General features: G+C 43.2%; 2 protein-coding genes and 1 pseudogene across 3 annotated transcripts; 2 read left to right on the forward strand and 1 right to left on the reverse strand.

Annotated features, from left to right (window-relative positions):
- The first annotated feature begins 3,105 nt into the window (after positions 1 to 3,105).
- On the forward strand, positions 3,106 to 20,973 carry drd2l (dopamine receptor D2 like). Of its 2 annotated transcripts, none has more exons than XM_034201128.1 (7): positions 3,106 to 3,544; positions 5,704 to 5,813; positions 14,372 to 14,508; positions 16,818 to 17,038; positions 17,826 to 17,909; positions 18,884 to 19,310; positions 19,877 to 20,973. In XM_034201128.1, exons 1-7 carry the CDS (start codon positions 3,185 to 3,187, stop codon positions 20,071 to 20,073), a joined length of 1,536 nt encoding a protein of 511 aa, XP_034057019.1. In that variant the 5' UTR covers positions 3,106 to 3,184; the 3' UTR covers positions 20,074 to 20,973. The 2 variants fall into 2 exon arrangements, with proteins under 2 accessions (XP_034057019.1, XP_034057021.1); XM_034201130.1 differs by having other exon boundaries at positions 3,107 to 3,544; positions 18,956 to 19,310.
- A 5,018-nt stretch (positions 20,974 to 25,991) lies between these two features.
- Positions 25,992 to 26,566, reverse strand: LOC117536331 (tubulin alpha chain-like). Its single transcript, XM_034201127.1, has one exon. It carries the CDS (start codon positions 26,549 to 26,551, stop codon positions 26,327 to 26,329), a length of 225 nt encoding a protein of 74 aa, XP_034057018.1. The 5' UTR covers positions 26,552 to 26,566; the 3' UTR covers positions 25,992 to 26,326.
- Positions 26,567 to 32,536: 5,970 nt separating this feature from the next.
- LOC117536358 lies at positions 32,537 to 51,351 on the forward strand (annotated as a pseudogene).
- Positions 51,352 to 64,147: the final 12,796 nt, after the last annotated feature.

A 64,147-nucleotide genomic window follows, 5' to 3' on the forward strand; every position in this document is an offset into this window, starting at 1 on the left:
CTTAGGGGCTCTGTACATACATGATGCAGGCCTTTCAAACTTTTCCAACTCTGAGTGCTTTCCAGTTGTTTTATTTTTTATTCGAGCCTTTAAGCAGCATTACCCAACCCATCATTTACTGAAGGCACTTTAGCAGACCCAGAATTGCGTTCTTCAGATGAACACCCCCCCCCCCATCAGTCAAACACGCTGCTGCCTCCTGATGCGATTGGACTGACCTCTATAATAATGTCTGTTTAAGCCTTAACCCTGAATCAAATCAATATCCAGCTGTGTGAAATCAATACATGTGCAGAAGTCTAAGCGCTATAAGTTGGGATGGGTTATTGATTTTTTTTTTTTTTCTTCGCTCATCTTGGACATGTGTTCGCAGATCCCAGGTCAGGGACAGAGATGGAAAGGTGCTATACACTGTGAGTCGGGGTGCTGGCAGGGTGAGATTCTCACTGAATATTCTCATTGCCTTGGGACTGAGAGATAAGTTCTTTCAGGAGAAGATACTCCAAGTCAGTAGACAACTTCTTGTCAATGATAAATATTGCGTTCAGCTTTTTGCATGCTGGTTGTTGGAGTCGGAGCATCGAGATAGAGGGATAAGAGAGGGGAAGAACTCGTATATCCTCTTCATGTCTCCTCTGCAGGAACACGGAGCCTTCAATAGTTGGTTACTAATGGAGAGTTTTATTCAGGAGTTGACCCTTTTCAGAAGATGATCTCATAAATCACATTGGACTAAGCTGTTTCTGTGTCTTATCTTACTGTGAACAATATTTATCAGCTAAACGCGGCGACATTGCAAACCAACAAATGCTGCTTTCTTTTATAGGTCTATATATTTTAGCCAGGGTCGGGTTGTCTGAAGGATGCTGTACTCCTTCGCAGAGCATCCTCACTCTTTGGCTTTAGATCAAACTAAAGGAGAGAATAAATGTGGTTCCCTGCGAGCCATATTTCTCATTAAAAACAATTCTCTATAGAAATCTGTTTCGGAATAGATCTAAAATTATATTTTAGTTTGAAACATTCGTATGAGTATCACGCTCTTCCTGTTCTTTTACATTTCAAACATCGCTGTTAAATGTCTGTAGTTTGGACCTTTATGCAGAACAGAGGCTGACCTTGGATCTGACGTTAGTTATGGATAGAACAGTTTCATGGTCAAGAAAAATAGTTTCAAAATATATTTAAAAAAACGTTTTCAAACACCTTATGTAAAGTAATCTATATTCGATGGTCCAAATGTCTGCTGCCAAGTCCCTCCAAAATGTGGATTAATACTCTGCTTTTCTATTGGTCAGGAGAACTGTTGTTTCCTGAGCTCACCCGAAAGAACACAAATTGAATTGAACCAATGATTCTATTATGTATATTAAAGGATTGGTCTCTAATGACCCAGAGGGAGAATATGGTGTGCAGACAGCAGTCAATGAATAAAGAATGAATGAAAAAAACCGCAGCGATGAGTGAAAACTGGAATAGATTCATAAAAGGACACAGGTGAAAGGTACACTTTTGACCCCCAGTGACGGTATTGAGCATTGCTATTAAGAGTGGGTGCCATTCTGTTTGTTTAGTGCTCCAGGGCCTAACAAATTACATTTCTCCTAGTTTCACGCGTGATCAACTCATGGTGGCAGAAACGTGTTATGAGTTATAATCTGTGAAGACCGCTCGCAAGGAAACATCATGGAAGTATTTTCCGGGCCGCAGGGAGTTGGAGGTTGCAGTACTGTGACTGGCAACTAGGACAATTGTTGTTATTCATCTAGAGACACAAACAATGCGTTCAGATGCACTTTTGTTTGTTTACAAGATAGCAAACCCTATTTAAAACATTAGTTTGTTCTTAAAAGCTTTACTTTGAGGTTTAATCGGTATTCAAAACTGTTTTTATTGAGAAAAATAAATGAATTTAAGTTACTTAAAATGACCTCATCAGCACAAGTGGCTAAAAAGACCACGTAGAGATCTAGAGAACTATTGTGTTTTTTACAGTGAATAATTGTGTAAATATTTAATATTTTCTGTGGATATGTTTTGATTTTGACGAAACACCATCTATGTGGTGTAAATATTTTATAGCTCCAATGTCGAAAACACCAAGTTGGGACCACAGGGTGCCTTTAAATTCCACAGAGATCAGCCAGAGCGGTATTCTGCAACACTTAATGAGAGGCTCTTGTTGTATCTACAGAAAGAACAGCTCCAGGTGGGAGAGCAAAATATGTTTTGTGATCCAAAGTCATGTCTTCATCATGTCGTTGTACTGTCTACATGCAGAACAAGCTGCATTTCTGAAAATAAGGCAATATGTGCATGTTTTCGACTTACTGAAAGCTTTTCAAATGATAAATACGATCTTTTAGCTTTTAAATGTATTTAATACGGCGTGAATGAAACATTTGTATAGAGCTGTAAAAGCTTTTTACAACAATCCCATAGCGTTTGTAAGATTTAAAGAGCGTCACTCGCACTGCTTAATGTGTGAAACGTATCAGGTCAGGTCGGGTCACTCCCGTAGCCTGAGGGCATTGAGGCGCTTTGATGACATCACAGCCCGTCTCCTAACATCCCGATCTTTCACCACTCTCTCGGACCCCACCACCACTTTCCCCGTCCACCTCTATTATTTCCGTCGGCCATTCTCCCCTCAGCCTGTCTGAAACTGTTCTTCCCTCAACTGCACCGTACATGATGGTTATTTTCTAGGGACCCATTTATTCTTGTTATGTGTCCGAACTCTCTCGTCTAGGAGTTTCCATCGGCGGTTCAAGAGACATATCAAATAGCCACTTACCCTGGAGAGCCTGGGAGAAGAGAAAAAGTCACTCATTTGATTTCCTTAAGGTCATATATTTTTCTAAATGTTTGTGCATCTTTCATTACCTCTTTGACGAGCCACTATGTGGGATGACACAGAAACATAAACTGTTTATATATATATAGGCAATATGCAGTATTTTTTATGTCTTTGTAAGGTGCCCTGCGGAATTCTCTCTCTCTCTGAAGTGATTGGGGCCCCACTAAAATGTTGAATAGATCTCTCTTGATGTCAGATTCACAATTTGAGTTGGATCTATTGTGAAGCGCTGTATCGATGGGCTCCTCAAAGGGTCATAACGTTTCTCCTCCTCTGTTTGTGTCATCAATCTTTCAGCCTGAGCATGTCCGCTGGAGCCACACCATGACTTCCCTCAACGAGTCAACCTCCCCTCCCTCCTTCCCTCTCTCTTCCTTTGCGCACAATGTCTCCCACTTTATCACCAACGACCCTTCATACTCCCCCATTCCCTTCTCCACTTCCTCCTCGCTGTCGTCGTCTAACTGCACCATGTCTCCGTCGGCCTCCTCTCCTCCCTATAACTTCTACGCCGTGCTGCTGGTGCTCCTGATCTTCTGCGTGGTGTTCGGGAACGTGCTGGTGTGCGTGGCGGTGTCGCGGGAGCGCGCTCTGCAGACCACCACCAACTACCTCATCGTCTCGCTGGCCGTGTCCGACATGCTGCTGGCCACGCTGGTCATGCCCTGGGGCGTCTACCTGGAGGTGCGTGCGCTCTTTTGTGTGCTGGTATTGATTTATTGTGTGTCTGTATGATCAATGATCCTCTGATACACCCTCAGCTTGAGGCAGTGGGAACTAACTGTAGATAGAAATGTTGTGGATTGGGTGGATTTCAACACATGGAGAACAATTGAAGGAACGTCATTTAGATTGAAGCTTTAACAAAGGTTATGTTACGAATGAAGGCTGCATTTATAATTATGTCCATTATAGATACATTTTCTATTTTCTCAGTTGATTGATGAGTCCTTATAGAGCTTTCAAAACGTGTTAGTTTTAGCTTTAAAATCAATTAGTTTACATTTCTGATCTCCTGCTACATTATGAACCATCCAGAACTCTCAGGTCTTCTGGGACGGGTCTGCTTTCTGTCCCCAGAGTCAGATCCAAACATGACAGCGTTCAGTTATTAAGCTCCAAATATCGTGAACAAACTACCAGAAACCTGCCGGTCCGCTGCAATCCAGACTGACATTTCTGTTGTAAAGAACTTTGAATTGCCTTGTGTTGAAAGGTGCTATACTTCGGGAATAGTAGAAAAAGCCCATCACAAGGCCATGTCATGAAAGTGATTAATGTGTATGACCTAAACATGTTAAGTTCTAATCACATTAGACAAAGAATCTTGTAAAAAGCAAAATAGTTCCAGATGAATTGTCCGTCAATCGACTGAGAGCTCTGTAACAAACCACACAGGAAGAGGGAAGGTGGGAATAAGAGGAGTATGAATGTGGAATATGATCCCATTGCCATATACTTAATTATACTCTGCTATTACATTTTCAAAAGCTTTCTGTCATCATTAGCATCGATCTTCCCTGAGCCTTCAACTGCTGCGTCTTCCAATGCTCCGATCCTGATGCAGATTTTATAGTTTCTACCATCAGTGCAACTCACATTTTCCCAGAGCCTGAGGGGACGTATTCAGATTTCTCTTTTCGTCTGGCAAACAGACTAAAACCCAGAGATAATTGGTTAACTCTCCTACGAAACAAAGGAGAGCAGAAAGTCATCTGCTTTAGAAGATTGCTTTGGAAAATGTTTGATATTACTGCACCAACAAAAAAGGACTCAAACGGTGAAATTAAAACGTTGCTGAATAATTCCCTGATTAAATTAGGCTCTAGGATAGAATAAAAATAAAACTTTAATTGACTAATTAGGTCTAGAGAATTATAAACAGTTTCTCACAGACATTTATTTTGGCGTTACACAAACACATACAAAGTTTAACTTAATAATAAACAGTCTGTAAACATTTGAATCCCTCAATTAGAATGCTGCTTTCTGCCCTCATTATAATGATTTGTTTCTGTGACAGGAATTAAAAACATTTCTCACAAACAGAAAATGCCTTTATATGCAAGGTGGACAATTTCAGACAATTTCTCACAGACAATGAAAATGTATTGGCAAAATACTAATTACTACATATACCCTGTTGCCCGTTAAGTTGGAATAAGACACAGACACATTCCTCTTTTTATTCCTATACAATCTTTATGGGCAACAGTGTAGTTTAGCGTAACCCTAAAAACATAACCTTTCCATTGTGAAGTTGGGATAAATTAAAACTTTAAAGTTTGTGTTGGGTAAATTGGCTCACTTCATAAATAATTCATTATGGCCTAAAGCAGGGGTGTCAAACTCAATTTCATCGCGGGCCACATTAGCATTATGGTTGCACTCAAAGGGCCGGTTGTCACTTTAAGACTATAAATATACATTTATATAATATATATTAAATAATGTATATTACATGATTGGCACTGCATTGGATTATTATCAGTTCTGGTAATAACTAATAACGTCTGAGAGCAGAAGTCAAATAATTGAAAGCAAATATTCAACAATTACACCAATTGTTTTGTGTACTATATTGTTTGCAAGCTCTTGTGGGCCACATAAAATGAGGTCACGGGCCGGATTTGGCCCACGGGCCTTGAGTTTGACACCCCTGGCCTAAAGTAAAGAAATATATAATAATATCATTAAATATGAAATACCTGTGAGTGATTCAGCCTGGTTAATATTAACTGTGCTCCACAAGGGCAAAACCAGTAAAGGAATTACATCCAGGCTGAAAACTATTGAAGTTAAAGTAGTGTATTTTATATCAGTTTATGTCTGTTTTGTTGAAGGTGGTGGGAGAGTGGCGCTTCAGTCTCATCCACTGCGACATCCTGCTCACGCTGGACGTCATGATGTGCACGGCCAGCATCCTCAACCTCTGTGCCATCAGCATCGACAGGTGGATCCTTCAAATAACTTTACTCTCATATTACTATTAGTTTTATTATTCATTGAACGTCTAACAAACCCACACTCTCGACGTCTATCTCTCTTTTTTTGTTTAGAAAAAGGCCGTTCTCATTCCATCCAGAATGAGAACGGAAACATCAAAGATGACAGGGAATCAATAAGTGATTTCTTAACTGTGTACTCTCCCCTAACCTTGATAGTTCAGGTGCAGTTTGGGCTACAGAAAGTACTTTGGAAATAAATCTTTCCTGCAGCTGGACAGTCACCTCACACCCTGTCATCATCTGTTTGTCCTTCAGCAGGAAGCTACAGGCTTCTCTGCGTCTTTTACTATGTCCTCTGTCCAGCCATTAGAGTGGATCAAGGAGACTGTGTTTGATGGTTTGGTGTTTCACCTTTGTACGCCTAATGGGAAGTGACCAGACGCTCCAATTACAAAATGACACATTGACCATTGACCAGTCATTTGGTGGAATAGCAGATGATAGCGTCTAATTGCATTGTACATGTATAATGACATTAAACGATTCGATTCTATTCAAAGCCGTAAACGGGGAAATATACACCGCAGTTACAAAGTTGTATCGGCTTCCTGCCCGAGCTATTTCATTTAAAACAGCTACTACAAGGTTAAAGTGCTGACAACATTGATGTGAGAGTGCTTACATCCACAACAGAACAAGAGATTTTTGTATATGCAGAGTCCTCCAATCATGACTGACAGAAGGTCATTAGCATAAACCCAAATAAGGTCATTATTTCTCATTGCTCTCATACAGTATGGTTTGACAGAAATGGGAAAGAGAATGTGACTGTGTGTAGGGATGGGCGCAGAGAACTGGTTCTAAATGGTCCAATCTATCAGAATGATGCCTGAGGTTAATACAGACATTTCATTTAGCTGACGCCTTTATCCAAAACGAGTGCATTCAACCATGAAGAAACCAACTAAAAAATTAAAAGTCATTAAAAAAATGTTTGGAGATGCTGGCATGTTTTTGTCGAGCTGCAAAACGTTGCTGCTGGAAACTTGCAAAAAGAAGCTTCTGAGTTTGGACGTAAGTCTGCAACAGTTTGATATTGCACCAGAAATGTTTGCATCTCAACAAGTTCACACAGTCTGCTGAAGGGATTTAACTCGTCAGGCCCATCAAAAACATATTTACAGACTTCCTGATACAATCATCTATTTTAAAGCTTAGTTTCATGTTTAGAGTCCTGGGTAACTGTGTTTTGCTCTTATTCAGAAAGACAGCTGTTCTCTTAAGTAGACTGCACAAACCTGCTCTTTAAAGTAGACGACGCTTCCTTCATTTTGACGTGCTAGCACACTGTAAAAATATCCACCGTGAATTCACAATAATTACCTGGCAACTTGTTGCATGACTTTCACAGTAAGGTTCACAGCAATTTACTGTGAATGTCTTCACAGCAATGTATTGTAATTTCACATCCATGATATTACAATGCATTGTTGTAAAGGTACAACTGTATACTGTAACTTCACAGCTTCAATTACTGTGATATTACAGTATGTTACTGGGGAATTACATCATTTTGTTGTACATTAATTACAACAAGGGCCTGTACTTTTACATTTCTATTGTGAAAGTACTGCAGGAGTAGCCAGTAATTTACTGTGAATTTACAATGTGTACTGTGAAAGTACTGCAGGAGTAGCCAGTAATTTACAATGATACACGTGCATAACTGTAATTCCCAGCTCCAGTACTTCCTGGAGGAAGCTCATACAATGGTTTCCTGTCCAAGTTTAACAGGAAACCAAAGTGTGAGCTTCCTCCTGGAAGTACTGGAGCTGCACTATAAAAATGCACGTAATGTTATTGTACAATTAAAAACACACCAAACGCACAAATGAGGTAAAATCAATGGAAGCCCACTGGCATATTTATTGACAAAATAAACAACAGAGTAAACAAACAGGAACATGAACTAGTTCACCTCAACTATCCATAAAAAACAGATGAACCCTTAACGGATCCTTTAAACAAATAATCCCTCGCAGGTGAACTGACCGTAATGCTTCCCACTAAACTTGTCCCCGCACACCATGCAGTCTATGCAGACCATTCCAAGTCTATCAGCTTCCGGTGAAGGGTGCTCACGTGAGGGTTAATGGAGCTTCGCTTCTTTGCCTTGGAGCCTTTCTCCGGGTTGATGCCCAAGAAGCATCTGTTAATAAGCAAAGATAAGTTTCAGTTTTAAATACACTCATGTATTGCAGGCAGCATTTATCAAGGTGTTCACCTGTGTCTTTTCCCACACCGACTGTTACTAGTACAAACCTGTTGGATCATCCTCTCACAATAACATTATTTGTAGCCTAGCAGAGTGCCTCAGGTACCTCTAACATAAGGTTTACTTACTTATCTGAATTTTGAAGCCATACTATATTGTGAATTAAACCATGATGTCAATTTTTTAACAAGCTAGCCCAGCAACATCAAGTGATGGTGTGGTCCCAATTCGCATATTTGGTTCCAGGCTTCATACTCAAAGCATTTAATCTACTTTATAGCCTCTGTAGAAAGGCATGGACTTAATAGCAAGATAGTGAAACACAAATTTGCATGACAAGTCTTACTGATGACATTGATCATGTGTTTGAGTGTTACAATACCTTTGGATGAACTCCAGTGTGCATGATCCAACGGGATATTTGAGGTTGAAGACATAGTAGCTGCTGAATAAAGCAGCTAGCCCATGCAAAAAAAATGGGTGTGGGCCCATTACCACTTGTCCCTCGATGGATAGCATCCACCCAGAAGGCTTCATTGTGTCACCTGAAATGAACAGATACCCCGTCATGCGTTATTGTGGATAGGTACATTCCTAGAATCAATCAAAAATAATACTTGAGCTGGAGATGTCAATACCAGATCCGAGTAACATTCATGATTGGCCAAGGACCAAAAAGCAGGAAAATATACAGTGCAGAGCATGCAAGGACATGACACAGAACCCTCCAGGTGGACAGCACTTTTCTACTCCACCATCAGTGAGGTAGGCTACTTAACAGTCACTGTAAAAGCATCAAAGGTGTTTGTGCAGATAGGAGAATCTGGCTGAACGACAAAGCAACTCCCTAGCCCTCCTCCCTCTGCCTTTATGGATAGACGGTTTAACCTCATTCCTCTATGGGTAGATGGTTACGAGCCCAGCTAGAACGAGAACATGTCAACTCGTCAGACCCCTGAATCATTGAAACAGGCTATAGATTTTAACTAACGCGAATCGCTGAAACATATGGCGTCAGAGTATCGTAAGTGTCGTTTCACAGACTTGAATGGAGTGCAGGAGAGATGGAAGGCCTTCAGTCAGATTCTCCCCTTGATGCAAAGGAACACTTAAGCTCTTTAGAGTAACTATTCAGTATCCTATACCTCATCGATGGTGGAGCAGAACAGGGATGTCCTAAGAGAAATTATATAACTAGAATAAAAGCAGCAGTGAAGTCTAGCCATTCAGGTCAGAAAAGCAGGAAATCCAGTATAAACAGGAAAAATCCCAACCCTGAACATTACATTACCTTGAATGATCAAGCAGGGGGTGCTTGGGAGTGCTGCAGTATTCACTACATCAGCAGCAGTGGCACAGGTCTGTAACAAAGTAACACACAATAGCATAGATTTAACATTATGCAAGGATGAAGATCGTTCATTGGTCAGAGGTAAATCAGAACATAATAAATGGTCTAATAATAATAATTACTTGCATTTATATAGCGTTTTTCAAGACACCCAAAGCGCTTACAAATGGACGTCCGCAAACCAATGTGTAGCCCCCGCCTGGGTGATGCTAAGGCAACAGCTAATCCGCGCACTACAGCTCAACACAGATCAGCTCGGCCCATTTGGAGCAACTTGGGGGTTAAGTGTCTTGCTCAAGGACACTTCCGACATGCGGACAGTCAGAGCCAGGATTCGAACCACCAACCCTACGGTCGATGAACGACCAGCTCTACCAACTGAGCTTCAGTTGCCCCTAATGTAATCACTCGTTTAGCATTTTAAATATTTAAATAAATTTTAAAAAACTTACATCAACTTCGAGCATCAGTTTCTCCGTAGGCTCCTTAAAGTAGACCATAAGGAGCTGGAGGATGCAGGCAGCCTTCTCCGAACCCTCTGGATCATAGCTGGCCAGAAATTCCCTGATCTTCGGGTTGTCCAGTTTCTGACAGAAATGCAGGATGGTCTGTCCTCTCTGATGACCTAGAAAAAAGGAGACCAGAGAAAGGAGAAATTACAAAGGCAACCAACAAAAGAAATTTTTCAGTTTGCATGCAGATTATGAACATGAGCATGTTGTAAAGGTGTTCAAGGTCAGGTAGTCGAGCATCCCATTTAGACGAGACAGCAGTCACAATCATATCGAAATGTTAACTACCTTAGCTGCAACAACACTCGAACAGTCACTAGCAATTTCCTCGAGGATGGCGCACGCACACCAGGATCACGAGGATGTCAAATCTGGAATAGAGGCAGTAAAAAACCACCACAGGGAAGCAAGAGAGGTAAACTCACATAAATGTACTGTCAAACAGTATTGGATGAAGTGATTAATCTCAGGTGTGCTGCACAGGTAACAAATGTCTGAGCTTCAGTACTTCATGGAGGGAAGCACTGGAGCTGGGGACTGCAGTTATGCACAGTCTATAAACTACGGTCTGTGTTGCATACTAGGCCTACCTCCAACTAGGAAGCAATCCGTGGATTGGATTTAGGCAATACACCTCGTCGCGTCGGTCAACACCAGGCAGGCAATCAGTAGGCCTAGAGCAAGATACAAGATCTGTTTATTCGCCATGTAGTTTTACAACATACTAGAAATGTGTTGCTGGTAGGTACTGACATAAAGACAACATTGGACAGGGTGCAGGGACAAGACAGGACAAGTGCAAAACAGGACAGTGTACAAAATGCAGGTACAAGTAGAAGTTAATTTAGGCTAGAATAGTATAGAAGTAAAATAAGATTTAAAAAATTGTGTTTTCAGAGAAATAACATTACGCATTGCAATAACCTATAAACATTTCAAACCTATAAACATTGCGAATCTGTAAACATTGTGAAGAGGCAAGAGAGTTTGGTAATCCTTTATCATCCAGAGTAGTGTTGATGAAAGTATTGAGTGATTGAAACTTTGCTCGCCACAGGGTGGCGTCTGTAACGCACATATTAACATAGATACGCTCCTCTGAAATGATTGTCCCCTGCAATTATTATTATCCCTCAATCGAGATCGCTATTCAGCTTGCTAACGTTAGCTTAAACAAACGTAACATGCAACGCTAGCCTAATCTAAAATGCTCTACTAAGGCGTACCTTTCATGTGGCTCGTCAGCGCAGACTCTCGCATCGTTATTTTTGCATACTTTGTAGGAGGCTACTCGTGGGCTTGACCCTCGTCTTAGCCATGGCTTGTATTTGTCTTCTGCTAGCCAACGCTCGTTGAAACTGCAACCTCCTGGCACACTGTCATCTATCACTCTCATCAGAATGCCCAGGTCACACGTAACACAAACACTTGCAGGTCGCGCGCATAGCGCGGGAAGTCCGCAGCGGAGCAGTTTTATGTAGAAGCGAAGCAATTCTTTTCTTTTAATCTAAAAAGCGAACTATTCAGTCAGACAGCAATTTATTGTAAAAGTAAAGCATTTACATTTTCAAGCACTTTATCTCAATTTCAAGCACTATTTCCAAAATTCAAGCACTTTCCTAACCTTGAAAACACCACGTCAAATGTCAAGCATTTTCAAGGATTTCAAGCACCCGTACGAACCCTGAGTAGTACAGTTAAAACCTTAACGATCCGAATAACGATTATCAAATTAGTCGTGTGTTGCAGCCCTAGTGATGACACGTGGTGACACCAATGTGCAATAGGGTCTGTGACGAATACATTAAGAACATTGTAAGAGCAACTAACGTTACCAACTTTGACACCGATTTAGATTAGGTCTAATTTGATTAGACAATGTCATGAAACCACCAAGCACAAGAAACATTCATTAGCTAGCTAACATCAGCTAACCTACTAGTAAGTTAGTTAGACCATGGCGTCAGAATTCAAACTTAGCAGCAATGCTAAGCTAACTAGCTTATACCAATGGCAATTATACCAGTCTTACCGGTTAAAGTATTCATTGTTCGCTCTTTCATTCGAATACAGCATAAGCCTTCTGCCAACAAATGGAACAGTCAGCAACAGTTGGCTGGCTAGCACCAGAGCCATCTACCATAGCCATATACGGCGCTGGCTAGCACTAGCTAGGCTAACGTTAAGGCCACCTGCTTGAAGGTGGACATGGCTGCTATCAAGCTAATGTTACTAGCTAACGCTAGCTATCTATTCGCTACCATGTACAAACCAACACGACACTACTCCACTGGCGTTCACAATCGAAAGCACATAATATCCACCACTAATCCACATTATGGGCAGTACTTACTTGCTGTTTACCGATGGTAACCGCTTTGGAGAAACTCACAGATGTTCACCTTGACTGTTGCCTCCGTGCGAATTTTCGAAAGGATCGAGGCATCTCTGTTAGGAGGCTTTGGGTTCCTCAATGCGCGATATGATTGGCCGTTCGAGCGATGACGTTCCGTTTCGTCCCTTCAAACGTGACACCTACGATTAACAGGCAAACCAGTGGACAAATATCCAGAAATGACGTTTTTTCTGGCGTGTATGTCACGTGATCTTCAACTTTCTCAGCAGAATAAAATAAATATAAATATATCAGCAATTAAACAACATATTCCATTTCTTTTCACACAATACGTCTCCTTTCAGTATCAACACTAATTCGGCTGACTTATATATTTGATCCAATTGGTAGATAGGGACACCTAGTGGTTAAAGCACGTTATTGAAATGTTTTGTTGAATAATCTTTCATCTTTAATAACCTGACTTTGGAAAGGGCTGGAAAGATACTTTTTTCACCAGGGGCCTCTAAATAGGGCCCAGATAAGAAATATGAAATATGGGAACCGTAACTCACCCAGACATTTTTTTTTCAATCTAATGTCAAACTCTCACAAAATCCCGTCTAGAGCTAAAGATTGGACACCCTTTGGTGAGGGAGGGAGAGAAAATTGAAAAAAATTGAAAAAAGGTGCTTGGCGCTTCGAGACTTTGAGAGTGTGTTGCTTCACTTGTGTGGAACCCGCTTGCAAAATTTGGGGCCGCGGTGACCTTCAACCAAGTCTCAAACTAAGGTTAAAGGTCATGTTTTCATGGCTCTCAGTACTCTAGACGGCACAAAGGAAGGTCCGACAGCTTTGAGCTTGGTGTCGTTGGAATCGCCTCGAAGAGTACATGCAGATTCATCCCTCTGCTGCTCCGAATGTCAAACGTTACGGCTTAAAACGGGACAAAGCCTTCCATTATGCCGCTTTCACTCTCGCTCTTGTGGTGACAGAGCACGCCAATTTTCCCGCATGCTAGGCAGACAAGAGTATTCTAGTTAGCTTTGGTTTGATGTGGAGATGTGATTTGATGTGTCGTTTGTCCCCCAACTCCTCTCCAAAGTTGAGATATGTAATAAAATACTCAGGGGAGTTTCCTGAATTTTCATGCCGAAAGCCAAGCACTAGGCCCTGGGTAAATTAAGACGCTGATTTGGGGCACTTTTTCCACTTTCCCTGGTGCTAGAAACTCAAGTCAGGCATCCCTGGAATCGTTGTAAAAATACATTTCTAGCTAAACGTAATTGAGAATGCAGTTTAGTTCTGTGGGAACGTAATTTTTAGGAGACAGGGTTGCCAGGACACACGCCGATTAGAATAGTCTATTCTGCACATGTGCAATAGTGCACAATTCAAATTTTACAGTAATGAGTTGTGCTCTTTATATACAGTCTATCATGGTTGTGCTAAGATGATTTTGAGTACAGTGCTTTACTGTGAAATAATAGTTAAATAATGTGAAATCCAATTCTACTGTTTTATAGATATTTTGTTGTGATATTACAGGGGCTTTTGATTACAATATTTCTCTGTAATATGATACTCTTAAATGCTGTGAAATTCTTGCAATTTTTACAATGTTGTTGTGATATTACAACATTTGATGTGATATTACAGAGGATTTTGATTGCAGTATTTTATTGTGAAATAATAGTTAAATGCTGTGAAATCACAAGGATACAGTCCTTTTTACATGTATTTGTTGGGATATTACAGGGGGCCTTGATTACAATATGTCACTGTAAAATAATACTGTTAAATGTTGTGAAATGCTGGTAATTGTTTACAGTGCAGGTGTGTGTACTTGTGGCAGTGAAACAGGCCATGACAGTTTGCATCTGAGGGGAAAAGTGGTTAGTCTGCGTTCTCTCTCAACTGCTCGAGTTTACTTTAAAATATGTGTGAACATGACGACGGGATAATAAAGTCTAAAGAAGCATCGATGTGTGTTCACTCCATGGAAAAAGGAGTTCAAATGCAGGCACCGTGACTGAGTGAGAGGGAGGCATGCTAATATGTCTGCTTTTCCAATCTGTGTGTGATTGCAGATACACAGCAGTGGCCATGCCGATGCTCTACAACACCAGATACAGCTCCAGGAGGAGGGTGGCGGTGATGATTGGTGTGGTTTGGTTCCTCTCTTTTGCAATCTCCTGCCCCTTGCTGTTTGGACTAAACAACACAGGTAACAGCTTCATCTGATGCCTGCCCTCAACTCGACACCCATGTATTTATTCAACCAGGAGAAGTCTCATTGAGATTAAAAGAACGATTATACAAGAGATAGGCCAAGATAGGCAGCAGCACAGTTACAGACAACAAATTACTAACCCTAACAAATTAAAAACTAAAACAGAACATTTTATAGTCACAATCAGAGATGTCATATTCGTGCATCGAGACAACGGCCTGCTTCTCGGTCATTAAGAAGCACTTATAATCTGTTAAGAGAGACCAGCCCCCTGAGTTTCAGCTCATATTGAAGCTGGTTTCAAGCAAATGGAGCAGCGTAACTAAACGCCCTTTTCCCCAGCCCAGTGTGGACTTTTGGGACAGTTAGTAAAAAACAAGTCCTCGGAGGAAAGCCAATAAGTTCCCATACTTTTCTGAAGGTTTTAAATCCATACATAAGGTGAAAGAAGACCAAGAATAGCCTAATAAATAAGGATTTGCCAATAGTTTAGTCGAGCATACCAGAAACAATGGTGCTTAAGGTTTGTAATAGATCTCAGTGCCCCGTGGTAGACAGTATCCGGTGGCATTTAGAAGATGCATTCATATAAACAACACCACCATGATCTAGCACAGACATAAAGGTTGCAGCGACAAGCCACTTAGTTAGATGTTGATAGCTCCGCCCCCACGGCACAGGCTAAAGCTGCGGGGGAATAGTGAGTGATGTGCTTCTCTTAAATGTTGCTACCTCATGGAGTTGTGGGATGGCATTGGGATGCTCCGATGTACTCTATGCTCTCTATACTCGAAAAAGAAGATATGAAAGGAAGCACTGAAGCACCTTTCATTAGCAGTTGTTGACTAGCTTTTATCAAAGCACTTGGATACTACCTGCTCTATTAGACCCCAGCTTCAGTGCTTGGTGAAACCCGGAGTGGCATAGCGGAAATGTCCTTATTTTCACTTATGTAAAACTAGATAGTTTCACCCCGCCAGGCCCTTTAAAGGTCCCTTCAATTCAACAATCCCAAAAAGGAAATATGCTGATCTTAATTTTGGAGATGTGGTCTTTCATGGTTTAGTCAACAGCTGTTGTTTACAGGATGTTTACCTAACTTTGCAGTTTTCTTCATGGTCCTCTGAGGTGTTATTTAACTCACTTTCAGAAGAGCAGCATACACACTTCCTTATGCACAAATAGACCCTACATTATCCCGATCCATCTGTCCTTGAGTTTGATGAGCAGTCTTTGATGATATGGTTAAAAATGATCCCATGCGTCTGCTCAGTCAACAGTCTACCATCACTGAGTCAGCAGATTTATATCCACAGTTTCTAAAAGAACAGACAAACAGAGCATTCAATGATTTCCCCCTGTGTTGTTCTCATCGAGGGAATGACAGGCGACGTCGGTAGCATACACAATCCTCGATTCATTTGTTGTTCACAAAAGGATCAAGAGTGAAGGTAATCTTCCTGAGCTGCGAGGAGAGACTCTGAATGTGCTCGCACTGAAAGAAGTTCACTTGAGAACAAGCTGAACATTTGTGAGGGTTCACAGAATCACTTTTATCAGTTCTGGGTCAAGAAGACACAGCAAGATTCTGTATTATTAAAACATATAACTCGGTAACAGGTCGCCTATAGATTACTGTTTGATTGTTACTTATTGTGTTGATAATGTTTGTATTAAATTAATGACATGGCAAATGCACTCTAATAAACAGAATTTCAGTTGTGGAGAAAACAATCCACCGCACGGTCCGGATTCTAGCAGTATAACTATTTTTAATGGAATTACAGATGTTTACATTTCCATATTTTGTTAGCGTTTTAAGGACTGCTCGTCCATGCTGGTGTAAAGTATGCGGCTCAGTTTGCTTTTGGAATCAGAAACAGCAGGAGGGAAATGTTGCCCAAAGATCTCTTACTTTCAGTGAACAAAAACTTAGCAAATCCAGAATGTCATGACAACTCCATCTGCATATGAATAAAGTTTGATATGTTTTACAGCTCAAATAAGTTTCTAAATAGAGCTTTTTTGTCCACTGCTATTACCTCAGCTTTTGGGTTGTGTTTTTCTGTAGTTCACATCAATGTAATGTCATTTAATGTTGATTAGCTTTTCGTATGTTAACCATTGTCATGTCATGAGATGGGCAAAAAGGGAATAAGTGTGTTTCTCATTACTCAACTATGACTTTATCATATTCCGAATTGAAACAATAAAAGAACTTCAGTTTGGCAATACATACAAAAAAAAGTGAAATAATGATATGTTTTCGTAAAAATGTCACTCTTTTGTCCTCCCTCCATTAGCCAGCAGAGAAGGCACCTCGTGCAGCTTTGCCGACCCGGCCTTCGTGGTGTACTCCTCCGTGGCCTCCTTCTACGTCCCCTTCATCGTGACGCTGCTGGTGTATGTGCAGATCTGCGTGGTGCTGCGCAAACGAGGCAGACGCACCGCACCCCGGCGCAGACACGGCCTGCTCACACAGGGGGGGGGGGCTGAGGCCGGAGACAGTCAGCGGCACAGGAAGGTAGAGACACAAGTCTGCACGTACACTGGAAAAAAAGTTTGGATGATGAGATTTTACAGACTTGTTGTGTTCTTCCAGCCAATATTGGTATCGATAGTTGACCCACCGGTCTGCACCAACATCGATTGTACCACCAAAACAAGTCCATAACTCTCCGGTGCAGAAATATCAACTCAAAAGTTTCCAAACCTGCTTTGAATCAATTGTTTGCTTTTCCGTCATCCATATTTTAAAACCTCTGTCGCTCTCCATCAGATATTCTGTATGAGCTTCTTTCAGCCCTTTGTTGAAGATGTATGATGTTTACACACAGGGAAATGTTTCAACTCAATTCTCAACACCATTCAGATTTCGTGATGTCTGCGGTGTTATTTTGTACGCAGTTCTTAAATCCAGTTTGAAATGTTATGTTTTTTGTTTTTGTTTGGGCGTCTTCTCCAATATCAAACTAAAATATGAGTTATTTCCACAGTGAAAGATATTAAATGTCAGTAACCAACACAATCATTTGAGTAGTAGAAACAAAAGGACAAAATCAAACATTTAACAACGAATGTGCTTCATACATTCTACTTGAAGATGATCAATATATCGGCATCTTATATTATACTATATTCACTGATTCAAGCTTATTACAGATGCGAACATTTATGCTTTTGCTTAAATTTACTAGAAGGCTGAAACTAAATTGAGCTACTCTTATCATAAAGGTTTGTTCATGTATCACTACCATACATTTTGGCTTTTCTGAGGAATATATTTTATATTCTGCCTCCTTCTCTTTCAGAACAAGTGCACTCAGCCAGAGGATGTGAAGTTGTGCACTCTGATCCTGAGGTCGGACACCGCAGGCCCCCAGCGCAAGAAAGTGGTGAGTCTCAGCTTTTCAGATGTTTTCATACTCTGGCGATGCTCTGCTTGATCCCTGCTTCTCCCTTTAAAGGTCACCTATTATGCAAAATCCACTTTTTCATGTCTCTTCTACATCAACACGTGTCCCCTCTGTGGAAAGAGATTCTGAAAGTTTCAGGAAAAAAGATTCTCTCTTTTTGTCCTGATCCATTTCTATATAAACCTGTCTGAAAATGAGCTGATCAGATTTTGGCCACTTTATGATGTCATAAAGATTTTTTGGCTTGTGTAACCATTAGCCAATCACCAACCAAGGTAACCCCCCCCACCTGAATCTCCTCCTAGAGCACCATTGTGTTCTTTTTTGACCTGATCCACCACCACACCCCTTCCCGCAGCCTTCGTTCATCAGAAGCGAACCTCCTCTCTATCCCCACACGAACCAAGCTCCGAACATGGGGGGACAGAGCCTTCTCCATCGCTGCCCCCACCTTCTGGAACTCCCTTCCGCAACACATCAGAGACTGCACCGACCCCCCCACTTTCAAAACACTGACCAAAACACACCTCTTCAGACTGGCTTTTAATTTGTGAATTATGTTGTGTTGCTGTTTTAATATTTATTTATTTTCTTTTTTTTAAAATTCTATTTTATCATGTTTTATCAAACCACTGTAAAGCGTCTTTGAGCACCTGGAAAAGCACTTTGAAATTAAATGTATTATTATTTTTAACCCATTATCTCTCAGAGGGGAGTGGCCCCTTATTTTCATCTAAAGTCACAGACAGAGAATCAGCACTTTTGGAACAGGGCTGAAACAGAGGGGATTCTGGGATGCTGCAATGATCTGTTTGGTATTTGGAGCCAAACACTTCAGAGACATATTTTGTATATATCTGAGACCTATCATATATTGATGAAAAACAGTATCATAGGGACCTTTAACATCGACTAATGTCCCATTCAATCTCCTTTGTTCCATCTTTATCAAGCATCCACACCTTCTATCGTCCCCCGATGCTTACCTCCCTCACCACCCTCCCTCCTCCCTCTCTGTGTGTCAGACCCTGGTGAAGGAGGCGATGGTCCACCCCCTGGAGGTGGAGCCGGGTCGGTTCCTCCCTCAGACAGAGCAGAGCCTGGCTCCTCCACCCGCTCCCCAAACCTCCTCCCACTCGGGCCGGGCCAGGATCTCCCTGGCCATCTCAGTCGGACCCGCCCCGGTCCTTCCCTCCACCGTGACCCGATCGGCCCTCATGCCTCGACCCCCCACCCTGGAGGACGGCATGAGGGGCCGTGAGGGGTGGAGGGAGCGCAGCAGAGGCAGAGATAAATGGGGGATCACCAAGGAGAGGGTGAGGGGGAGGCTGTCCCAGCAGAAGGAGCGGAAGGCCACGCAGATGCTCGCTATCGTGCTAGGTGAGCATTCTTGTTCTAAAACAAAACCACTGAAATGCGTAGTGCATGGACCGAGAAAGACAAACAAATCAACGTAACACTGTAATATTACAAATCAACAACACAGATACGATTCTCATTTATTAATTTAAATTGTATTTATATAATTCAATTCAATTTTTTGTTTGTTTTATCTGAGTGTTCCAGGGTATTCTCTGACGGTTCACCCCTGCTGTACACACACTCAGTACACTCGTTGTGTGTGTGTGTGTGTGTGTGTGTGTGTGTGTGTGTGTGTGTGTGTGTGTGTGTGTGTGTGTGTGTGTGTGTGTGTGTGTGTGTGTGTGTGTGTGTGTGTGTGTGTGTGTGTGTGTGTGCAATAAGACCATTATTATGTACATTAGTCTTCATAAAACGTATACATGCAATATATATACTCACAAACATGCACTTGGTAGACAGGTATTTATGAATTGTTTCATGGTTTTCTGTGAAATGAAAATCCAGTAGTTAGCAGGATTTTTCATTCAATATTTCGCCGTAAAATGTGTTCCTCCTTTACTCCACTTCCTGTCTCGGTTTCCCAGGCGTGTTCATCATCTGCTGGCTGCCGTTCTTCCTGACCCACGTGCTGAAGGCGCACTGCAGGAGCTGCTGTATCTCGCCCTCGCTGTACAGCGCCGTCACCTGGCTGGGATACCTCAACAGCGCCGTCAACCCCGTCATCTACACCACCTTCAACATCGAGTTTCGCAAAGCCTTCATCAAGATCCTGCACTGCTGAGAGCTGGAGAGATGCGGAGAGCCAACTGTCAAGATAAAAAAAACATAAACGCCTGACTTTGGTTTGAGATCAGAGGTGAGAAAGACGAGGAGACAGAAAGAAGGAGTCCTCGGTGTTGATACACATGGAGGGGCGGGGGAGACACAATGATTTGGACGACTGATGAGCAAGCTTCCTGGGAAATGATAGTCAGACGAGACATGTGTAAGAGAAGACTGAAAAAGGACAGAAACATGGCACGGGGGGAATAAAAACCGGCAGAGCATGCTCATAAAAAGAGAGTGTCTGTCAGGTGAGAGACAGCTGAACACACAGCGTGGGATATTTATGGAAAAGTAGAAATACACATTGTCTGAATATGTGAAGAGTCTGAGGACTGATCCCCCCACAGCCTCAAAGACTCCGAGACGTGACTGACGTTCCAATACTTGATTTGTTTCAGACTTTCACTGTGTTTTCTTGTAATCTTAACAAAAGGCATCTTGTTATTTGCTTGCATGTGCTCGTCTTTCTCGGAGGACTGGAACAAGTCGATGCAAAGAAAATAAACTACGACCATTACAAGCGTTTTTTTTTTTTTATTACCCGAGGCTTGATCATTTTCCACATATTTAAAAAAAAAAAGAAGTTACACCAACAAAGAAATATTGATTTGGTGATTAAGTGTCCATACAAAAACAGCAGACAGAGACGAGAGCTGTTATCTAATTTAATGTGAAGACCTTTTTCTTTGAATGAGTCTCTCCATACATGTAACATTTGGTCTTGTAAATAACTAATGTACTTGTTAAAGGGCCCATGTCATGCTTTTCTGGTTATTACCCGTCCCCTTGTGTGTTATGAAGGTTTTCCTGCATGTAAACGGTCTGCAGAGTCACAAACCCTTAAAGTACACCCTGTAGCGAGTAAAGCTCTAACACAGAAAATACCTGTCTATGCTGCCCCAGAACATCTCGTTGGAGATTTCTCATTTTCCATTGTTTTCTTCCTGGGTTCTGTGACGTGTGAACACCCAAATCAACAACAAATGACCGGATTGGCCCAAATGGACCAATCCGCGGAGAACCTCACACACCAGGATCCCTTGGCTAACTAACAGGGAGTCCCCATTGACTTGCATAGAGCTCCCTGAACACTGGTAATAGACGAGTTGGGATGGCGGAGAAATGCTCTCTGCAGACCCATTCTCACAGCGTTATAAACCTTTTTCTTTCTCAATATCAAGCCACACTTATTGTTTTTACTTCGGCTGTGAGTGTTTGTGTGTGCTCAGGATGAGTTTCGCTTGTTCTCGCTGTATCGCAGACCCGGAAACCTGTCCGCTCCTCGCAGCAACGAGCCTCGCAACGAGCCTTGCAACGTCCCAACCAATCAGAGCACACTGGGCTCACAAGGAGGGGGGGCAGGAGCTCCAACAAGCCGTTTAGGACAGACAGTGAATACCGGTGAATACACATATACAGAGATGCTGTATGAGAAACCAATGTGATTTTGGAAAATTGCACAATTGAAATGTATTCTAGTAGACCTCAACAATGGAAATATGATCAGTAGAAATGGCCATGACATGGGACCTTTAGGAAGAAGTTTTGCAAGTATTGTACAAACCATTGACAGGAATAAACATTTTTCTTTTATTGAGTATTTTGTTTTCCTTGCTAACTATATTCATCCCAAATGTTTTCTTACCTTAGATGCTCGGTATACATTTGAAGTTGAGTAACGTAAAATAAAGAAATATACACATCTCAAAAGAGTGCAATCATAAACGAAGCGCCACCAGCTATAAACTAAAAGCTAATTTACTGATGTTTATTTATAGGATTGTGAGGTGCATCTGACCCCCCCCCCCCCCCCCCCCCCCACTCTGAAGAGGAAGAGGTAGTAAAAACGCACTAAGAGCAGTTGGTATTCAGATCGAACTCCACATGCACACAGAGGATTTCAGATGAGCCTTCTTAAAGCCTACGTCCATATGGTGGGAACATTTCACCATAGGCTTTTCCCCTATTTACACTGATATTTGAAGATGGAGAGTGTGTGTTTGTACATATCATTTCCCAAAAGTTTGAAGGAAGTTTCAAAGATTATTTGGCCCCTTTTCTCCTTGAACATCTTTTACAAAATCATGCCTCAAAACACAACTTCTGTTAATTGTATTGACTCTTGTTTGTACTGTGAAACCTATCAATGATATCGATTGGATTTCAGAAAGGCAAAACACAGTCTGTGGTACAAAGGAATAGTTTAATATCTGGGGAAATGTGCTTTTCTTCGAGTGAAATAAGTAGATCGTTACCACTATTATATATGAAAAACAAATATGAAGCCAGGAGATGCTTGGCTTACGTTCTCATCAAGTCTCTAAAAAGGGTAACATTTAGCTTTTCTCTCTTTGAAGGTATCTGGAAACATCTGCCATTACAGAAATGTAGAGGTATGTCTAGGTGACAGATGTGAAAAGATTTGAATAAACCTACAACTTGTGTCATTGCATTAATTTTCATCAGCCAAATGTTGCAGACACACATTTCAAGTGCCAGAAAAGTTGCACTGTCGCAGGAAAGGATATAAAAGTTTGGTGACGTGTCTGATGGCTCCCTGACAGTAACACCTCTGTCCCGTCAGTAAACTTCTTTTCAGTTCACCTTAGGGGCTAATGTGGGAAAGCTGAACCACAGCCACTTCTCTTCTTTCCTGAGTTATAATATAAGTAGAGGAAGCTGCAGAGCTGTGAGTATCTGAAGTGTCAGACCCTTGCGAGTTGCCAATCATCCTGATTGAAGTAAACAAGGTCTCTGACACCAATATGGGAGCAAATGAAGGCTGCTCGCTTTATTTATTCATTCATTCAGTCAGTGTCGTGTTCAGATGGAGAGGGAGCAACTCCATGCCCGCGTTATAAACAACAAGCAATCAAATCTCATTTTCAAAACTTCAGCAGAGGAATGTTTGTGGAACTATATTATAGACGGTACTGTCCTGCATGAAAACAAAAACATTTGACATAGTGAACAACAGCTCAGGAAATGGTTTAGCATGAGTGAAAACACAGAGATTGCATATAAAGTAAAACACATTTTACACAGCTAAATATATTGTTTACAATACAGGACTTTTTCAAAAGAGAAAGCTAGAAGTAAGATAAGATTAGTTTGTAAGAATTGTTCAGTTGGAGACATGTTTGTTTGCTGTTGTTATTTGATTTTTCTCCTGTGGCATGTTTTTTATATTTGGTGATCTAATTTGCATAACACTTTGTACAGACATTCTTAGGCGCATTCACACTGCGGTACTTTTCCCACAAAGGTTCATGTGAACTTAGTTCATGTGAACTCTTTTATCGCGTTCACACCAAAAAGAGCCGGTACTAAAATTAGTTCATGTGAACCTTTTTACCCCCACGAAAGTCCCTGCTAGAGAGCTGCTAGAGAGCAGGGACTTTCGTACGGCTCTCTTGTGAGAAAATAGCTATATTTCTGATTGGCTGGGCGGATTGCAAACCACGCCCCGTAAAACTCCCAAAAAGTGTTGTGAAGCCGCCATTTTATTATCCTCGCATTAGCATTATTAGCATTAGCCCAGCGCAGAAACGCAGAGAGACTAACTTATGGCAACACAAAATAAAACATGGGAGCGGTGGAGATGAGGAGGTGTCGGCGTTCTGGCGATTTACTCGGAAGGCTTCAGTAGAGGCTGCTGGGACTCCCAGCAGCTTCTACTGAAGCCAGTCCCCAACTCCGGGGACTTCCGGCCGGGGACTTTGGGCGGCAGTATACGCCGTGAAGTGGTTTGCGGCCTGCCAGTAAACCCAAAGCAGAAGAAGAAGAAGTGACGTCAGCAGCTTCATTTGCCTAATCCACCCCCAGGTTCAAAGAGTTCTCATGAACTAAGTTCTCATGAACCTTTGTGGGAAAAGTACTGCGGTGTGAATGCGCCTAATGGTATACTAAAATCCATGTGAAAAAAATTGCTTCTCACTGTTCTTAGGTCAAATATTTATATGTGATTAAAAATGCGATTAATTTCGATTAATTAATTACAAAGCCTCTAATTAATTAGATTAATTTTTTTAATCGAGTCCCGGCCCTAGTTATTATATTGACCACCACACCCCCCCGACCCAAAAGAAAGAACGTATTATTGGCTTCCCCTAATTGTTTTCCCACGCCACGCTACTGGCCGTTTGATGTCTATGTCTGGACCGCTGCGTAAAAAGGAGGGTTTCTGCCCCATTACTTCTCTTCTTACTTCTATAAGAATAAAACACGGAGGATGGAGATCTCTTTTTCTCCCCCTCTTCTGACAGCCCAGCAGCTGATCTCAGAGCACGCTCCCCCCTCCTGCAGGGGGGCGTGGTCAGCTGCATCTCACAGAATCAGCCCCCTGCAAAAACAGCGCTGGAAAGAGCAAATAGAGCGAAATGAGGCATGGCTAAAATGCAGGATCTGACTGGTATTTAAAAAAAACAACTATATTTATATAGGTATGGCCCTACAATATATTGTTCAAATATAGCATGATATGTCCCCTTTAAAGTTCACTTTTCATTCAGGAAGTATGACGCGCTGCACTGTCAGTACGCTTCTCCATGTTTGTGATTGGTCGAATGCTCCAAACACCACCCCTTTCATGTGAACGCGCACCTAACTACATAGGACACGGCTGGCTTGAGCGATCCACTTGATAACCCACGTCGTAGTAGCCTACAGTTTAGCGAGAGCACGTATGTTTTGGATTAGGCCAACCGGCTAACTCAAACATATCCAGGTTAGGTTGAACCAGCTTCGTAGTACAGGCCTCTGCTCCATTTGTACAAGTATAAATATTAAGACAAGAAACAAAGGAACAGATGTGATTCAGTACAAGACAAAATATATGATCTACATAAAAAGCCCTAAACTTGTGATAGATCTTGTTATGTACATGTGAATAAAGAAAAAGCTGTAAACGCAGGAACACAGGAGGCCTACCTTTCAGAACAAATGCCCCCCCCTCTGTAACGCCTCACACACACCTGCAGAGCTCACACACCTGCACAAAACAACCTCCACAAGCACAGGGGAAATGAACTATGGCTGCTCTACACACACACACACAAAACTGTTTGCACATGTCAGTGATCATACAGTGATGCAACACACACACACACAGGCCAAGCTTCCCTGCCAGTGAGTGTTTTGCTGGCGTGGCAATAAAAGACTATCAGAGGGAAGCAGTCTCAGCAGAATCACAGTCTGAGGTGCGATGGAATACATTTCCCCAACACACAACTCACAACACACTTGATATATATATATATATATATATATATATATATATATATGGGCCTACCTGCCTGTCAGCCTTCCATCTGTGCACAAACTTATCTCGTGCCCACACCAGTATTTTACTATAGTATTTCAATTTAACGCTATATTAAAGGTTACTTTTCAGATTTAGATTTGTTAACAAAGTATAAATCAAATAAACCGACATGTATTGGTTTCAATAAAGCAGAAGTATATAGAGTAATTACAATTATTTCCACCTCGCTAGCAGTGAAAGACAAATCAGTGAATCATAATCCAGTAATTTAATATATAGGTTTCTGAACGGGGCTCTTGTGCTTAATGAGTACCTTTCCTTTGGTACTTGCAGTAGATTTTGATGTAAATATTTACTTTTACTAATAACTTGAGGTTTTTTTTTTAATGTAATGTTGACGCCTTTACTTTATTTTAAAGATTTTGTGTTTAACAAGTTTAAATCCTCTAAAGCTACTCGACCTTTAACTGCGGCACTAATACACACGCAATACTGATGCATTTTCTTTTAAGTGTCTATATATTTTTTAAATGTACTTTTACCTTTTCAATAAGAGTTGGAATTTACATTCACCTTCATGTAAAGTCATTCATTGAAGACAGAGTCAGAGGTCATGTCGGAACCCAAGTGAACTTTATTGGGATTGTTTACAAAGCCGTAACATTTGGAATGACTCAAAATAAAATAGTAAAAATGAACTTTTTTTTTTTTAAAGTCCCGAGATGCAACAGCTGATCCCTGGGGAGATTTTTTTTAACCTGGCCAAAACATAACTGTCTCCTGCCATCAATGTGTGTGTGTGTGTGTGTGTGTGTGTGTGTGTGTGTGTGTGTGTGTGTGTGTGTGTGTGTGTGTGTGTGTGTGTGTGTGTGTGTGTGTTGTTTAGAAAGGAGCTGAAGTTAGACAATGGAGGGGTCAGAGTCTTCACCACAGATGTTTCAGTGACTTAGTACTCCTCCCCTTCTTCTCCTTCGTCCCCCACGCTGTCGGTGCCCACCTCCTCATAATCCTTCTCCAGGGCAGCCATATCCTCTCTGGCCTCAGAGAACTCTCCCTCCTCCATCCCCTCTCCAACGTACCAGTGGACGAAGGCCCTCTTGGCGTACATCAGGTCGAACTTGTGGTCCAGGCGAGCCCAGGCCTCTGCGATAGCGGTGGTGTTGCTCAGCATGCTGTTAGAGATTTAAAGGGATATCTGGTCCGCTTTTCAAATCTCCGCGCGTCCCTATCAAGCTGGTTAATACAGGAAGGAATCCAGAGCTACCAAATAACCGTTAAACAATAATCTACTTTAATGATAATATGACAATGCAATACAATCAATACAGTACAAATTTAATACAAATTACCCTTGGGATCCCGAATTTACCTGCACGTGTGCCAGCCAGAGGAAAGAGGCTGAACACCGCGTGTGTGACTGTGTTTATACTCTTTGACAATGGGAGGAGTTATCAGATCCTCCCATTTGGACCTCCTTGATTGGCAGCCCCAAATATCACTAACACCTCAAATCTTAGGTTCCCCAATCACTGTAGCAAGATCTAAGGTGAATGCAAATCAAGACATGCTCTCCCCTTCCCCCATCTTCCTTTGTCCTCAAAAACACATGTCAACAGGCCCCAAATCCAGCTCACAGTTTTACCCAAATTATTCCCATTTTAAGCTTATCCATAGTTTGCTAACATGAATAAATACAAATATTTCACTACAAATCCCCCTTTTTATCTCCTTCTCCAGAGATAAACTTAGACAAGGCATTTTGAAATATACCCACTGTCATTCTTTTCTACTGTGTCCGTCCCCCAAACATTGTATAAATCCATCCGAAGCTGGTATTTAGAGTACTTGAAAACTTCATGGAGACAGAACACCACTTTCCATGGCAGTGAAGGAACCATGAGGGGGCAGCTGAGTGCTAGAATCATCAGCCCCCCCCCCCCTCGGAGGAATAGCCCACAAGGACAGCTAATAGGGAGGGGGAGATGCGGCTTTCCCTTCACGGGTGGAACTGATCAGAGAGAAGTAGACTCCTCTGCTGCCTCGACAAGTCCCCTGTGCCGTCCTGGCTTGCCGTGTCTTTGTCCCCCCGATCCGCTGACAGCAGCTTCTGGGCTGCCTGCTAGAGAGATGTCTTCCTCCTCCTCGTCCTCCGGCCCGCTGATGGCGGCTTCCGGGTCGATGCTGTAGAGATGTCTTCCCGATCCTCCTTCTCCGGCCCGCTGATGATGCCTCCCGGGTCGTCTGCTGTAAGGATGTCTCCAGGGTCCTGCTCCTCCAGTCCGCTGCTTCCGAGTAGTCCACGTCTGCCCGGGCCACGTCCGTCCTGATGTCGTCCCCTGGTCCTAGCAGGTGGTTTCCCCGCCGCACACTGGCTCCCGTGGTACGAGCTGTCCCCCTTTTCTCCCAGGCAGACGGCATAAGAGGTCCGCTGGGTCACTCGGTCGGGGCCGGAGAGCCTGGGGTTGAGCCACTTTGTCCTGATGACCTTCAGCCAGACGAACTCTGCTGTGTCGGCCTCGTGCTTCTCGGGTCCCCCTTTTGGCGCCAGCAACCTGTGTGGAGAAATCTGATACAACTCCCTCAAGCCTACGCTCAGCTGTTTTGACCCACTTGGAGCCTGTTGGTGGGGTGTCTTGAAACAACAGCCGTCTGTGAACTGGTTTTCTAAATTAATTGTAGACCTCCTATCTGCCAGTGCAGCTTCAGAATCTTAATACTTGGATTGTGCCAACTAAATAAGAACCCCAACATCTTTAGGTAAACTAAATAACATATTTCAATAGCTCTGAATTTCTGACAAGCATCCGTGTTTATTTTTAAATGAAATCCTATTTAAAATCCAAATATAATATGAACTGCTAATGTTTCTGGTAAAGAAACCCACTAATGTTATGGATTCAAAAACAACCAAAATCATGATACTAACAAAGTGAATGATTTCCTGGTGATACTGCTTCTACCTGTCAGTGCTTAGATATTATCACGCTGAAAAAATGAATACAGAATTCCAACAAACTGTCATCAAATGTCTTTCTATTATAAATTTAGATGAAATGTATATCCCCATAATGACCTAAACAATAAAGTCTATGGCTTTTACTCCTTTACCAGGCTAGTTACATGATGTTGTCTAAATTAAATTCTGTCTCAATACACTACTATGTTTTAGCTTTAACTGTAATATGTTCTTTCTACATTTCAAACCTCAGTTACTCTAATGTCTGTTAAACTATTACAAAATTGTTTCATTATCACAGGTCAACTTCTTCGGTTTCACAGTAGCCCCTTGGCCACTGCTTCTTTGTTACCTGTTATAACTCAAATCAATATTTAGAAACATCTCAACATTCATCAAACAGTATCTTATCCCCAGATATGGAGCAGGTTAATTACATTCAATGCTCAGTTTGAACATCTGGGTTGGGGCGGAAGGTTTCTGTCAATCCTTAAAAGAAAAATTCAAATTGTGAATTTTACAGCCATGTTGACATTTATACATTATACACACTCCCCCCTTTTACACATGAAATCATGTGTAACAAAACCCTATAATGGGAGGGGAACAAAAACTGTCAGGTAATTGGTTAGGGACATAACGAACATTATTTCCACAGTAAACACTTCAGTGAAAAGAAGTGTCCCTCTCCATCCTTCAGGCCTAAAAGAAACAGAATCTTCAGATTTTAGTTTTACATTTGCAAACCGCCAACTCATGTGAGAGTAACCGGGTCACATGTGCGGTTTCCCCTTTTTGTGGAATTTTTAGGAAACCTCTCGTTTCCCTTGGAGCACCAAAATAATATGTTAGTCCAAAAACATGCTTGGTTGGTTATTGTTTTAGAATCATGCAGTTACACTGATCACATGCCGGCATACATTCACACTCACACTGTCTGGTTGTCATGTCAAGTTTGGTCAGCTTCACCCCAGAGTCAGTCATCCACAGTGCCTTGTCAAGTTACACTGTCGGTCAGGGTCAAAGGTCAGTTGGTCTCCGTCTTTTTTGGCCATGTGTCGTGCTCTGCAGAGACTTTGACATTTCAGCATAGGCCAGTATCCTTTGTCTACAAAAATATGTCACGATTTCAACTATGATTTTCAAGATGATTCTCACTTGTCATTGGGACTTCTGCCTCCCACTTTTCCTGAAACTTGGTACAAAACTCACTTCCTTCGAGTACTACTACTACTGCAATCCATTTACACCTAATTAGTATTAAAATGTCTAATGATCTATTTCAGAAACTTGTGTACATAACTATTATCTTGAGTCAAAACATTATTAGGATCTGTGTCGCTCTGCATTTCATAGCTCATTATACTCATTTATCTTTAATTCTGGTCTACTTAAAAAACAATGTTAAACTCTTTAGCAGTGTGTGGAACCTTGGGTGTCCGAACATGCAACAATTACTCCCTCCTTTATCAAGGATTTAAAACCGAAGTCGTTTTATATTTCCATCTTAAAGCCCTCCTATGGTAATAACTATGCCACAATGGTGAAATCAACACTTTAGATTGGAATTTTATATGTGGCTTGGCACCAGCTCTCACAAATAAAGATTTGTCCTATAGAGTGGTTCCTAAAACTATCCTTTTAATGGTGATCAATATCGTAACAAATGAGATCACTACTTTATTCACACGTGAATAAAAATCTCTTAAAGAATGATTTGTTAACATGATGAAAATATTGAAGAATATGGTTCTACTCTGTCAGTGTGTTTTAGGATGATTATCATTTTACTTTAATAGTTTCCTCTTTACTGCTATTTTTAATTTACCAATTGATTAATAAATCTTTCTGTCTTTACGTATTTATGAAGTTAATTCAAGTTATTTAAATGTGCGTTTTGTGAATAAGTGTGTTTATGTGTAAACTCACTCATTCCCGTTCTCCTTTTCTCCTCCCCTGGTTTTCTCAAGCCGTGACCCCGGCCTCCTCACTTCTAATCGACCATGCCAACTCCTCTGATTCTGTCTTCTCTTCAGTCCATCAGCTGTTGAATCCATCCGCTGTAACTTTTTTAGGCAGCCATTGGCCCAGTTACATCTGCAGCCCCATCATGCCACTGTTGTTGCACTCCTCCTTTACAGTCTCTCTGCTGTTTTTATGGAGGGCGGATTCTGCTCTCATGTCCTGTCTGAGGGGCTGATGAGAGTATCTCTCTGTATGTCAGCATGCTGTTTGGTTCTGGATGCCACAGGTGGAGATAGTTCTGGCTGCAGTCTTGAAGTAGTCTTGTTGTTGGTTCAGCTCTGGTTCTCTGTCTGTACGATGGAGAAGGAGGAGTCTCCTGTTGGGTTAGGTCTTTTGTCTGCTTGGAGGGTCGGCATCGAAGCCTTTCTAACTCAGAGGGGGAGTCCAGGTCTCGGGACACCTTACCTATAAGAAGTCTAGCACACTGATGTTAAATAAATCCAACCCTTTCCACTCTGTCTCTTTCTAATCATACTATCTGTCTTAGTTGTTAAATGCCATCTAAACAACATAATTAATGTCTACTAATGATATTACAAAAACTCACTCCAAAAATTGTTTCATCCATTGTTACATATTTACCCAACACAACTCTGAAATACCTACATGTTTCCAGCATCACATATTCCACACACTACGGAAAAAAAAAAACATCCCCATATTTTCTCTCATTTTAAATCCCACTGTTACTTCGAACAATAGTAAACCTGCAGAGCACACCAATCGGATCACAGTAATGAAATTTGAATCAAGTGTAGGCCTATGTCTACTTTCTGAACATTTATTTATATTGTCTAAATTCCTTGTCTATGATGTGCAAACAGTTCAAGTGTAAAATGTGTTTTTCACAATGTATTTACACTCTACAGATTCTTGAGTTTACTCATCTCCTGGTGCTGTCGTTGTAAAAAATGTTCAATTCCTTATTGTTTTGTACCAGTTTTCCAAAATCAGTTCTAATTAATATACTGGGCTATTGTCGTTGTTACTATTAACGTGCTTCCCGTCTTCAATACCGGCCAGCAATGTAATGAAAAATGTCAAGGGTGTGATACCCCCTTTCAGCCACTAGATGGCAGCAGCAGAAGTTTACAGATTAAACTCGAAGCTCGAAGCGAAACCATACAAATGTCAAGGGTGTGATACCCCCTTTCAGCCACTAGATGGCAGCAGCAGAAGTTTACAGACAAAGGGAAACGCTCTCCCCCGATTTAACATATAACAGACCTCTGGCTTTTAGCTTTCAGCCTTGGTCTGTTATTTAACCCCAGTTTTAAACGGTGACCCGATCTAAAATATCGTGTTTCCAGGTTTTGTCGTGCAGGAATCAAACCTCGCACCGAACAAACTGCACCGTCTCCACGCCACTCAGGAATAAACTACCTGCAGATCCGCGCCAAACTGCTCTATTTACGTTACGCAGGACTTTCCGTCTACCTGGCGATCAACGTTCACGTTTTGTATATAACTTTCCTAACATAGTAAAATATGCATTGTATATTCCATTTAAACTTTCTGGTCGTCTGGATTCTTCCTCAGCTTCGTTATATCTGGCACGTCCGGGTCACCATTTGTTAGAGATTTAAAGGGGTATCTGGTCCGCTTTTCAAATCTCCGCGCGTCCCTATCAAGCTGGTTAATACAGGAAGGAATCCAGAGCTACCAAATAACCGTTAAACAATAATCTACTTTAATGATAATATGACAATGCAATACAATCAATACAGTACAAATTTAATACAAATTACCCTTGGGATCCCGAATTTACCTGCACGTGTGCCAGCCAGAGGAAAGAGGCTGAACACTGCGTGTATGACTGTGTTTATACTCTTTGACAATGGGAGGAGTTATCAGATCCTCCCATTTGGACCTCCTTGATTGGCAGCCCCAAATATCACTAACACCTCAAATCTTAGGTTCCCCAATCACTGTAGCAAGATCTAAGGTGAATGCAAATCAAGACATGCTCTCCCCTTCCCCCATCTTCCTTTGTCCTCAAAAACACATGTCAACAGGCCCCAAATCCAGCTCACAGTTTTACCCAAATTATTCCCATTTTAAGCTTATCCATAGTTTGCTAACATGAATAAATACAAATATTTCACTACAATGCACACGGCCCTCTGCACCTTGGCCAAGTCTCCTCCAGGAACCACGGTAGGGGGCTGGTAGTTGATGCCCACCTTGAAGCCAGTGGGACACCAGTCCACAAACTGGATGGTGCGCTTGGTTTTGATGGTGGCGATGGCAGAGTTGACATCTTTGGGCACCACATCACCACGGTACAGGAGGCAATGAGTGATGATGGAGGAGACGATTATTCTGGTTCAATACCCATGACTGTACCCGTGTTGTTCCTCAGATGAAGTCCGTACAGGAACCTACCGCCAGCTCTTCCACCCCGAGCAGCTGATCACCGGTAAGGAGGACGCAGCCAACAACTACGCCCGCGGTCACTACACCGTCGGCAAGGAGATCATAGACCTGGTGCTTGACAGGACTCGCAAACTGGTGAGCTCTTCATCTCATTACATGTTGCAAGTGAAGCCTTTAAAATAAAAACATATTTCGATTGATGGCAAAACATTTAAAACCATTATCCCTTATTTCCAGGCTGACCAGTGCACAGGGCTCCAGGGTTTCCTGATCTTCCACTCCTTTGGAGGAGGAACCGGCTCTGGCTTCACCTCCTTGCTGATGGAGCGTCTCTCTGTCGACTACGGCAAGAAGTCCAAGCTTGAGTTTGCGGTTTACCCCGCCCCCCAGGTGTCCACCGCTGTGGTGGAGCCCTACAACTCCATCCTGACCACCCACACCACCCTGGAGCACTCCGACTGTGCCTTCATGGTGGACAATGAGGCCATCTACGACATCTGCCGCAGGAACCTGGACATCGAGCGCCCTACCTACACCAACCTCAACAGGCTGATTGGACAGATCGTCTCCTCCATCACCGCCTCCCTGCGCTTCGATGGTGCCTTGAATGTGGATCTGACTGAGTTCCAGACCAACTTGGTGCCTTACCCTCGTATCCACTTCCCTCTGGCCACTTACGCCCCAGTTATCTCCGCAGAGAAGGCCTACCACGAGCAGCTGTCGGTGGCTGACATCACCAACGCCTGTTTCGAGCCAGCCAACCAGATGGTGAAATGCGACCCCCGCGACGGCAAGTACATGGCCTGCTGCCTCCTGTACCGTGGTGATGTGGTGCCCAAAGATGTCAACTCTGCCATCGCCACCACTTAGCAGGCTACGCTGTTGTGAATGACTGGGAAGTTTTAGAAAGCCGGGCCTTGCCAAATGGCACGTCAGCTCAGGCTGCAGAGTTGTATGCTCTGCTCAGGGCGTGTATTTTGGCTCAAGGTAGAGTTGCAACCATTTTCACAGACTCCAGGTATGCATTTGGTGTGTGCCATGATTTTGGTGTCTTGTGGAAAATGCGCGGTTTCTTAACATCGGCTGGTAAGCCTATTCAACATCATGCGTTAGTAGCTGAGCTATTAGACGCTATCCTGCTCCCTGCACAGCTAGCAGTAGTTAAATGTGCTGCTCACACAAATTCTAATGATCCTATTTCGCGTGGAAATGCGTTAGCCGACACCGCGGCTAAACAAGCAGCAGTTTCCTCCTCTTCTATGGTGCTCCAATGCCCCTCGACACAACCCGCAGAAACTATTTGTTTGCCTTCCTTTAATGATGTCGCGGACATGCAAGCCCGCGCTGATGTTAGGGAGAAAGATTTATGGCTAAGACGAGGTTGTACACTTGACGCTGAGTCCAGCTTGTGGCTCCACCCAGACGGCCGGATGGTCTGTCCCCGTTCATTCCTCCATGTTTTGGCACATGTTGCACATGGCAAATCACATGTAGGAAAAGGAGGGATGAATGGGATGCACATTTACTGGACCAAATAGCAAAACAAATGTTCCATCTACTCCACTTAAACAATCAGGAGGCGAGGTAGATTCTTCAAAAAGGCCTTAATTACTCCTTTTAAACAAACTAAAACTAATTCTGCAGTAAGTTTAATGTTAGACTATGCACATGAACGTAATGTTAGCAACTGTTGGTTGTGCCAAAATATGCCAGAATCAATGCATTCTCCTATGTTTAGCCCAATTCCTTTCACAAAAGCTGATTACGGTTTAGTAAACTGGAATGACATAGCATCCAGAATTAGCGATGAGGCTGAGGATTGTTATACTCCTTCCTACCCCATAGACTCTGAAAAACCTTTACAGTACAAGGGCTTAGTCTCTCTCATTGTTGATACAGTAAATAAAGATTACCTGCCTGACGGTTTCAAACGTTTGATGTTTTTAAAACTAATATATATGAAGAAATACGTTAACCTAGCTTTTGAATATAGATTCCAGTTAGCTCTAGCTCAGACTAATTGTTCGGCTAACTTTACAAGTCCAACATGTACAATGCAACCACACACACCCGCTTTGTTAGTTGAAGCTTTGGTAACAGTTGTGCCCTGGTTTGGCTCTAGAACAGTGGACTCCGTTGAGGTTAAAATACATGACTGTACGCAGCCAATACCCTTAGGCAAGCCCCCTACACGTGACTGCTCAGTATATGTTCCCCCAATTGTTGTGCATGAATGGAAGAATGTGTCCATCTGTTTCCAGAATGCAGTAGGATCTCACACCTCTCCTGATGTGGGACACAGCGACTGTAATACCATAGTGAGAGTAAATTTGGCCAGAATTCCCCTCCCACAGAGAGTTTACTTAGTTTGTGGGGACCGGGCCCATGGCTGTGTGCCATATGACGTTTTTTATGGTACCTGTTATCTAGCCTACCTAATCCCTTTAATCCGTAAAGTAGAGGCTACTGAGATTGCAGCAATACTTCCCTCTCTACACAGGAACAGCAGGTCAATTACACAAGGACAACAGATAGCTAGCCTATTCTTGCCTTGGTACGGTATTTATGTTACTCAGCAGGAAATTGTCGCATTGTCTAAAGTTGTAGAACATCATCTAAATGTATCCAACACAGCGATGTTAGCTGAACACAAAGAATTGCAGGAAGTTAGGACAGTAGCACTACAGAATCGTATGGCGCTTGACCTCCTCTTAGCTGCCCAAGGAGGAACATGCAAGGTGATAGGAAGTGAGTGCTGTTCTTTCATATCTGATGCCACACCTGAAGTTATGGACATGGCTCATGATACTGCCAGGGGAATAAAAGAATTGCATGAAACTCATGGGTTTACATTTGGGGAATTAAGTGGAACTTTTGGATCTTGGGGAGCGGGGCTGGTTAAATGTGTTGTTACTGTTTCAGTGTTTATCTTGGTTGTGCTAATCCTAGTGATCTGTTTGATCACTGTAGTTAAATTAGCCATACGAAGGGTTGCTAAGACTGCCCTCCAGGCCCCACAGAGGCTAGTTGGACAGTCGACTGTAAAGGACACAATATTAAAGAGCCTGTGACACGAGTTTCCCCCATCATCCAAACCCATCAATTTGAGTAAATATTGTCCCCTTGAAACCCGTTACTGAACTGATTTTGGATATTTGTACTTTGATAACCATTAATCTGCCCTTCAATGTTGACCATTTCCTGGATCTGCTCGGGGATTCTTCAAGTCCCGCCAAATTACGTGTGACGTCATTGCGGGCACAGCGCTCCAGCTGCACCGTTCAGGATCCCAGCATCTGCATGTAAACGCACGATGGCGCACACAGCAGCAAGCTCAGACAGCGATGACAGTTTCATTTTGAACGTGTCTGAGAGCTCATATGAGGCTGAAGGATCGGTTTATGTTGTATCTGTTTGAAGTTTAGGAATTAGGTGCGTCAATATGGGCGATCATACGGTCATGTAGCCAGTGGTGGAATGGGACTAAAAATCATCCCGGGACTCTCGACCGGTACCGCTAGTACGTTGTCAACGGGGGGATGTCACGGGCGGCGGGTGCTGTAGATAGTAAATGTAAATATGTAAATATTTGTGTCACTGCATCCTGGTAAAATACAAATATAATGCAATGTCTGTGTCTTTGACATTAGCGCTGCCAGCCACCTGTGCCCTGTACTACGAAGCCAGTTCAACAGACCCTGGATATGTTTGAGTAACAAACTAACTAATAACAACAAACTAACAAACGAGATCTCGCTAAGCGGTCCTACGACGCTGGTTATCAACTCGGTAAATCAAGCCAGGGTTTCTCCAGCTGAGAGCGCGTTCACGTCTAAGACACGAGTGGATCTGACTTTAATTACATTTGACTCGAGTGTTTCGTCAACATAATGTGTTGCTTAAAATAATACTTCTGCATACAGTATGTGACACTGTAAGTGTTGCACGGCCAGATACGGCAGATAAGGAAATATATGATATATTATGATATTATATGATCGATGATCTGATTGATGATGTAATATGCGACACGTCGGCGTCTTCTCTGCATACGGCAGTTTAAACTGTATTTCCTTTATCCTGTAATATGACTTGAGAGATTTAAACTCCACACACTGAGTTGATCTCTTTTCTATAGACGCCGGAGGCGGGCAGCGTCAGGTAAAAAAAGTTATTTAGCCTTCCCAAACCTGAGCCTCACGCGCCGCCTATGGGGGATGTGCTAGTGATTTATCCGACCGGCCCACTTCGGTACCGGCCCATCGGGATTCGTCCCGATGGCCAGTCCGCCACTGCACCCAGCCCACGTAAACTGTCAACGGGGGGAGCCTCGCTGCGGGGAAACGGTGGACCTAGTGTCCCGATCGGAGTGGGAATAATAATAATAATAATAATCCGTGCATTTTATCCATTAATTTCCCCAACATTGTGGTGAAAAAAACACACGTTTAATCCATGTTGGTGTACTACAACTACAAAAAGCATCGGGTGGTTTTCTCATCAGGAAATGCAGACCGGCACAAACAAACGATTTTTAATCATCATTCTCACGATCATTTATTGTATCATATGTTCGCCGAATTGACATGAAAGCACTAATACATGTAGTTTCATCCACTTGAGTTTACAACTACAATGTTCGATGTTCGAAATTATTGATATTTAACGGAACGGTATCGCTTTTTCTTTTTTAAACTGACGGTTCGAGATTACTAGTAGCCCAATATTTCATTGCACAACAGTTGTTAGGATGCTGTCACAGGCTCTTTAATGTACAATGCCGAGCTTCCGGACCCCTGGGTCTCCATCGTGATCTCCGACCCGTGGGTACCTCCATTCAGCGATTGAGATGTTGTTTAAAGTTGATATTCTGAATAAAGAACAGATGTTTTGATAATTGATTACAGTTGATACACTGGATTCAAGGACAAATGTCTGATTTTTCCTTTTCAGGTTGTTATACAAATAAAATGTCTGATTTTCCTTTTCAGATTTTGAGCAAATGTATTTGAATGAAATAAATGTATCACTAAGTGCCTTACTCTTGAATAAAGCGTAATGAAGTAAACGTAAAGTAATGTTAAAGATTGAGGACACTGTAACTTTACAGATTACAGATTGATCGATTCATCACTGCGAATTTATACCTTAAACTAGGAACCTTAGCTGGATCTCTCATGATTCTGATTTATACCTCAATTGGATTTCTCATAATCCTAAATTATACCTCAATTGATTTCTTATAATCCTAAATTCTAATTGTGTTTTTTAATAAGTAATTGCCTTAAAGTAAATCTTTGAGATGTAAGCTGATTTAGAGTTTGTGTTTGATGAATGAGATTAACTGAGTGATAAATGATAAAATATCTTATTTTTGAAACATATATTTTGCTGTAATATTTTGTATCCCATGTGTTTATTATTGTGCCTTTTGACAAAAGATGCCAAGAACTGAAGAGAGATGATTTTTATTATGATTGACTGTGTTCAATCATGGTGATTGAAATGTTTTCAATCTTGTTCTACTTTTTAATGTAATGAATGTATCTGAGCCCACCCAACTCTGAAGACGCTTATTGATTTTAAGTATTGACTGAAATATTCTTAGACTAATGTTAATTGGTTATCAATAGATTGATAAAAAGAGTGAATCTGTAAGAGAATATTTTTAATCTGATCTGTTTATAGAGTTTCTTAGAATCTGTGATACTGCAAACATGTGTTTGTAGTAGTATCAGTCAAAGACTCCTCTGTAAGTTGAGGTCACAGGTCAAACGCTTCTCCCATATCCTGTGGGGGGAAGGTTTCAGGCTTGTCTGCGTTTCCTTGAGACAAGTAGATCATTGTCTCCCATTTGCTATTGATTAGGTAAACGCGGGCTTCTGTGGGCCCGCCTCTCCTCGTGGTGCTAGATGTTTTGTGGCTTTTGGAGCAGAAATGATCTTGGTGGAGCACAGGACAGTGTGAAACTAAGATGATCTCCCGGCCGTAATGTATTTGTCTGTACTGTGTTCAATAAAACTCTCAGTGCTTTGGCTAACGACGGTTCCAGACTCCTTCATTCTACCTCAACATTGCAACAACAGAAGTTTATCTTCACAATAAGGGATAATGGTTTTAAATGTTTTGCCATCAATCGAAATATGTTTTTATTTTAAAGGCTTCACTTGCAACATGTAATGAGATGAAGAGCTCACCAGTTTGCGAGTCCTGTCATGCACCAGGTCGATGATCTCCTTGCCGACGGTGTAGTGACCGCGGGCGTAGTTGTTGGCTGCGTCCTCCTTACCGGTGATCAGCTGCTCGGGGTGGAAGAGCTGGCGGTAGGTTCCTGTACGGACTTCATCTGAGGAACAACACAGGTACAGTCATGGGTATTGAACCAGAATAATCCAGAATATTTTAGATACACGTATATTCTACTCTAGATATTATATTTGCTGTTTATTGATTTTATTTTATTATTTATATATTTTAATGCCTGAACACACTGCTGCGGCAACAAAATAATGTCCCAATTTGGGTTCAATAAGCATCTATTTATCCGTCTGTCCTACCAGTCTTCTTCAAAAATATTATTTCACGTTTAAATACAAATATGTGTATCCTTACCGATTACAGTGGGCTCCAGGTCCACAAAGACGGCTCTGGGGACGTGTTTGCCGGCTCCAGTCTCAATGAAGAAGGTGTTGAAGGAGTCGTCTCCTCCTCCGATGGTCTTGTCACTCGGCATCTGACCGTCAGGCTGGATGCCGTGCTCCAGGCAGTAGAGCTCCCAGCAGGCATTGCCCATCTGGACTCCGGCCTGGCCGACATGCATAGAGATACACTCACGCTGTGGAGGAGAGACAAACGGTTACTTTTGAGCAGATTACATTTTCGAATTTGAACGGATACATTCCATGTCAGTTTATACAGTGCAATCACTGACCTCCTTATACAAGTACTACAACGTATGTTAATACAAACAGTTTCCATGTGTCAATTTGACAAATAAAACACAACTGGACTCAACTCTAAAATTGTGATTTATCGCAAATTAAATTAACCAATTACCAACACTATCTACACTATTAGATATACAGTCACAGGGATACATTTAAAAAAGTTGGGAAGGAGGGGTACATTACAATATTGTCGATTTATTGGACAATATTTCCCTAAAAATCATTCCCTTTTAAATGGTGTTTTGGGCGCTGACAGGTTATAAACCCTAACCCAGGGCTGCAGTCGAATAGTCCATTTAGCTTAGGAACCTTCCTAACCGATTAAATGACCCGGAAGTCCCTCAGTGGCAGCCATGATAAGTGCCGTTCCAATTCTCTAGATGATAGGAAAGGAGGTTTCAAACTTTCTTTATAACCTCCTTTAGCTTAGGAACCACTGGACCTCCCTCACCGAAAGGAGAGGAGAAAATGCTGCCCCACAATGCATTGCAGTCGCAGCATTTGCCATCACACAACAGTCGGCCGTTCACGGAAACAAACGATTATGGCGGAGAAATTATATCATGAAAGTTACAGTGCTTATTAAGCATTTTAAAACGTATATGGTAACTTGCCAAAGTGCTTTGTTTTGAACGTTCATCAGTATTATAATCAAAAAGAGAAATATGAGCGTTAGTTTTTACTGAAATTATCAAATAAAGTCAACATTTCACTGAGCTGTGTGGGGTTTGTTCAACTTTTAAAAGATGTTTGAATGGTGATATACACAGTGATAGATGTTAAGGACTAACGTTTATAATAAATACATTTGTATTTGTTTTAAGATATTTTCATACAATCATACATATTGGGACCATTTGTATTAATGTGGACCGGAGGGAGAGGGTGATGAGCTAGATGAGTTTACAGTAGTCCCTCGTTCTTATTAAACATCCATGTTGTAGTCCGCTGTATAGAAAACTGTAGTTTCCATAGTTTCCCCACAGCAGCAGACGCACAAAATGACGTCCGCTGGCGCATCATAAACACGTCAGATAGTGAAAGTGCAGTCGGATTCTCTAAAGTACCAGTCTCTTCTCCTAAATCCTTTTTGAATTCTCCTATCCACTATCCCTTAACGTTTCAGGAATAGACGATAGGGTTAGAACTTAGGAGCTGATTTTTGGACTATTCGACTGCAGCCCTAGTGACTTTGTGCCGAGTCACGTGTTCCTGTCTGCCCCTCCCAAAACGAGCAACATCTCTCCTCCCTGCTGCAAAGCCCTGGGGCCCGGTCCAATAGTCCATTTAGTAGTGCTGGGGGGAAACGATTATTTTGAAAACGATTAATCGGGCGATTATTTGATCGATTAGTCGACTAATCTAACGATTATTTTTCTGTTGTTCAATTAATAAAAAACGTAATGTAAAAAAAACGTAATGTAAACAATTTTTTTTTCACGATACTGTGTCTCAGGGGATCTTAATATTTAAGAACCTATTAATGTGTTATACCAGATTAACGGAAATAATCTCAGCTAATTGACGATACAAACCATGTTTACCAAAACAAAACACAAGTCTCATAAGAAGCATCTAAATGACCCCTGAGCGAAAAATGCTAACGGACATTGGCACAGAACTCAAGATAAAAGTACCCTTATTACTTATCGTAGCTGCTCATACAATATATCCGATTAAAGCTGAGACTCCACAGATTATGTAGGTATATAGTATCATCACTGAGTGATCCGGACTCGCGACAGGGGAAGCAAATACAGTCATCACAACACGTACCTTCACAGAGCTTCTAAGGAGATCGTCTCACCGCCGTAGCTGTCAATCTGATCAAAAGACGTGTTCAATGGCATTACAATGAGAAAAAAACGCGGCTGAATCGGTTAATCCATAGGTTTTTAACGTCTATGTATAAAAAAACGATTGAATTTATAATCCATAATTCCATTTTATGTAAAAATCGGAGAGCAAATGCTTTGCTGCTAATGGTAGCCACCACAGCTCGCTGCTGCTTCTGCTAGGCTATGCAGCAGTCTCAGTGAGATATAAATATATAAATATCTTTGCGTTTTGGACTAACTTTAAAATATTCCCATGCTTTTGAAGACCTAGGGCGAGATGTTTTCGTTTGGGGGCTTCGTGCGCAATCCTGTGAGGAGGAGGTGGTAGCCGTTTCAGTCTCCATTGTGTTTGAAGTGCGATTGCGAACTGCTTGTTGCTTTGGGTGACCCACGTGTGTGTAGCGACGCGTCGACGCGGAAATATGTCGTCGACGATATTTTGAAGTCGACGCGTCGCTACAGCACTACCATTTAGCTTAGGAACCTTCCTAACCAAGTGAAATGACCCGGAAGTCCCTCAGTGGCAGCCATGATAAGTGCCGTTCCAATTCTCCAAATGAAAGGAAAGGAGGTTTCAAACTTCCTTTATAACCTCCTTTAGCTTAGGAACCACTGTACCTCCCTTACCGAAAGGAGAGGAGAAAATGCTGCCCCACAATGCATTGCAGCCGCAGCATTTGACGTCACACAACAGTCGGCCGTTCACGGACACAAACGATAATGGGAGAAATGATATCATGAAAGTTACGGTGCTTATGACGCATTTTAAAACGTACGTGGTAAGTTGCCAAAGTGCTTTGTTTTGAACGTTCATCAGTATTATAATCAAAAAGAGAAATATGAGCGTTAGTTTTTACTGAAATGATCAAATAAAGTCAACATTTCACTGAGCTGTGTGGAGTTTGTTCAACTTTTAAAAGATGTTTGAATGGGATACACAGTGATAGGTGTTAAGGACTAACGTTTATAATAAATACATTTGTATTTATTTTTAAGATATTTTAATAGTTCATACAATCATACGTATTGGGATCATTTGTATAAATGTGGACCGGAGGGAGAGGGTGACGAGCATAAGTTTCACTTTCCTTTTTTATTTCAATTCCAACTTTGGTCATGAAGAATATGTTTCTCTCTTGTCCCCGTTCATAAAGCATAAAGCAACAGCATCAGAGCACGGTGCAGAGTCTCTAGATGAGTTTACAGGAGTCCCTCGTTCTTATTAAACATCCATGTTGTAGTCCTCTGTATAAAAAACTATAGGTTACTTGCGTAACCCCAGTTCTCAGAGTAACATGAAGTGAGATGTCTCACTATGGGATGCGCCTCATCGCGAAGCAAACAGAAGCATCAATCTCATTACGCCAATCCTGATTGGCTGGAGATCTTGACGTCAGCGTCAGGGAAATCACCCCCTATAAGTAGCTTGCGCCACAACGCATGCGCCATTCAAAATAAGCACCTCTTCTCGCTTCACCATAGCAAGGAGGGCCGTCTGGTGAGACATCTCACTTCATGTTACTCTGAGAACTGGGGTTACGCAAGTAACCTATAGTTCTCATTCATAACACTCCGTTCGATGTCTCACTATGGGAAATTGTAGCTCCCGTATTGCCAGACGAGCTTATCTCGAAAATCACCAAACCAACCAGAACTTAACAGGTAGAGCTCTGACTCAACCAGGTGCCCAGCACTGCTTGAGTCACACTGGGAGCAGAACGTCCAGCCTGTTAGGAGGCAGACAAAAGTGAGCGGCGAGGACCAGCTCGCCGCTGCACCAATGTCTTTGATGGGAGACATCCTGGACAGAGTCCAGAATGCAGCCAGACTCTGAGTCGAAAGAGCTCGCGGACCCGAGGGTGCCTGCGAACTCTGACTCGTATGAGCCCCAAAGCAATTGCTTCCACAGACCAGTGGGAGAGCCGTTGCTTAGTAACAGGCTTGCCCTTATAAGGGTTAGCCCAGGACACAAGGGGTTGGTCATTATGACAAAGCACCCTTGATCTGTCCCTGTACGTGCGTGAAGCACGGGCTGGACACGGCAAATCCGGCCGCTGTTCCCCGGAGGAATACAGTGGCGGGGGGGATGCCTTAATGTCAAATGTGGTACCCGAACCGACCGCCTTAAGATAAAGGCAGGGTCAGGCTTCAACCACACTCTGTTTGCCCTGGGGCAAACTGAGTGCATGAAAACTGTACAGATAGTGCATGAGTGCCACTGGCTCGCTTGGCAGCTGCCAGGGTCAGCGTCATGTCACACTGTATTTAGATTGTACCACTCACGGGCCAGGCCCATAGAGCCAAGCGCTCTGGGTGTGGGTGAAAGATCGCCCCCCCCGCTTGGGACAGTATGTCCCTGCGTAGTGGGAGCTGCCATGGCTGCCCGCACAGCAGCTGATATATCTCCGCTAGCCAGTACATAGCTGGCCAGTGCGGAGCTATCAGGATAAGTGTGTGGCGTTGCTCTCTCACTCTGGCCAGAGTTGGGGGTATCAGAGCCAGGGGTGGGAACGCGTACAGAAGGCCCGGGGGCCAATTGTGCGCGAGTGCATCCACGCCTAACGGTGCATTTAGATCGCGAACAGATCCACCGCGGCTCTGCCGTAACGCACCCACAGCTGGCTCACAATCCTTGGATGTAGAGTCCAGTCTGCATAAAGTGGTATACCTCTGGACAGTAGATCTGCCCCGAGGTTCCTCACTCCCGGTACGTGCGTCGCTCTCAGAGAGAGGAGACGCCTACCGCTCCATAGGATAAGTTTGCGCGCCAGTGTGTGTAACTGGAAAGAACGCAAACCCCCTTGGCGGTTAATATACGATATTGTGGTCGTATTGTCTGTCCTCACGAGGACGTGATGTCCCCTGAGGAAAGGCAGAAAGCGTTTTAGGGTGAGAAATACCGCTAAAAGCTCCAGGTAATTTATGTGCGCCCGCTGGAGGTCTCTGCTCCAGAGACCCCTCACCGGGCGACCTTCATAAATACCTCCCCAACCTGTCAGACATGCGTCCGTGGTGACCACTTTCCGTGAAAGGACAGCACCCATAGGCACACCTCGTACTAGAAAAGTCGGGTGCAGCCAGTGGCGCAGTGCCATTACGCATTTCACAGTAACCATCACTCTCCGCGCGCCATGGCGCGCAGGGTTTAGTTTTAGGGCGGCCACCCAGCGCTGAAACTCCCTCATGTGTAAGCGTCCCAGTCGTACGACCAGGATGGCTGACGCCATGAGGCCCAGCAATCTCAGGCATGATCTGAAGAGAACATGTTTGCGCAGCTGGAAAAGAGCGAGACAAGCTCTGAAAGCTTTCACTCTATCCGCTGACAAGCGAGCTGAAAAGGGCACCGAGTTCAGGTGTAAACCCAGGAAGAGTCTGCGCGGGGCACAACATGCTCTTCTCTGTGTTTATTATGAAACCCAGGTTGAGCAGGTGCTTTACGAGGACATTTGTCTGCGTAACAGCCTCCTGCTCCGACTGTGCGAGAAGCAGCCAGTCGTCCAGGTAGGTCGCCAGGCGAATACCCTGTTGTCTTAACGGGGCTATCGCGGCTTCCGTACATCGTACAAACACCCTTGGACTGAGAGACAGACCGAAGGGGAGTACTCTGTATTCATAACAGATCCCCTGAAATGCGAATCTCAGATATTTCCTGTGTGGGTAATATACTGGGATGTGAAAATACGCATCTTTCAGGTCGACTGATGTGAACCAGTCGTCTTGTCGCACGAGCCGCAGCAGAGATGTGTGAGTGAGCATTCTGAACTTATATCTTCTTAGATATTTGTTCAGAGCCCTCAAATCAAGTATTGGCCGAATTCCGTTCCCTCCCCGTTTGGGAACGAGGAAGTACTTGGAATAGAAGCCGCCCTGACTCTGCTCGGCGGGTACAATAGATATAGCCCTCTTTTCTAGGAGAGAGAGAATCTCTTTCTCCAGAATATGGGCTGACTCTCCTCGGGCCTGCGAATGCAGAATGCCCGAGAAGCGAGGGGGGGTGACAGCGAATTGGAGTCTGTAGCCCCGTGTTACTGTCTTGAAAACCCAAGCAGATGATGTGAGCATCTTCCACTGCATGCTCCTTAGAGCCAGTGGAGATGTCACATCTCTTCCCCTCTGAGTCTCTATTTGTTGTGTTATGGGGCCCTCTAGTGTCTGAACACAGTAGTGCCCCCTTTCGACAATCCCCACCGACACTGCGCATGACGGTGGTGCCTTAAAACCTTCAGTGCTTTTAAAACCCCAGCCGGCACTGCGCATGCGCGTGACGGTGGTGCCTTCACAGACCCGCCTGTAATCCGCCTTTTGAGAGATGCCGAAGCTGCTCTCAGAAGGGGAACAGTTGGCGGGCTGTTTATTGGTTTTATTGTTTTTCTTATCATTTTTTTGAGCTGCGCCCTCGGCCTGAAGCCTGGATGCGTCAGCGGCAAATGTTTAATGACAGAGGAACAAACAGATTTGTGACATGTGTTTTTGCGGACTTGAGGATGGTGTTGAGGCATCTCTCGAGGCGGCGGGAACACATTTAGAGCTGGGGAACCGTGGACTTCCAGCTCTGTCACGGAGGGGAGAAGGAGGGGCTGTCACGCCGCTCGCTTCTTCTTCCTCGCCTGCTGGCCGAAATTCTGGGTTGGCTGCGCCTGAGCTGCAGCCGGAACCGGAGATTTTCTGGGCCAGCTCGCCCTCGTCTCCAGCCTGGGCTGGGGACTCGGGGCGGGCTGCGACCTCTGCGTTTTCGGTGTTTTAAACCGAGCAGGGTTCAAGGCAGCTTGGGCGAAGGACTGCTGCTGCGAAGGCAGCGGCTGGACCCTTCGAGGGAGGCAGAGGTGGAGTGCCTCGTCCTCCCTCTTTTTCGACTCACACCTCCTTTGCATGGAAGCAAGAGCGGAGCCGAAAATTCCCTCGGTAACGATGGGCATATCCAGCACATCCTCCTTTTCCCGGTCTGGGAGGTTGGTGAGGTTGAGCCATCTCGCTCTTTCCTGCACCACCATGATCCCCATTGCCTTACCCGTGGCCTGGACGGCGCAGCGTTGGACACGGAGACAGATGTCTGTGACCGCCGCCATCTCGTCCAGAGTGGCTGCACCCGGGTTACCCGACAGGTCCTCGCAGAGCTCCGCTTGGTAAGCGGTTAGCAGCGAGGCCACATTCAGGGCCCTGGCGGACAACGCTGCGGCTTTGTAGGACCGTTCAGTCATTGTCGACTGAAATCGGTCCGACTTTGCCGGCAGCATGGGGTTCCTGCTTGGTGACGGGCCCATCCTCGGTAGGAGGTGGGCTGCTACCAGCGGTTCCATGGGCGGTATGCGGAGCAGGCCGAGCTTCTCCATTCCGTCACAGTCTAGGGAGGAGGCACCCTGGATTGGGACCTTGTTGCTGAAGGGCCGGTCTCTCCACGAGACCGACACCTCATCCAACATCTCCGGGAAGACCGGAAGGAGTTGTCTCTTTGTCCGCGCTGCTTGGGGAAAATGTTTCCCTTCATAGCGGGACCTGGAGGTCTCCTTGGCCATTTCAGGCCACGGGATGTCGAGTCTGGCCGCAGCGCGTTTGCACACGGCCTGCAGGTCCATACTCAGACAGGGCGAAGCTGGTATGCTATCGTCTGGGAGAGCAGCCCTCGCTCCAGGCTTTGCAGCCTGAGCCGATGACATGAAGATGTCCTCTTCATGTTCATCCGACTCGGACAGGAGGAACACCGAGGCGTCCTCTTCGTCCTCGTCGTAATTCAGCTCGAGGACATCCTTCGTGGGTGAGACCATGGTGAGGTCTAACTGGGAGCCCCAGCTCGGTAAAGCGTGGGGTCCCGTTGCCGCGTGTCTTGCCGCCACCGGGTCCCGGCCTGCCAGGGCGCGGGAATCCGGTTCTGCGGCCATCGCAGATACTGAGCCCCAGACCGACATGGAGAGGGGTTCACTCTCTGTGACAGATGTCCCCGCGTCTTGACTGCCGGCCGGCAGGTCAGAGGACATGGGGGGTTCCTGCTCCGACAGGCTAGCTTGGCGTGCTAGCCGTCGGCGGAGGCTCTTTACGGTGAAGCGGACACAATGTCCGCACGAGCCGGGGTTGTCGATAGCGCCTCGGGCGTGTTCCAGCCCGAGGCAGGACGAGCAGACCTGGTGTGTGTCTGTGCCCGAGATCTTCAACCCGCAGCCGCAGAGTCGAGCCACCGAGTCCCTGACTCCTCTGGTGTGAGGGAGAGGGGCGTCCATCTTGTTCGCCTCGTGGCGTGGAGAGGACCCGCTCTCAACAGGTAGGTTGGGAGAAAAAGAGGTAACCACCCTGTCCTTAATCCGGAGAAAAGGACGGTGTGGGTCTTTTATTCCCAGAGAATACTGACTGGTGTGGCAGTATGCTCCTTTTAATCCTTTCCTCCTCCGTGGGGAAGAGAAAAGAAAAGACTTCCTCACTACCGTGGTGTCGGTAGTGAGGGAGCAAGCTAACGCTAGCTTGAAAAAATCAGACCTAGCTTACTTTCCGGGGAAAGAGAGCGGCGAGGTCGATTTCAACAATAACTAGCGTTAGTAATTACTGTCTTCCTGCGAAGCAGAAGGAGTAGCCGGCAAGCGCCCGTCGACCGAAATGGATATTTGGGTTCAGTCTGTGGACCGTGAAGCTTGTCCGGCTACCATAGAGATGTGCTCTGAAGCGAGAAGAGGTGTTTGAATGGCGCATGCGTTGTGGCGCAAGCTACTTATAGGGGGTGATTTCCCTGACGCTGACGTCAAGATCTCCAGCCAATCAGGATTGGCGTAATGAGATTGATGCTTCTGTTTGCTCCGCGATGAGGCGCATCCCATAGTGAGACATCGAACGGAGTGTTATGAATGAGAACTGTAGTTTCCATAGTTTCCCCACAGCAGCAGACGCACACAATGACGTCCGCTGGCGCATCATAAACACGTCGGATAGTGAAAGTGCATTCGGATTCTCTAAAGTACCGCGATCTCTTCTCCTAAGTCCTTTTGAATTCTCCTATCCACTATCCCTTAACCCCGTGACGTTTCACTCAGAGGTCAAGGAATAGGAGATAGGGTTAGAATTTAGGAGCTAATTTTTGGATTATCGGAACGCAACTCTGCCTTTCTGTAACGTTCATGGACAGGTCGTTATCTGATGCATTCTTCTAGCTCGCCGGCTTACAGTAATGCCCAGCCTTATGTCTTCCAAACCCACAAAGATGGGAAAACAGTTTTTCGCATACTGTTTTATACTGTATGCTTTTATTCCTATTAAACTGGAGAGAGAAAAATGCCCAGATGTCGATACAGTATCTTTGACTGTAGTTTAAAGTGATGAAAGTTCCGTTTTAATGGCCAATTTCAACCGTTATGATTTAAACTGCGCCAACTGTTTGGACTAAAGCTACCTCAATTTAGGCACATAAACGGGATTTCAACGGCAACAAATCTAATTACCGGTAGTTTTATTATTTATATAATTGTTTTGTTCGTCAGTACTCAGCATTTTTGTAGGATTTTTCACCCTGCTTCTTTCCGACACTGAAGAATCGGTTGTTGAAGGTTGTAGTGAAAAGGAGGCGAGGAGCTGCCTATATTTATAATTTTCTGAGGGGGCGGAGACACAGCGGCGGTTTACATTTATTTCTGGCGCGAGCAAACGCTGGGCAGAGGTGCATTCAAGCACGGCTCGAAATATTCCAACCCTACACGTTAGCTCTGTCATCTAAAATAACTGTTTTTAATGTTCGTTCAATTGAACTTCCAGAAACGTTTGAATTAAAATCAGCAATTATTATTTCATCGTCTAAAAAAGTGTATTATATATTCACCCCATGCAAAGGTTTTAGGCTTCTATTTATGTCGGGCCTTCATTGGAAAAGGCATGAAAATATCACACACACATAGAGTTGAATTATTTTGTTTCTAATCTAAACAACACACAAGCTGAACATATCCCCATAATTTATAGAATATCAAAAGCTAAAACTGCAAGTTTGTTTTCATTGTATTTTGAACCTGAAAGTTACTAGAATACACACAAACAATCTTATTTGTGATCTCTTAAATTCGGAAGGCGAATGTAGGAGAAGCACTTGAAGGCAGCATTATTCAAATAAGGAAGCAGGCTCTCTCTTTATCTCATTCAATTCAATAGCTTTATTATTATAATAATAATAATAACAATAATAATAATAATTAATTACAGTTATTAGAGCGCTCTCCCAAATGCTCAAAGCGCTTCACATTACATATTACACTTTATTAGCATTACCATAGTTACATACAGTATTGCTAAAGCTGTGTTGTTGCAACATCTATATACAAATACATACATAAGAACAAACTGCTACATTTTTAACATAAGCAATAACTTTTTATTTTTACAAGGAACACACATTCATTCAATTCATATAATACATGAATACAAAAATAAAATATAAAAAATATGTGAGACCTGGTGTTGCAGGTCAGTCCGATTCCCTCATACTGTGGCAGGCAGAGAAAAACGAATGTAGCTTTCTTTGAGTAATATCTTTAGTTTTTCATTTTCTTTTTTAAATATTCGAGGATGCTTAGGTTTTGGAAATAATTGTTTCTGTACAGGTTCAAATGTTTGGCATTGTGTGAGGAAGTGCTGCTCTGTTTCCACAGCAGTTCCTTCACACTCAGGACCGTTTCTAGCTTTTGGGGGGGCCCTATGCAAGATGCTGTTTGGGGGCCCTAGTCTTTACAGTTTTTTCACTACAATGGGGGAATTCCGAAGCCTTTAAGACAGGGGTGCCCAACCTTTTTTTTAACCAAGAGCTACTTTAAAGTTGCCAGTCTGCCGAGATCTACCAGTCCAAATAGAGAGGGGGGAGGAGCTGCTAGCGAAAATTATGCCATTTAAAAACATAAACGGCCGTCAGCTAATCGAACCGGCCCTTGACGACCGGCCGTTCTGTGATTCTCCAGATTCTACAGATGGCCAATCCACGGAGGGTGGAAAATACATACCGGAAGTAAACAAAGACGTGCAACGGGAAGGTCAGATCGTCTCCTCCATCACCGCCTCCCTGCGCTTCGATGGTGCCTTGAATGTGGATCTGACTGAGTTCCAGACCAACTTGGTGCCTTACCCTCGTATCCACTTCCCTCTGGCCACTTACGCCCCAGTTATCTCCGCAGAGAAGGCCTACCACGAGCAGCTGTCGGTGGCTGACATCACCAACGCCTGTTTTCGAGGCCAGCCAACCAGATGGGTGATTTGAAATGCGACCCCCCGCCACGGCAAGTACATGGCCTGTTGCCTCCTGTACCGTGGTGATGTGTGGTGCCCAAAGATGTCAACTCTGCCATCGCCACCATCAAAACCAAAGCGCACCATCCAGTTTGTGGACTGGTGTCCCACTGGCTTCAAGGTGGGCATAAACTACCAGCCCCCTACCGTGGTTCCTGGAGGAGACCTGGCCAAGGTGCAGAGGCCGTGTGCATGCTGAGCAACACCACCGCCATCGCAGAGGCCTGGGCTCGCCTGGACCACAAGTTCGACCTGATGTACGCAAGAGGGCCTTCGTCCACTGGTACGTTGGAGAGGGGATGGAGGAGGGAGAGTTTCTCTGAGGCCAGAAGAGGATATGGCTGCCCTGGAGAAGGATTATGAGGAGGGTGGGCACCGACAGCGTGGGGGGACGAAGGAGAAGAAGGGGAGGAGTACTAAGTCACTGAAACATCTGTGGTGAAGACTCTGACCCTCCAGAGCCTGGACGACCATCTCTTTAGCTTGGCTTCAGTTATTTTGGCACGTGACTCAAGATTTTAAACTCTTAACGATGAAGGACACCGTAATGTTTAACTAGGTTTTAAAAAAAAAAAACAGGGTTCAGCTTTTGCATCTGATGACTTACATTTTTTTTTATCTTTCTATTTTCTTTTGAGTCATTCCAAATGTTGGTTAACTGCATTGTTCTGACAGGCATTGATGATGTGATGCCAGGCCGGGGGAGGCAACCTGTACACTGACTAAACCATTTCAATAAAGTGCACCTGTGTTCCGACATGACATCTGCCTCTTCCATTAAATGACTTTATATCAAGGTGAATGTGACTTCCCTATCTGGTACAGAAAATAACTAGGGCCGGGACTTTAACGCGTTAATTAAGATTAATTAATTACACAAAAATTAACGCGTTAAAAAAATTAACGCATTTTAATCGCACTTATTTTTGCACCGCGGAACGTTTCTCACTGGATGAGTTTCAGGCGTACCGAATATACTGGAGCACCAACTAACGTTCATGACTTCAGACAACAACAAACCACAGTGAACAACAAACCACAGTGAACAACAGTGGGAAATGTTGTTTTAAAAAACGGATGGATGGAAGCGTCGATAAGAGCACGGTTGTGTGCAAATTATGCAAAAGGAATTTGCATATCACCGCAGCACATCAAGCCTCAAGTATCACCTCAATGCAAAACATATAGCAGCTAGCGTGGAAGCTAGCGTGGACGTTAGCCTCTTTTATCGCGTTCACACCAAAAAGAGCAGGTACTAAAATGAGTTCATGAGAACCTTTTTACCCCTACGAAAGTCCCTGCTAGAGAGCAGAGAGCTGCTAGAGAGCAGGGACTTTCGTACGGCTCTCTTGTGAGAAAAGAGCTATATTTCTGATTGGCTGGGCGGATTGCAACCACGCCCCGTTTAAAACTCCCAAAAGTGTTGTGAAGCCGCATTTTATTATCCTCGCATTAGCATTATTAGCATTAGCCCAGCGCAGAAACGCAGAGAGACTAACTTATGGCAACACAAAATAAAACATGGGAGCGGTGGAGATGAAGAGGTGTCGGCGTTCTGGCGATTTACTCGGAAGGCTTCAGTAGAGGCTGCTGGGACTCCCAGCAGCTTCTACTGAAGCCAGTCCCCAACTCCGGGGACTTCCGGCCGGGGACTTTGGGCGGCAGTATACGCCGTGAAGTGGTTTGCGGCCTGCCAGTAAACCCAAAGCAGAAGAAGAACAAGTGACGTCAGCGGCTTCATTTGCCTAATCCACCCCCAGGGACTTTTTCCAGTGTGAACGCGATCTGTATTTATGGCGCGTTTCCACTGCAGCGGGGTAGCCCCGTTTAAGCGTCCTCGCTCTGGCCTCGGGCTGCCTCGCTGGCCGGCGTAGGCCGTGGCGCATTTCCATTACAGTTTAGGACCTGGGCTAGCAACGCAGTGTAGGCGGGGCGATCGGCTTTGTTTTTGTTCACATTTCGAGTTGTTCCGTCGAGCTCCCGCTGGATTTTATCATCCCCAATGAGATGAAGGAACGTCGTCACCTCCTCGGTCGACCACGGTGTGCTTTTCTTAGAAGTAGCCATTTCTGTAGCTCCTCCGTTTACAAAATGCTGTGTATAAAAATGCTGCAAGCTTGCTTCTAGATATATATGCGACGCTAGGGATGAACTCGCGCGCAATATTGTGACGATTCTCTCTGACCAATCAGCAGTCGAGAGTGTTGACGTCACTAGTTCAGCCCTGGCCCTGGTCTGAGGGAACCACGATTTTATGAGGCCGGAAAAAGAGGGAAAAGTACCCGCTGGCCGGTACTAGGCTATATGGAAACGCCACCAAAAACCGGCCTGGCCGCTTGAGGACGGTTAAGGACGCTTAAACGGGGCTACCCGCTGCAGTGGAAACGCGCCATTAGTTCATGAGAACTAAAGAGTTCTCATGAACTAAGTTCACATGAACCTTTGTGGGAAAAGTACCGCAGTGTGAATGCGCCTCATGTTCCTCAGAGGGTGAACCATTTTGATTCTCATGATCCTCTGCCTTTTCCTACACAATCATATGTTTATATTTGTAATTTTAAAGGATGTTTATCACTAATCTTTGTGTGAATTGCCAAGAAATGTGGTTCAAACATTCATGTTCCCCTCAAGGATCGGACCCCCTTTAACTTTTTCTCACATGCCATTTGCAGGTCAAACTGTTGTCTTTTGTCTCTTTGATTCATTCATTCCAAGACACGTGTCCACAATAACGTATTAATACTTTCCCCATAAGTCTTAGCTGTACTTTTGTCTGGTACCATGAAGCAAATGTTATGCTGACACAGAAAGCTAAAACGGTGAACATAGTCAAAAATAAACCTTTGACCAAAAAAACATCATTATTGTTAGCATGTCTAACTTCTTCATTTTGTACAATGTTTTTTGTTGGTTCTTATATTGATTGTAGCCTACAATTTAAAATATGTTCGGTAGGCTATATAGAATGAGATTTTGGTTTTATTTGTATTTAGTTTGTGACACTTCACCTTACTGTTTGTTGTATTTCTTTGCCATACAGTATTATTGTTTACGTTTTTTTTTGGTTGCTTTATGAGAAATACTGTAATTTTTTTTATTGTAAACGATATATATTTTGCCCCATGATCTCCATACAGAAGAAGCAGTGACATGTGCGTCAACAGGTGTTGCAGTCTCCTCCGCCATGTTTGATCTCTGAAATGAACTTCTAAGTGTAACCTATAATAATATGCTACGACTTGGGTTCCTTATTACAACAGGCACCTCACACTGACTGAGGCTGTAACATGATAAGACGAACAAAATACTCCGGACTGGACACACACACACACACACACACCCTCTCTCGTACACCCAATTACGCCTTCTTAGATTCATAATAGGGCCATGATTATTGGATACATATCTTTCAACTTGAGAAATTCAACTCCTTGACTCTGTGAATGTGTGTCTGTCCGTGCTGCCTCAGTACTTGTGAGTGGAAACAACTCATTGGCCTGGTGTACATTACCCTCTGTTATTAAACTAAAGACTCAAGCCCACAATTATCCCCATGCATATTTCATAGACCCCCGATGACAAGAGTCAGTGCAAGTATCCGTTACTGACCCGACTGCTTTAGCCTCGCCTGCTCTAGCCAGAGGAGCAAGATTAAGTGAGAGAGGGAAGAAGAGTAGATTGGAAGAGGAAGATGATGAAGGGGGTAACAAAAACGGGATTAAGTGGTAACTGAAGAGAGGAGGAGGAGAGCGGTTGAATCACAAGAAAAGAGGTGCCACACTGCTGAAACTTGTGCTATCTGGAGATGATGTATTCACTGTAACGGAGCACTTATCTTTGGATAAAAGATGCACCGTCTTCTGTGTTTTGTCACTGACGGTGTGGCAGTGATGCATTTCTTATGCCTACTATGATATAAGGCCAGTTTAATAACTGTGGAGGACACACACTCGGTTGAAAAACCCAACGCATACTAATGAGCTTGACACGTGCAAATCTGTACGGCTGACATTCAGGTGAGAGCGCTTGAAACATGTTAATAATACACAGATGTACAGATGTGATGGAAGGTGTATTTTACTGAACATTGTGGCCTTTCTTGGCGTTATTTCGAATCGATGGAGGTTAAAACTGCCTTTGTGATATATCTCATAATTCATAGGAGAGTAGGCTACTTTTGGTGGCCTTATTTTTACACTTCCTTTGCTTTTAGATTAATGTCTTCCTCATGGAATTTTTTTAATTTATTTGGACCTTTTCTTAGTCTTTTGGGAAATTAATTTGTATTATGCCTCACAATTTAACCCAGTTTAATCACATAGAACAAATCTGACATTTGCTTGAACAGAAGTTTTGATTAATGCGAGATAATAATATGAATTTATAAAAGGCCTAGTCTATAATAAAGCATATCAGTGCTCTCATCATCAAGTTAATCACATAATCATTATTCAAAGCTCATGATCTGTTTGTGTTTCTTGCAGTTTTCTACAGGAGAGGAGGGTTCAGGTCTTGTTCCCGTGTCCCTCCCCTCAGCTCACCCATGTCTGAAATCCATCAGATCTTATCCAGACGGACACATGTGAACTGCTAATCCGACCTCACAAGCTAAACACTATCACGCCAAAGAACATGAACCCGGACTTTAAACAGACCAAGCATTTCATGACAGCAAACATCAACTTCACAAGTATGGATTTTGAGGTCCAAACAACCAGCAACAGCTTTTCTGAAGCCCAGCAGCCTGTTGTTGCTTCCATCTATCAACCCCTTGAGCTCTGGGCATCGACTTATTTTCAAAGTCCGACAAGTCATGAAGTATTGAGTGTTTCGTCTCTGGTCCCTTCTACAGTCCTCACACTCCTGCCTCAGTTTGAGCCCCCAGTTCGGGGAAACTTATATCCAGATCTTCCATCTTTTGATGAGGTAACATCAGAGCCTCAGCTTCCAGGAACTTCATCTTCTCTGTCTGGTTCCTCGGAGGCCACAGATCAGAACACCGTGCCCTCACCACTTCCTTTTAGTGATAATTCCCAGGAAGTTAAGCAGAGGAAGCCATCAGATGCAAGCCCAGTGGAGGAGGGATCATTAGGACTCATTTTACCCAAAGATCTTACTGATGAAGAGCAAGGTATGTTAACAATCAAGAGTTTAATGTGGAGTCCCTATGAGGCCTAACATGGCTTCGAACCAGCATTTAAAAAACCTGAACCTTTGAAAAATGAATTCAATATTTGGCGCAAGACTTCACAGCCTACTATAATTCAACTGTCTGTCCTCAATTCACCCACGCCCTCTTAATCTGCATTGCCAGTTCTCCAAAGTTGTTAAAAACACTTTTGCTCTATTTTCTGTTACGATCCTATTGATAGTTTCACCTGTATAAGCTTTATTTTCACAAACTACATGACTTACAAGCAAGATAAATCATTGCTATGTTCCCCATTGTTTCCATTGTGCATTCCCTTCTGGAAACAGTTTCAATTTCTTCTTTTAAGAAGTTTTTCAGCCACTGTGGTTTCTCATCAGCTTTTAGAAGAGATAGATACAAAAGCATTTCTCAGAGTTCACAAAAACAGTGCTGAGGGAGCTGTTTATAGCCTCAGTAACAACATCATAATGTATGAGAAGGCTTGTGTGCAATCAATTGTATTGCCATTCGTCTTCAAAATGTCCTTTGATATTATTGGTCACAGTATAAAGGACTCTCATTTTTTTAACCCTCCTAGATTGGATCGGATTACATTTTACAACAAAAAAAACACATTTGATTATCTACTGGTGAAAATGTTGCATCATTTCCCAGAGGTCCATTCCCTGACCTGTGATATCGATTACCCCCCTCTGGTGTATCCAATCATATGTCTTTATAAGTGTTCATTTTTTCCAATGCCATGTCCCCACAATTTGATCTATTTATTGAAAACTAATAATAGTCACTCGATGCAAGAATAATTGTCCTGCAATTATACCTTTAGATAGGAAAGGACACATGCCATTCATTAAAGCAAAGTACCATGCAGAAAGTTCTTAACATATGTGTGTTCTTCTTTAAACTCTGTTCTCATCCAATCTGTTCATTGCTTCATGATTTTTAAGGAAGAATGTAATGCTTTAATCACATAGTTTCTTATTTGTCTCGGCTTGAGGCACAAAGTGAAGGATAGCTCATCAGCCTATCCTCTATCTTAGTGTTTGTCTACCTTTTTAGTTTAGTACATATTATTATACTCATATTATACAATGTGTCACAGTTTAGATGGAGCGTCAAACTGATAGAGTTATACAAGGAAAATATATATGGTCGAAGACGCATAATTACCTCGCAGAGTTCACGATTGACTCACCTTAACATTTGTCACAACATCATCCCGCTGCCGAGACGCTTTTATCCTCATCTAGTGGGAGTTTGTACATTACGCCAACGCTCTTATGCTCGAGGGGGGCTGTCAGTCAAGCATAACATTGATTTCAACACTCCTTACCTACAGGGCTTTGCATGTAGCTCATGCTTTACCTCCTATTATGATATGCTCTGTCCTCAATTCAACCACGTCCTCTTGACGGAGACTTTTCAAGATCAAGCTTTTAACTGTGACCCTTTGGAAGATTGTGTCTAAACGCTGGACTGATCGGCTCAGTCTGTTCTTTAAAAAATGTTTTCATCAAATTTCTCAGTCTGTTGTTTTGAGAAGTTACTTACAACACACCTTTTCTATTAAGTGTTTCATTTTCTCTGTGTTGTTGTTATTAATACAGTTCATTGTGTGAGCTTTATAAGTAATGTTAATCCTCTATTAGCAGGAACTGTTCCAAATTATACAATTATTTAAAGTGCCTATAATTAATTAGGAAACTCTGCCTCTCCCCTTGGCTTTATGGGGTGTTAACTCATTGTTAAGCTGTCTGATCAATACATGTACTTAACAGATACTTCTTCTAGGAGTTGGTAGAGACAATAAATGATATTTCATTGCTGCAAAACAAATTTCTGAATCAAAAACCCATCCTTGATTGAGCAGCATGTTTTTGGAAATAAATAGAGAAGTCTTTGTGCAGTACTCCTCCTTCTTTTACCAGAGTTTCAAGGTTACGAGCACAAGTCTCAAGTCCCAGGCTCCTCTAACAATGCAACAAACAATACACTTAACATAAAAGACAATGGTACTTGTGTACCATGCTGCGAATGGATCTGGCCCTTCCTACATCCAGGACATGGTTAAACTGTACACCCCAGCACGTGCACTCCACTCTGCACGTGCACTCCGCTCTGCATCAGCCAAACAGCTCGCTGCACCCTCACTGCGAAGGGGACCCAAGTTCCCATCAGCAAAAACACGTGGGTTTGCTATCCTGGCTCCAAGATGGTGGAATGAGCTCCCCATTGACATCAGGACAGCAGATAGCTTACACACCTTCCGGCGCAGACTGAAAACTCATCTCTTTCGACTCCACTTTGAGCGATAGAACTATTAACAAAGCACTTATATACTAATAAAGGTCTGGCTTATCTAAAGCCAGTTGAGTAGCACTTGAAATGTTTTAGCTCTATGAAACCTGATGTACTTATATGATTCTGTTTTCTTCAAGTTTGTATTTTGTTGGTCGAATGCACTTATTGTAAGTCGCTTTGGATAAAAGCGTCAGCTAAATGCAATGTAATAATAAAAGAAAAATACTCAAAATAGTGCCATTAAAACCTTAATTTGATAAATGGTTTCTGCTTGACAATCTTTGTTTTAGAAATAAAAAAATTAACATGGTTTTCTTGAAGCTTGTGTAGTTTATTTGCATTTAAAGCTACAGAAACAGAATCAGCACTTTTGAAACAGGGCTGAAACAGATGGGATTATGGGATGCTACAATGCATGATCTGTTTGGTATTTCGAGCCAAACACTTCAGAGACATGTCTTGTATATATCTGAGACCTATAATACATTGTTGAAAAAGAGTATAATAGGGGACCTTTAAAGATGTATCTCTTTGTCCATTTATCTTTTTGCAGATTCAGCGCCTCAAGCCTGTTCGTCTCGTGAGCTTCTACTGATCGTGATCTTCCCCATCATCATCATCAAACTGGTCATCACCTCTGCTCTCTTAGGTAACGTACTTCAAATTAAATAATGAGAAAATATGGGTTGAATGTGCCAGTTAATGTGTCCTCTTGGAAGCACTCTCTTGAAAATTGAAATTATTTATTGGAAAAACCATCAAAAGTCATTGTGGGGTGGAAAAAAACTCCTTAGTCCATACATTGTGTCTTTACTTATAGACTCCGAGCTAATTTAAAATGTGGACAGGGAATGTATTTAATGGGAGTTTTGATAATTGGAGTTCTGGGACAGTTTAATGATATAATGTCCAGGATACCTTTTCTTATCATGTCACTGTTGATCTCCTCTCTTGAAATCAGTCAAGTTCCTGGTGTTAAGTGAACCGCCTCCTCTCTGTGGCTTGAAAGGAAACTGCAGTGTCCCAACTCAGCCTTATCTGTCTAATAATCCACTGAACCAGACAGATAACATCACTGCAGGTACAACATAATATATATTACACTGATTAAATGCTGTGGAGATTATAGTTTTAACGACATTCTTTATCCTCTGCAAATACATCTTGGACAGGAGATAATTGCGCATTTTTCAGCTTTTTGGCATTTATGTCCATTGTTTTATTAGTCTTATTATGGAAGGGGCATTCCTGCAATATTACTATAGTAATTCACTAGAAGATTAATGCTTCTGCTGAATTCAACTACACTGAACAAAAATATAAACGCAACACTTTTGTTTTTGCTCCCATTTTTCATGAGATGAACTCAAAGATCTAAAACATTTTCTATATACACAAAATAACCATTTCTCTCAAATATTGTTCACAAATCTGAAAAAATCTGTGATAGTGAGCACTTCTCCTTTGCCGAGATAATCCATCCCACCTCACAGGTGTGGCATATCAAGATGCTGATTAGACAGCATGATTATTGCACAGGTGTGCCTTAGGCTGGCCACAATAAAAGGCCACTCTGAAACGTGCATTTTTGCTTTATTGGGGGGTCTGGGGGGGTCCGAAAACCAGTCAGTATCTGGTGTGAGGGGTAGGGTTAGGGTTAGGGGTAGGGGTAGGGTTAGGGTTAGGGTAATGTTGTGAATCGAGTGGCCCATGGTGGTGGTGGGGTTATGGTATGGGCAAGCGTATGTTATGGACGACGAACACAGGCCACTCGATTCACAACATTACCACGGTTAGGGTTATTTGTGAAGCGTTCCTCATTTTTGGGAACTCTTTCCCCTTGATGATGTATATGCTATTTCGCCTCTTTTAAGCTTATTGTATGATTCTTTTATTCTTTTAATCTTTTTGAAACTCAAACGTTTTTTGATACCTTGTTTTAAAGAGTTTATCTGTTCATGCTGGCACATGGTTAAACAAACATTTCGGGCCCAACCTGACTAGCCCACATGCTTAGCCTCCGCTTAACCATGGTTAACCCTCCTTTAAAGGACGTCGCGGCCCTACCGGGCTTCCTCCTTTTACCGAGGTTACTGGATTACAGGACGGTTTGAGAAACATTAGTTCCCCCTAAAGCTGACAAGCTCCACCCTTCGGATTCCCGGCCCAGTTGGATAGCCTGTTTCTGGCTCCTGTATTACGGACGTTGCGGCCCTGCTGGACTTCCTCCGTATCCATCCGGACAACAGCAAACCAAAGGACCTTGGCTACTGCTAAACCTCCTCTAACCATTAAGCTAGCCCTCCTGTCAAAAATAATTGGATGGCCTCTTTTCTGGATTTTGCTTCATTGTGAGTAGGCCTACCTACCAGCAAAGTGTTTGCACACAGGACTTTACGGACTCACCTTCAACGCTTGCCATTATAACAAGGTCTTTTAAATTGTTTGTTTTCTCACCAATTTATTGTGCCTGTTTCCTTTTAACTGCTCCCTTTTAATTTAAAAATAAATGTATTACTGTAAACCCTTACAGTTGTACATCCTTGCACCTTAACTTATTTCTCCCTGTTTGACCTATATTTTACCTTAGTTTATTATAGCATTGCCCTTTTCTCTGTTATTCTTTTTCCCTCCCCTCTCCCAACCGACCTTCCTTATGGCTGCTTCGTCTTATTATAACCGGTTTAATGGTTTAGCTCCCCCCCCCCGTCCCCCTCGCCTTTTGCCGCCTCTCCTACCTATGGCCCCCCATAACTCACTTGGAATCCCTGAGGGGATGACGGTGACGAGGAAAGCACAACTGTTAACCTCTTTTATTAAACCAGCAGCCCCCAATAATAAAACTTTAAACCTATTGGAAGAGAATACGAGAGGTTGGATGCAACATAATTTGGACATCCTCAAGACCCATTATACTGACCTCCTCAGGGACCTCAGTTTTGACTTGGCCCCTTTCAATAGAGAGGCTTTTAACAGGGCCACTATTTGGGCACGGAAACGTTACCACAGCAAGCTCACCCCCTAATCCATTTCTGCCTGGCACTCCCTGTTAAACCCCTCACACCCCCACCCACCTACCCCCCCTCTTGACATCACTAACCCTCCCTCTTTTCCACCCCTACCACTGCCACAGAGACTTCAAACCTCTCGAAAAACTCACTCCACCACCCCCCGTAGTCTTCCCAATACTCTTACTTTTCCTTCTTTATCACTCCCTCCCCAACTCACTAACCTTAACCCTAGCCCCCTTCATGGGACACGGACCCCCCGCCAATTTTGGTATCTACCTGCCCCTCCTTAACTGCATCTATCCCCCCAACACGGGCCTCTCCGTCGATCAGTGGACCCCCACTTTTAGTTACATCTACCACCCAACAACCATTGGATCTGGGAGCCCCCTTTTAACTTTACCTGTCCCCCCCTTAGCCAATGCCATTCTACCCCGGCAGGACCCACTAAACGTGGCAGAGTAACAAGCATAGCTCTTAGCCATACTTCTGCCTCCACCTACTCCTCCCCTTCCACCTGGACTCCAGAATCCCTGTATTCCCCGGATTTTTTTGGGCTCTCGCAATTAAATCTCCCACAGCACAATTCCCCAGGTTCCCCCCAGCCTTGCTCCCAACCTATTGTTGGAACTACTCCCCTTCCTTCGGCGGCTGCCATTCTAGTTAATGGTGACCCTGACTGCCCCCCCACTCCCCCCCAACTACCTAGGAGTAGCCAAATAGTTTGGCTCTAACCTTTCCTTCCCCTCTCACCTATATATATATAAAATGGTCCCTAACCCTTATCCTAACCCTCACCTTATTTCCTTATTCTAAATTATTTTCCCTATCCTAAACCCAACCACTCCCCAGCTTTCTCCTACACCTTAGTATTATTTCAACCCCTTTCCTTTCCTCCTCCTCCTCCTTAGTTTTTATTTCTTCTAATTAGCTCTTTATGTGTGTTTAAATGATACTTCTAGAAGATTAGCAGCATTGGTTTTATCCATAAACAAATCAAATGTGAAACATGTGCCCGTGCTCTCCCCTGTCACCACAAGATGGTGACAGGAGACCTCTATTTCTTACCTACCCCTCACACCAGATACTGACTGGTTTTCGGACCCCCCCAGACGCCCCCAATAAAGCAAAAATGCACGTTTCAGAGTGGCCTTTTATTGTGGCCAGCCTAAGGCACACCTGTGCAATAATCATGCTGTCTAATCAGCATCTTGATATGCCACACCTGTGAGGTGGGATGGATTATCTCGGCAAAGGAGAAGTGCTCACTATCTCAGATTTTTTCAGATTTGTGAACAATATTTGAGAGAAATGGTTATTTTGTGTATATAGAACATGTTTTAGATCTTTGAGTTCATCTCATGAAAAATGGGAGCAAAAACAAAAGTGTTGCGTTTATATTTTTGTTCAGTGTAAGTTAAGAAGACTGGGAACATTACATCTTTGGCTCTTTTCAAATTGCATACATCCATTCTTTTCTTCCTAGATTGCACCGTTCTGGTCAGTGATGGCCGGCGTATTGTTGGGGGGGCGTTGGCGGTCAAGGAAAAGTGGGTGTGGCAGGTCAGCATGCAATGGAGAGGAAAACACGTCTGTGGAGGGGCCATCGTCTCCCCTCGCTGGGTCATCACTGCAGCTCACTGCTTTGTTGAGTAAGAGGTGGACATGGGACAGTGGTAGAAGAGATTGGGAAGCTCAGCGTTAGGTATCCAGGTGGTGCTACACATCCTGTCTGCACGTATACAGTCCTCAGTAGAGAGGGATCAATTCAAGACCAAATTAGTCAAGCCCAATTTAATTAGAAAGTTCTCGTCTAATCAAGTACACCGCATGTGCAAGAGACTGGCATTTCAATTCCCCACCAGTGAATTTTGCACAATTTGCACCAAGAATAGAGTGGTTTAATCATTACAGTGCTTTCTGCAGGGGATTTCATTTAATTGGGAAAATCCATGCTCAAGCACCAGTTCAAATCGTTGGTAGTTCATTCAAATGTTTGTACTGAAGCAAATGCAAAGAATGGACAGCAACTTTGATTAACATGGCTGTAATTGGCAGTTATACAAAAGTAATTCCCATATATATTAATATTTAAAGCAAAATTCATTCATCCATCATTAGTTGTCAACTGTCAATTTTTCGGCCAATTATTTCTGTAATTAATTAATTTGCCTTGATTCTTTTATGGAAACATTAAAATAAATTAGGAATGACAAAAACATAATAGTGTTTTGGGCTCACTCCCTGTGTGCCAATATCACAAACAACAAGAAAGGGATGATTTCAGTTGTTTGTATTGGCCAACTGCCAACAACAACCAGTGGTATCAAGACCAGAGAAAAACAGCACCAGCACACTCTCCCAGTATAAAGACAGAAATCGATCGTTGCACACTGGGGACACTTTATTTGACCTCACAATAAGAACGTCCATGTCTTTGTTCTTTTTCTGCAGGAACAACATGCTGGAAGCGTCTGACTGGCTGGTGGTGGTGGACACAGTCAGCATCGCAGACGTCTCTCTGGGGGAACGTTACAGAGCTCTGCAGGTTCTTCATCACCCTCGGTTCAACAAATTGAACAACGACTATGACGTGGGCCTGCTGCGCACCATCACTGACATGGACATGAGAGGTGAGAGAAGAAGACTTCTAATGTAGGCAGTGCAAAAACACACCATGTTTGTATCTCTCAAATACTGTAGGCAACATGTCTAGAATAGGCCTTGTTGGCAAGAAATGTTTTAATTCATATAATGTCTTGAATTTATGTTATAAGTAGGGCTGTCAGTCGATTAAAATATTTAATCGCGATTAATCGCATGATTGTCCATAGTTAATCGCGATTAATCGCAAATTAATCGCACATTTTTTATCTGTTCTAAATGTAGGCTTACAAATATTCGCCTCAATTCAACCTGGA

Source organism: Gymnodraco acuticeps, unplaced genomic scaffold (assembly GCF_902827175.1).
Source record: "Gymnodraco acuticeps unplaced genomic scaffold, fGymAcu1.1, whole genome shotgun sequence".
NCBI classification, from domain to species: domain Eukaryota; kingdom Metazoa; phylum Chordata; class Actinopteri; order Perciformes; family Bathydraconidae; genus Gymnodraco; species Gymnodraco acuticeps.

Bases quoted from the DNA above. Each gene is read 5' to 3' on its own strand.
- LOC117536331 (XM_034201127.1), bottom strand. From the start codon at position 26,551: ATGCTGAGCAACACCACCGCTATCGCAGAGGCCTGGGCTCGCCTGGAC.
- drd2l (XM_034201128.1), top strand. From the start codon at position 3,185: ATGACTTCCCTCAACGAGTCAACCTCCCCTCCCTCCTTCCCTCTCTCT. The intron at 3,545-5,703 runs GTGCGTGCGCTC...GTTTTGTTGAAG, and splicing joins CCTGGGGCGTCTACCTGGAG to GTGGTGGGAGAGTGGCGCTT. The intron at 17,039-17,825 runs GTAGAGACACAA...CTTCTCTTTCAG, and splicing joins ACAGTCAGCGGCACAGGAAG to AACAAGTGCACTCAGCCAGA.